This window comes from Ranitomeya variabilis, chromosome 1 (genome assembly GCF_051348905.1).
Source record: "Ranitomeya variabilis isolate aRanVar5 chromosome 1, aRanVar5.hap1, whole genome shotgun sequence".
Classification (NCBI taxonomy): domain Eukaryota; kingdom Metazoa; phylum Chordata; class Amphibia; order Anura; family Dendrobatidae; genus Ranitomeya; species Ranitomeya variabilis.
This window is the reverse complement of record NC_135232.1, coordinates 213,710,853-213,782,941: the sequence shown is the minus strand read 5'-3', so window position 1 is coordinate 213,782,941 and position 72,089 is coordinate 213,710,853.

Here is a 72,089-nt window from a genome sequence, read left to right as displayed (position 1 = left end):
AAATAGGGATATAGAGGGAGACTGTTAAAATTAAATGGTTGGTCTACAGTGGGGTGGAGAATCTTTTTCCTGCCAAGGGCCATTTGGATATTTATAATATCAATCAAAATTATCAACTTGAAAATTATCATGCAATATTTGGTCAAACAATTAATTATCCCACCCCTAATATGATGTCTTAAACTGTTCCTCTTTGATGAGGTATGTAATGTTAGGTGGTTTTGATGATGTTGCTACTAGTAACTGCTTTTCCAGATTTACATCAGCCTGGAAAGATAAGAGCTTCAACACTTTGTGATAAGTTTTGTAAAGAACTGATCACAACAGATGTAAATTACACTGCAGGTCTCCTCACAGTGGGGAATTAATTACTGCTCATGATACATTTATGGAACTCAGGCAGTGAAAGGTCTAGACGAAGCTTATATGACCCATGACATGACATACATGATCCCAAGATTGCTGAAAACATCACATAGGGGAAACAGCGCCTCTGCTGTATATACAGCACATGGGATACACTGGGACTGCTGTATTTACATTACATACAGCCATAGCCGAAAGTGCCAGAGGCAGCAAAACAACTCCTATGCATCTTTGAACCACCATAATATTTGACTGTAGATACTGTGTTCTTTTCTTTGTAGGCCTCATTCTGTTTTCGGTAAACAGTAGAATGATGTGCTTTACCAAAAAGCTCTATTTTGGTCTCATTTGTCCACAAGAAACTTTCCCAGAAGAATTTGGCTTAATTATTTTGACAAACTACAGTCTAGATTTTTTATGTATCTGTGACAGCAGTGGGGTCTTCCTGGGTTTACTGCCATAGCGTTTAATTTCATTCAAATGTTGATGGATAGTTTGCGTTGACACTGATGCACCCTGAGCCTGCAGGACAGCTTGAATTTCTTTGAAACTTGATTTGGTCTGCTTATCCACCATTTGGACTATCCTGCGCTGCAACCTTTTATCAGTTTTTCTCTACTGTTCAAGTCCAGGGAAATTAGCTACAGTGCCAGGGGTTGCATACTTCTTGATTATTTTGAGCACAATGGAGAACTAAATATCAAGATTTCTTGAGATGAATTTGAAACATTGAGATTGTTGATATCATTCAATAAATGTTGTTCTCAGAAAGTTCTCTTCACTTTCTCATCTTCATGCTTACTATGACACATACAGACACACACAATGCAAAGATTGAGTCAACTTCTACTCTTTTCATCTGTTTTCAGGTGTGATTGTCATATTGCCTACACCTGTTACTTGCCACAGGTGAGTTTATAATGAGCATCACGTTTCAAACAACTTGTTTACTCACAATTTTGGAAAGGTGCCAACAATTTTGTCTAGCCCATTTTTAGGTTTTTGTGTGAAATCATGTCCAATTTTCCTTTTTTTCTATATTTTTTGTTGCTCCAATTCACAAAAAGAAAATAAATATGTGTATTAAAAAATTAGTATTTGCAATAATTTTCTGGGAGAAATACTTCATTTTCTGGAAAAATTTCAAGGATGCCAACACTTCCGGCCATGACTGTAGGAGACAGTGAGACTGCAGTATATACATCACATAGGATGCACAGACTCTGCCATATATACATCACATAGGAGAATCTGAGACTGGCGTATACATCACATACACTAGCTTACAAAAGTATTCACCTCCCTTAACTTTTTAAATTTTTTGTTACATTACAACTAGTGTTGAGCGATACCGTCCGATACTTGAAAGTATCGGTATCGGAAAGTATCGGCCGATACCAGCAAAGTATCAGATCTAATCCGATACCGATACCCGATACCAATACAAGTCAATGGGACTCATGTATCGGACGGTATTCCTGATGGTTCCCAGGGTCTGAAGGAGAGGAAACTCTCCTTCAGGCCCTGGGAACCATATTAATGTGTAAAATAAAGAATTAAAATAAAAAATATTGCTATACTCACCTCTCCGACGCAGCCTGGACCTCAGCGAGGGAACCGGCAGCGTTGTTTGCTTAAAATTCGCGCGTTTACTTCCTTACTTGAAGTCCCGGCTTGTGATTGGTCGCGTGCCGCCCATGTGGCCGCGACGCGACCAATCATAGCAAGCCGTGACGTAATTTTAGGTCCCTCAGGATTTTAAAATTACGTTCTGGCTTGTGATTGGTCGCTTCGCGGTCACATGGGCGACGCGACCAATCACAAGCCGTGACGTCACGGGAGGCTGGACACGCGCGCATTGTCCTGCCTCCCGTGACGTCACGGCTTGTGATTGGTCGCGTCGCGTCGCGACCAATCACAAGCCAGAACATAATTTTAAAATCCTGAAGGACCTAAAATTACGTCACGGCTTGCTGTGATTGGTCGCGTCGCGGTCACATGGGCAACGCGACCAATCACAAGCCGTGACGTCACGGGAGGCTGGACACGCGCGCATTTTAAAATGCGCGCGTGTCCAGCCTCCCGTGACGTCACGGCTTGTGATTGGTCGCGTCGCCCATGTGACCGCGACGCGACCAATCACAAGCCAGAACGTAATTTTAAAATCCTGAAGGACCTAAAATTACGTCACGGCTTGCTGTGATTGGTCGCGTCGCGGCCACATGGGCGGCACGCGACCAATCACAAGCCGGGACTTCAAGTAAGGAAGTAAACGCGCGAATTTTAAGCAAACAACGCTGCCGGTTCCCTCGCTGAGGTCCAGGCTGCGTCGGAGAGGTGAGTATAGCAATATTTTTTATTTTAATTCTCTCTTTTACACATTATTACATTAATGTTGTTTCGATACCGATACCCGATACCACAAAAGTATCGGATCTCGGTATCGGAATTCTGATACCCGCAAGTATCGGCCGATACCCGATACTTGCGGTATCGGAATGCTCAACACTAATTACAACCTGTGTTTAAATATTTTTGCAATTCAATTTGTGTGTGATGCATCAGCATTAAATAGACTAAGTTGGTGAAGTGAAGTGAGAAAAGTGTAGGTATAAATTTAATTTATGGGATCAAATAACTAAAAATTTGCATGAGCATATGTATTCACCCCTTTTGCTATGAAGCCCCTAAAAATTCCTGATGCAAGTAATTACCTTCATAAGTTATATGCTTAGTGAAATTAAGTCTACCTGTGTGCAATCTAAGTGTCACATGATCTGTCAGTATATAGACACCTTTTCTGAAAGGTGACAGAGGCTGCAACACCACTAAGCAAGAGTCTCCAATAACCACACAACACCAGGAAGACCAAGGAGATCTCCAAACAAATCAGGGACAAAGCTGTTGAGAAATACAGGTCAGGGTTGGGTTTTTAACAAAATCTCAATTTCTGTGATCCCCAGAGCACCATCAAATCCATTATCATCAAATGGAAAGATTATGGTACCACAACAAACCTGCAAAGAAAGTCATGCCCACCAAAGCTCTCAGCCCGGGCAACGAGGGCATTAATCAGAGAGGCAGCACAGAGACCAAATTTTAATTCTAAAGGAGCTGCAGAGTTCACAAGCAGGGACTGGAGTATCTGTCCATACGGCCACAATAAACCATACATTCCATAAAGGTGGCCTTTATGGGAGAGTGGCCAGAAAAAAAGCCTTTATGTTGTGAAATTGGATTTTGGGCTCCCCCGGTGGCCACTGGCGGAATTGAACTGGTGTGCATCATCCTCTCTGTTCACCTGTTTCCATCAGGATGTGGGAGTCGCTATTTAGCCTTGCCCCTCTGTCACTTCCATGCCGGTCAACATTGTAATCAGAAGCCTTTCTGTGCATGATCCTGCTGCTAGACAACTCCCAGCTAAGTTGGACTTTAGTCCTTGTTTGTTTTTGCATTTTGTTCCAGTTCACAGCTGTAGTTTCGTTTCTGTGTCTGGAAAGCTCTTGTGATCTGAAATTGCCACTCTGATGTTATGAGTTAATACTAGAGTCTTAAAGTAATTTCAGGATGGTATTTTGATAGGGTTTTCAGCTGACCATGAAAGTGTCCTTTCTGTCTTCCTGCTATCTAGTAAGCGGACCTCAATTTTGCTAAACCTATTTTCATACTACGTTTGTCATTTCATCTAAAATCACCGCCAATATTTGTGGGGGCCTCTGTCTGCCTTTCGGGGAAATTTCTCTAGAGGTGAGCCAGGACTATATTTTCCTCTGCCAGGATTAGTTAGTCCTCCGGCCGGCGCTGGGCGTCTAGGGATAAAACGCAGGCTACGCTACCCGGCTACTGTTAGTTGTGCGGCAGGTTTAGTTCATGGTCAGTTTAGTTTCCATCCTTCCAAGAGCTAGTTCTTATGTTTGCTGGGCTATGTTCTCTTGCCATTGAGAACCATAACAGTTTGACCGGCCAAAAAGGGTTAAATTAATTGACAGAGAAAGGAGAGAAAAGAGAAGTCTGCTGAAGTTTTTTTTTTTTTTCCTTCAGTTCTGAGTGTGCTTGTAATTGAATCTCTTGCAAGTCTGCCTATATTGCAGCCTTTCTCTCTCTCTCTCCTTCTAATCCTGGAATGGCTCTGTGTTCACCTGTTTAAAATGGATATTCAGAGTTTAGCTGCAGGTTTGAATAATCTCACCACGAAAGTTCAAAATTTACAAGATTTTGTTGTTGATGTCCCTATCTCAGGGGCAAGACGAAGCTGAAATATACTGCCAGAAATTCCGTAAATGGGCTGTGCTTACTCAGTGGAATGAGTGCGCCCTGGCGGCGAATTTCAGAGAGGGTCTCTCTGATGCCATTAAGGATGTTATGGTGGGGTTCCCTGTGCCTGCGGGTCTGAATGAGTCCATGACAATGGCTATCCAGATTGATAGGCGTCTGCGGGAGCACAAACCTGTGCACCATTTGGCGGTGTCTACTGAGAAGACGCCAGAGAATATGCAATGTGATAGAATTCTGTCCAGAAGTGAACGGCAGAATTTTAGACGAAAAAATGGGTTGTGCTTCTATTGCGGTGATTCAACTCATGTTATATCAGCATGCTCTAAGCGTACTAAGAAGCTTGATAAGTCTGTTTCAATTGGCACTTTACAGTCTAGGTTTATTCTATCTGTGACCCTGATTTGTTCTTTATCATCTATTACCACGGATGCCTATGTCGACTCTGGCGCCGCTTTGAGTCTTATGGATTGGTCCTTTGCCAAACGCTGTGGGTATGATTTGGAGCCTCTTGAAACTCCTATACCCCTGAAGGGGATTGACTCCACCCCATTGGCTAGCAATAAACCACAATACTGGACACAAGTAACTATGCGGATTAATCCGGATCACCAGGAGATTATTCGCTTTCTTGTGCTGTATAACCTACATGATGTGTTGGTGCTTGGATTGCCATGGCTGCAATCTCATAACCCAGTCCTTGACTGGAAAGCTATGTCTGTGTTAAGCTGGGGATGTAAGGGGACGCATGGGGACGTACCTGTGGTTTCCATGTCATCATCTATTCCCTCTGAGATTCCTGAATTCTTGACTGAATATCGTGACGTTTTTGAAGAACCTAAGCTTGGTTCATTACCTCCGCACCGGGAGTGTGATTGTGCCATAGATTTGATTCCGGGTAGTAAATACCCTAAGGGTCGTTTATTTAATCTGTCTGTGCCTGAACATGCGGCTATGCGAGAATATATAAAGGAGTCCTTGGAAAAGGGACATATTCGTCCTTCGTCATCTCCCTTAGGAGCCGGTTTTTTCTTTGTGGCTAAGAAAGATGGCTCTTTGAGGCCGTGCATTGATTATCGGCTTTTGAATAAAATCACGGTTAAATATCAATATCCGTTGCCACTGCTGACTGATTTGTTTGCTCGCATAAAGGGGGCCAAGTGGTTCTCTAAGATAGATCTCCGTGGGGCGTATAATTTGGTGCGAATTAAGCAGGGGGATGAGTGGAAAACCGCATTTAACACGCCCGAGGGCCACTTTGAGTATTTGGTGATGCCTTTTGGTCTTTCAAATGCCCCTTCAGTCTTTCAGTCCTTTATGCATGACATTTTCCGTCATTATTTGGATAAATTTATGATTGTGTATCTGGATGATATTTTGATTTTTTCGGATGACTGGGACTCTCATGTCCAGCAGGTCAGGAGGGTTTTTCAGGTTTTGCGGTCTAATTCCTTGTGTGTGAAGGGTTCTAAGTGCGTTTTTGGGGTTCAAAAGATTTCCTTTTTGGGATATATTTTTTCCCCCTCTTCCATCGAGATGGATCCTGTCAAGGTTCAGGCTATTTGTGATTGGACGCAACCCTCTTCTCTTAAGAGTCTTCAGAAATTTTTGGGCTTTGCTAACTTTTATCGTCGATTTATTGCTGGTTTTTCTGATGTTGTTAAACCATTGACTGATTTGACTAAGAAGGGTGCTGATGTTGCTGATTGGTCCCCTGCTGCTGTGGAGGCCTTTCGGGAGCTTAAGCGCCGCTTTTCTTCCGCCCCTGTGTTGCGTCAGCCTGATGTTGCTCTTCCTTTTCAGGTTGAGGTCGACGCTTCTGAAATCGGAGCTGGGGCGGTTTTGTCGCAGAGAAGTTCCGATTGCTCCGTGATGAGACCTTGTGCTTTTTTCTCGCGTAAATTTTCGCCCGCCAAGCGGAATTATGATGTTTGGAATCGGGAGCTTTTGGCCATGAAGTGGGCTTTTGAGGAGTGGCGTCATTGGCTTGAGGGGGCTAGACATCAGGTGGTGGTATTGACTGACCACAAAAATCTAATTTATCTTGAGTCCGCCAGATGCCTGAATCCTAGACAGGCGCGTTGGTCGTTGTTTTTCTCTCGGTTTAATTTTGTGGTGTCCTACCTGCCGGGTTCTAAGAATGTTAAGGCGGATGCCCTTTCTAGGAGTTTTGAGCCTGACTCCCCTGGTAATTCTGAACCTACAGGTATCCTTAAGGATGGAGTGATATTGTCTGCCGTTTCTCCAGACCTGCGGCGGGCCTTGCAGGAGTTTCAGGCGGATAGACCTGATCGTTGCCCACCTGGTAGACTGTTTGTTCCTGATGATTGGACCAGTAAAGTCATTTCTGAGGTTCATTCTTCTGCGTTGGCAGGTCATCCTGGAATCTTTGGTACCAGGGATTTGGTGGCAAGGTCCTTCTGGTGGCCTTCCCTGTCTCGAGATGTGCGAGGCTTCGTGCAGTCTTGTGACGTTTGTGCTCGGGCCAAGCCTTGTTGTTCTCGGGCTAGTGGATTGTTGTTGCCCTTGCCTATCCCGAAGAGGCCCTGGACGCACATCTCGATGGATTTTATTTCGGATCTTCCTGTTTCTCAGAAGATGTCTGTCATCTGGGTGGTGTGTGATCGTTTCTCTAAGATGGTCCATTTGGTTCCCCTGCCTAAGTTGCCTTCTTCTTCCGAGTTGGTTCCTCTGTTTTTTTCAAAATGTGGTCCGTTTGCATGGTATTCCGGAGAATATCGTTTCTGACAGAGGTACCCAATTCGTGTCTAGATTTTGGCGAGCATTCTGTGCTAGGATGGGCATAGATTTGTCTTTCTCGTCTGCTTTCCATCCTCAGACTAATGGCCAGACCGAGCGGACGAATCAGACCTTGGAGACATATTTGAGGTGTTTTGTGTCTGCAGATCAGGATGATTGGGTTGCTTTTTTGCCTTTAGCGGAGTTTGCCCTCAATAATCGGGCCAGCTCTGCCACCTTGGTGTCTCCCTTTTTCTGTAATTCGGGGTTTCATCCTCGATTTTCTTCTGGTCAGGTGGAATCTTCGGATTGTCCTGGAGTGGATGCTGTGGTGGAGAGGTTGCATCAGATTTGGGGGCAGGTAGTGGACAATTTGAAGTTGTCCCAGGAGAAGACTCAGCTTTTTGCCAACCGCCGGCGTCGGGTTGGTCCTCGGCTTTGTGTTGGGGACTTGGTGTGGTTGTCTTCTCGTTTCGTCCCTATGAGGGTTTCTTCTCCCAAGTTTAAGCCTCGGTTCATCGGCCCGTACAAGATATTGGAGATTCTTAACCCTGTGTCCTTCCGTTTGGACCTCCCTGCATCTTTTTCTATTCATAATGTTTTTCATCGGTCATTATTGCGCAGGTATGAGGTACCGGTTGTGCCTTCCGTTGAGCCTCCTGCTCCGGTGTTGGTTGAGGGCGAGTTGGAGTACGTTGTGGAAAAAATCTTGGACTCCCGTGTTTCCAGACGGAAACTCCAGTATCTGGTCAAATGGAAGGGATACGGTCAGGAGGATAATTCTTGGGTGACTGCCTCTGATGTTCATGCCTCCGATTTGGTCCGTGCCTTTCATAGGGCTCATCCTGATCGCCCTGGTGGTTCTGGTGAGGGTTCGGTGCCCCCTCCTTGAGGGGGGGGTACTGTTGTGAAATTGGATTTTGGGCTCCCCCGGTGGCCACTGGTGGAATTGAACTGGTGTGCATCATCCTCTCTGTTCACCTGTTTCCATCAGGATGTGGGAGTCGCTATTTAGCCTTGCCCCTCTGTCACTTCCATGCCGGTCAACATTGTAATCAGAAGCCTTTCTGTGCATGTTCCTGCTGCTAGACAACTCCCAGCTAAGTTGGACTTTAGTCCTTGTTTGTTTTTGCATTTTGTTCCAGTTCACAGCTGTAGTTTCGTTTCTGTGTCTGGAAAGCTCTTGTGATCTGAAATTGCCACTCTGATGTTATGAGTTAATACTAGAGTCTTAAAGTAATTTCAGGATGGTATTTTGATAGGGTTTTCAGCTGACCATGAAAGTGTCCTTTCTGTCTTCCTGCTATCTAGTAAGCGGACCTCAATTTTGCTAAACCTATTTTCATACTACGTTTGTCATTTCATCTAAAATCACCGCCAATATTTGTGGGGGCCTCTGTCTGCCTTTCGGGGAAATTTCTCTAGAGGTGAGCCAGGACTATATTTTCCTCTGCCAGGATTAGTTAGTCCTCCGGCCGGCGCTGGGCGTCTAGGGATAAAACGCAGGCTACGCTACCCGGCTACTGTTAGTTGTGCGGCAGGTTTAGTTCATGGTCAGTTTAGTTTCCATCCTTCCAAGAGCTAGTTCTTATGTTTGCTGGGCTATGTTCTCTTGCCATTGAGAACCATAACACCTTTACTTACACACAAAAATTGTAAGGCTCACTTTGAGCTTGCCAAAAGACATGTGGGAGACTCTCCAAATCTATAAAGGAAGTGCTGTGGTTGATGAGACCAAAATTAAACTTTTTGGCTACCAAGGTAAATGCTATGTCTGTTGTCAAACCAACACTTCTCATACTCTCAAAAACACCATCCCCAGAGTGAAAGATGGTGGTGTCAGCATTGTGTTGTGGAGATGTTTTTCGGCAGAAGGTACAGGGAGAAGGGTCAGATTCGAGAGGAAGATGGATGATGCGAAATACAGGGATGTTCTTGAGCAAAACCAGTGTCAGTCTGTCAGCGATCTGTAACTGTATGGAGGGTCACATTCCAATAAGACAATGACCCAAAGAATACTGCTAAAGCAACACTCAAGTAGTTTAAGGGGAAACGTGCAAATGTTTTGGAGTCGCCTAGTCAAAGCCCAGACCTTAATCCAATTGAGAATCTGTGGTTAGACTTGGAGATTACTGTTCATCAAAGGAAACCATCTAACTTGAATGAGCTGGAACAGTTTTGCCTTGACGAATTGGCAAAAATCCCAGTGACAAAATGTGGAAAGCTCATAGAGACTTATCCAAAATGACTTGCAGCTGTAACTGCTGCATAAGGAGGCTCTACAAAGTACTGACTTTAGGTGCATGAATAGTTATGCGCAATAAAGTTTTCAGTTATTTTGTCCTATTTGTTGTTCGTTTTACAATAAAAAGAAAAACAAATGTTCACAGTTGTGGGCATGTTTTTTACATTAACTGATGCAAACCCTCAAAAAACTGAACTTCCAGGTTGGGAGGTAGCAGATAGTGATGAGCGAGTGTGCTTGTTACTCGAGATTTCCGAGCATGCTCGTGTGTTCTTGGAGTATCTTGGGCGTGCTCGCAGATTATGTTTGTGTCGCTGCAGCTGCATGATTTGCGGCTGTTAGACAACCTGAACACATGCAGAGATTTCCTGTAGGGAATCCTGACATGTATTCATGCTGTCTAGCAGTCGCAAATCATGCAGCTGCGGTGACACAAACATAATCTACGAGCATGCCCAAGATACTCGGAGAACACCCGAGCATGCTCGGAAATCTCGAATAACGAGCACACTCGCTCATCACTAGTAGCAAAACATGAAAAACTGATGTATATACATCACATAGTAGACACTGATGCTGGTGCATATTCATCACTTAGAAGACACTGAGACTGCGTTATATATATATCACATAGGAGACACTGAGACTGCTGTATATAAATCACATACAGTGGGGAAAAAAGTATTTAGTCAGCCATCAATTGTGCAAGTTCTCCCACTTAAAAAGAGGCCTGTAATTGACATCATAGGTAGACAACAACTATGAGAGTCAAAATGAGAAAACAAATCCAGAACATCACCTTGTCTGATTTGGCAACAATTATCTTTCAAATTATAGTGGAAAATAAGTATTTGGTCACCTAAAAACATGCAAGATTTCTGGCTCTCACAGACGTCTAACTTCATCTTTAAAAGGCTCCTCTGTCCTCCACTCATTACCTGTAGTAATGGCACCTGTTTGAACTTATCAGTATGAAAGACATCTGTCCACATCCTCAAACATAGTTGTAAGGTTTTCGGGTGGTTTATTCAACGCGTTTCGAAGCTCATGGCTTCTTCTTCAGGAAGTTTCCACACAAAGATATACCTTTGTGTGGAAACTTCCTGAAGAAGAAGCCATGAGCTTCGAAACGCGTTGAATAAACCACCCGAACACCTTACAACTATATCTGGATTCATTATTTGTTACAGCAGCGCGGATATTATCCACATTCATCTATTATAACGTCTCTAAGAGGTCGCAGCGCCGACCTGTGGATCTGCAGCAGCTGACAAATTACACGCCTTTACTTTGCACCATCAGGTGAGCAGTTCTCTCATAATTCTTTAAGAGCAGTCCTGAGGATAAGACCCTATTTGCGCTTTTTTGTCTCCTATTTCTTCTACACATCCTCAAACAGTCACACTCCAAACTTCACTATGGTGATCAAAGAGCTGTCGAAGGACACCATAAACAAAATTGTAGCCCTGCAGCAGGCTAGGGAGACTGAATCAGCAATAGTCAAACAGCTTGTGATGAAATCAACTGTGGGAGCAATAATAAGAAAGTGGAAGACATGCACATACAAGACCACTGATAATCTCCCTCGATATGGGGTTCCATGCAAGATCTCACCCAGTGAGATAAAAATGATCACAAAAACGGTGAGCAAAAATCCCAAAACCACACAGGAGGTCCTAGTGAATGACCTTCATAGTGCTGGGACCACCATACAAAGGCTACCATCAGTAACACACTACGCCACCAGGGATTCAGATCCTGCAGTGCCAAACGTGTCCCTCTGCTTAAGCCAAAACATGTCTGGGCCCATTGAAGTTTGCTAGAGAGCATTTGGATTATCCAGAAGAGTATTGGGAAAATGTCATATGGTCTGATGAAACCAAAGTAGAACTGTTTGATAGAAACAAAACTCATCGTGATTGGAGGAGACAGAATGCTGAGTTGCAACCAAAGAACAAAATACCTACTGTGAAACATGGGAGCGTAAACATCATGCTTTGGGTCTGTTTCTCTGCAAATGACCAGGACGACTGATCCGTATACATGAAATTATTAGTGGGGCCATGTATCATGAGATTTTGAGTGCAAACCTCCTTCCGTCAGCAAGGGCATTGATGAAATGTGGATGGGTCTTTCAGCATGATAACGATCCCAAATACACCGCCAGGGCAAAGAAGGAGAGGCTTCGCAAGAAGCATATGAAGGTCCTGGAGTGGCCTTGCCAGTCTACAGATCTCAACCCCATAGAAAACCTTTGGAGGAAGTTGAAAGTCCATATTGCCCAGCAACAGGCCCGAAACATCACTGCTCTAAAGGAGATCTACATGGAGGAATGGGCCAACATACCACCAACAGTGTGTGTCAACCTTGTGAAGACTTACAGAAAATGTTTGACCTCTGTAATTGCCACAAAGGATATATAACAAAATATTGAGATGAACTTTTGTTAATGACCAAATACTTATTTACCACCATAATTTGCTAAATAAATCTTGCCAAATCAGACAAGGTGATTTTTTGAATTTGTTTTTTCATTTTGACCATAGTCTCATAGTTGTAGTCTACCTATGGTGTCAATTACAGGCGTCTCTCATCTTTTTAAGTGGGAGAACTTGCACAATTGGTGGCTGACTAAATACTTTCTTTGCCCACTGTCGGAGACACTGTGACTGGAGAAAATACCTCACATTGGAAACACTAGGACTGATGTCTTCAATAGATGAAGGGGAGCGCAGACAGCGATAACTTCACCTGTAAAATACCTCCTGACACTGGCAGTGGCTAGCGTCTGGAAGTAATCTGTCATTGTATGCATGCTCACAGTGTAAGTAGGAGCTAAAGGGCCAGATGCCTGAGCAGTGCAGTCACCAGGAATCTGAAGCTCCATATTTTGCCTGTTAGCTTGTCATTGGCAAGAGCTATCTATTTATATATTATATGAAATACTGTAACTAAAGAAAGTGAACAGAAGTCAAGCCACATGTATCCCACCCAATCTGGTTTAATGAATATCCCTAATTACAGAATACATCATTCCAAACTTATCCTGCAGTTTTGAAGGCAGATGATGGTGGAATTATTGAGCCATCATCTGCCTCTAATAGCCACGTGTGGAAACAGTTAACCTGTTCCATGTTGCTGTCTAACTGTGACAGTGGCATTTACAGTGCGCGGCCTGTTTTATCCACCTATCAGCACTCTGATGTGGTATTGCTGTATAAAGTACAAATGATCAGGTTTAAGTCCTCTAAAGGGAATCCAAAATACTTTGAATAGTTAAACAATTTTTTTTTAAATATATACATAAAAGTTCAAATCTGTTTATATGGGAACTGTGATGGCATCATACTGTATATAAGAGAGCTGTAGGGATATCATATTGTTTAGGGGAACTGTGCGCCCATCTTACTGTGTGCAGGGGAGCTGTTTGGGCATTACACTGACTATAGGGGAGCTGTGGAGATATTATACTGTATATAGGGGAGCAGTGGTTGTATCTTACTGTGCGTGGTACTTTTGCAAGTCATTATGCTGTGCATATGGGAGCTGTAGTCCATCATATTGTGTTTAGGGGAGCTGTAGGGCACCTAACTATGCAGAAGGGAGCGGTTCATGGAAAGACTCATTGGACATTATTATTTAACATGAAGTGGGACATAGGCGACATTATTACTTTATGTGGAGGGACATAGGGACATTATTACTATACATGGAGAACCCAGGGGGCAATATTTTTGTACATGGGGGTACTCATGTGACATTTTTTAATTTTAAGTTGCCACTAGTGATGAGTGAATATACTCATTACTCGAGATTTCTCGAGCACGCTCGAGTGTCCTCCGAGTATTTTTTAGTGCTTGCAGATTTAGTTTTCTTCACCACAGCTGAATGATTTACATCTGTTAGCCAGCATAAGTACATGTGGGGGTTGCCTGGTTGCTAGGGAATCCCCACATGTAATCAAGCTGGCTAATAGCTGTAAATCATTCAGCTGAGGCGATGAAAACGAAATCTCCGAGCACTAAAAAATACTCGGAGGACACCCGAGTGTTCTCGGGAAATCTCAATTAACAAGTATATTCACTCATCACTAGTTGCCACTTAATAAGCATTATTGTTATAGAGGCACTCAGGGTATCGTTACCATCAAAACGGCAGACTGAGTATTATTAATCTGTAGTGGGCAAATTGTGGGCAGTGTTTTCTTGTGCACTTGTGCAGGGTATTCATATTTTCTAGGGGCAATTTTATCATATTGGGGGTCATTGTTATGTGGGGCACTAAAAGAAGCAATGATGACATGCCACACAGCAAGTCCAGTAACAGGTACAAATACAGCAACATCAGGCTTAGCATTGTGGGGACAGTGGGATGGAGAGTTTGTACAGGTTGGGAATAGATGGTGCTTGAAATGTAAGAAGTCAAATGCATCGTTTTGGAAAATCTGCAGGCAAGCTGTGGGTGGAAGTAGTTCTCATGGCGGTTTTGGCAAGATAGAAAAAATGGGACCAGTCAACGACTCCATCAGAAAGAAGGTTAGCAACAAGTCATTAGAACTATATTGTAATCTCTTAATATGTTCTGCAGGACTGGTATATAGCACTATATAGTCACAGTATAACCACAAAATGGCAGAAATATTGATATTAATATTTGTGTATAGATTTACACAGCATTGTCATCTGCTGAGATTCCTCTGTAGCCACAATTAGGGTTCTCCCACTAAGATGTGTTTTGCCCCCTTGTGCTGAACCCCTATCTACGCCTCAGCCTCGAACTCATGGGAAATATAGAAATAATTCACTGTTATGTAATATTACATAAATGCTTTCACCAAAGATTAGACTAATTTCATTTATGGATAAATATACATATACAATATACAAATGAATCTGTTGTTTTATGTTATTTGTAGATAAGTAGCATATTATACAGAAAGACCTGCATGCTATTGCACATTTCTGTCTTGATATACAGACAGCTTTGATTTTTTTAGGAATGACATCTGTTACTTCTGATGTTTGTACAAGCCAAACCTTTGGTCTTTCGTAGCAGACATGAGGCTAACAAACAGATTAAAACAAAAATCTGCTGGTTTCACTGAAGCACTCAGTTTAATGAGAGTTGTTTTGACATGAAAATCCTACTAGTCCCATCAGCAAATATGACTACAGTCATCTGAATAATTTAGTGTAGAGCAGCAGATCCAGTGTCTCTTTTAAGATTGCTTGACGGTCACTGAATATTAACTAATGTGCCTTAACCACAGAACAAAGGAGACCTGCACCAAACCTGTTTTACATAGAAATAGCGTAAAATTATGTCTGTGGTCTACTAAATTTTACATGACTATGAAATGTACATAAAGGAATCTTGGATATATTAAGGGCTATATTTGGCTTCATTCTGCCCTAGGCACTTTAAGTGGTACACCCCCCCCGCTGATCAGTCAGACTGAGGGTATGTGCACACAGCTTCTTTTTCAGGCAGATCCGCTCTGTAACCCTCCTGAAATAGTGTTATATACTGTATATGCAAAAAACAATGAACTCATACAGCGTCGGACTGGAGCACCTTGAGCCCACCAGAGAAAATCATTTTGGGGGCCCACTATGTAGCTACATAGAAATAAATACTAGACCACCAATTGTGTTGTAAAACACACTTCTATCAGTGTATAATATAAGGTAGTACATGTCTTAATTATGTAGCAGGGGTTGTGATAGCCCCCTCATAGAAAATAAAGTAGCCCCCTCATAGAATATAATGTAGGCTCCTTCATAGAATATAAGGTAGCCTCCCTCATAGAATATCATGCAGCCCCCTTATAAAATATAATGTACCCCCCTCATTGAATATAATGCAGCCCCCCTCATAGAATAAAATGCATCCCCCCTCATAGGGTATAATGGAGCATCTCACAAAATGTAATGCAACCCTTCATAGGGTATAATGCAGCCCCTGATAGAATATAATGTAGCACCCTCATAGGGTATAATGCAGCCTGTTATGACCCCAATGGCGAGGGTCTCAGAGGAACGTGGAAGTCTGCAGAATACAAAAATCCAGCTCATAGGGCAGTGGTAGCTGGGTTGACCATATATCTACTCCTAACGCAAACACTAGAAGTAGCCGGGGATCATTCCTACGTTGATTCTAGATGACACGCTCCAGCCGGAGAATCTAGCTACCCCTAGTAGAGGAAAACAAAAGACCTTTCTTGCCTCCAGAGAAGGGGACCCCAAAGCTGGATAGAAGCCCCCCACAAATAATAACGGTGAGGTAAGAGGAAATGACAAACACAGAAATGAACCAGGTTTAGCACAGAGAGGCCCGCTAACTGATAGCAGAATAAAGAAAGGTAACTTATATGGTCAACAAAAACCCTATCAAAATCCACACTGGAAATTCAAGAACCCCCGAACCGTCTAACGGTCCGGGGGGAGAACACCAGCCCCCTAGAGCTTCCAGCAAAGGTCAGGATATATATTTGGAACAAGCTGGACAAAAATACAAAACCAAAACAAAATAGCAAAAAGCAAAAAGCGGACTTAGCTGATATAACTGGAACCAGGATCAGTAGACAAGAGCACAGCAGACTAGCTCTGATAACTACGTTGCCAGGCATTGAACTGAAGGTCCAGGGAGCTTAAATAGCAACACCCTTAACTAACGACCCAGGTGCGGATAAAAGGAATGACAGAAAAACCAGAGTCAAAAAACTAGTAACCACTAGAGGGAGCAAAAAGTAAATTCACAACAGCAGCCCCCCTCATATAGTATAATGTAGCCCCACCACAGAATATAATATAGCCTCCTCAGAGTATAATGCAACCCCCTCATAAGGTATAATGCAGCCCCCTATAGGGCATAATGCTGCCCCCTCATATAGTATGATGTAGCCACCTAGAATATAATGCAGTCCCCTGATAGAATAATGCAGCCCCCACCCAGAATGTAATACAGCCCCCCACAGAATATAATGTAGCCACCTCATAAAGTATAATACTGCCCCCATAGGATATAATGCTGCCCTCTCATAGGGTATAATGTAGCCCCCCTCACAGTGTATAATTTTGCCCCCTCATAGGGTATAATGCAGCCCCACTCTACCTCCATCATTGTTCTCCCCCTCCACCCCATCATTGTCCTCATCACCACCTCCATCATTGCCTTCTCACCCACCACTCCTATCATTGCTTTCTCCCCCACAACCACGATCATTGCCCATTATACCACCTAAATCATTGCCTCCTCCCCCATGACCACCATTGTCCTTTCCACCACTACCATTATTGTCCTTTCCACCACAACCATCATTGCTTTCTCCCTCACCACCCACATCATTGCCCATTTCAACACCTCCATCATTGCCTCTCCAACAACCCCATCTTTGTCCTTTCCACCACAACCATTATTGCTTTCTCCCCAACCACCCCATCATTGCCCATTTCAACACCTCCATCATTGCCTTCCCCCACAACCATCATTGCCTTCTCCCCCACTGCCCCATCATTGTCCATTCCACGACCTCCATCATTACCGATTTCAACACCTCCATCATTGCTTCCCCCCACCATCCCATCGTTCTTTTCACCACCACCAGCATTGCCTTCTAACCCACCATCCCCATCACTGCTCTCTCCATCACCGACATCATTGCTAATTTCTAACACACACATCTCCAATACACACACACAGCACTGCACCACTCTGTCATACACACACACACACAAAGCACTGCACCGCACCGCATACACACACATGCACACACGCAGACAGACATACAGACACACAGCACCACTCACCTCTCTGCACGTTCCCTATAGCCGCAGCACATCCTGGAAGCATCTTCATCGCCGACAGCTTTCTGACTGAAACAGCTGCACGCTGAATGATGACATCATCCAGCTGCGCTGTGTCAGACAGGAAGTGCTGGGCAGGAAGCAGGATGCCATTGGATCCCTGCAGCTTCCCTCCGCTGCCAAGCTGCAGGGATCACTCCCTGGCTGCCGATTGCCCTCAGGGTTAGCCACCCTGCAGGGGCCCACCTCTGGAGCCCATAGCAGCCGCACTGGCTTTACATGCGGGCAGTGTTAGCCTAATCCTGCAGCTAACACTGCCCACTATTAAAGGGAAATGAATGTTCACTTCTCTCCATGCCCATGAGGCATGGGGAAGTGTGAATATTCATTTCTCTTTAGCAGTGGGGACAGACTCCTGTCTCTAGCTGCTGCTCTGCTGGCACCAGGTGGGCCCCCTTGACTCTGGGGCCCCATAGCTGCTGGGTGTGCTGCTATTAGTGACACGCCACTGGCTGGGGGCCCCTGGAGCAGTGGGGGCTCTAGGCAGCTGCTGGCCAGTATGCCAGCAGTTGTCAGTGCCTGGGCCCACCGGAGAATCCGTGGGTTCTCTGGTGGCCGGTCCAACCCTGCCTATGCTTTATTTCAATAGAAATTTCGTGCTCACAGACTTTCTTTAAGCAAGTTGCCTGACAGTAGCAATTAGATTACAAAAAAAAGCCATTACTCAACTGTAATATCCCTGCTGCTCTAGCACCCAGTAAATCACTTAAAACTGAAAGACGTTTTCTGGACTTTTAGAAAATGTATCTAACAGCCCTAGAAATGATAAGAAGAGGCAAAATTCAAATAAGCTTGTTTACATGTTTTCCATCAAAAATTTGATTAGTGGAGAAGTTATTATCATAAATTTAATGTCCTTTATTATGCTCTGAGTTTTTTTAATGTAAATCCTTATGATCACCTTACCGCTTATCTATTCGGCTCCTCCGCAATTCAATGCCACCTGTCAGGTCCTCTCCACTTTTTCTGATCCTCTACTGCTTCACTGGAGTCTCTGGGCCTCTTACACATAGCTGAGACTTCCAGCTTTCATGAGTGGAGATGAGCTAACCCTTGGGCATTTGGGTTCGGCGAACAATTAAGAAAAGGTTTGGTTTGGGTACCATAACAGTACCTGAGCCCAAACCCATACCTGGACTCCATTCACTTGAATGGGGGCCAGAACATCCAGTGTTTGCCACCCTGTCATGTGCATGACAGTGTGGGAAACACTGCCTCTGATTAGTGATAAAATAATTTCTCCCGGTCATAGAGCTGCGGTTCTCACGTCTCAAGTTTACTTTTGGTTACTGCTGTCAGCTGATGGGCTGCTGGCTGCTATTTTTGGGTTGGTGGGTGCCAATATGCCTGACCCCTTACCAGCCTGAGAATAAGAACCTGCAGCTGTCTGCTTTAGCTTGGCTAGTTTTCTAAAATGGGGGTACCTCATGCCATTTCTATTAGTTATTTATTTAAATAATTTAAAAAAACGGCATGGGGACCTCTTCATTCATGATAACCAGCCTTGCTAACACTAACACCTGAGGGTTGCAGCCCACAGCTGTCAGTTTTGTATGCCTGGTTATCAAAAATACAGGGAACCCACAACATTTTTCTAAATTATTTATTTAGATCACAGGCGCCGACTTCTCTCGCTGTTATTAGTGGCAGCAACCCTCATCTGACGAGAGTAGTAATCTCATCATCTGATGCCAGTAACCGGAGGTCAAAGCTGAGGATTCACGCGGTAATGGGAACCATGTCTGAGAGCCGTGAGCCTGCAGCTGTGGCTCTCAGGCCTGCGGTATTGATTTACCGTACCACCGGTCACACTTACAGCTGCGGGTTGACGTTGACATCTGACAGCGTGTCCCCGCATGCCTCTGATCAATGGTAATGATTTTACTGGTGGTGGGTTGTATCTCTTTTTGGTAGTTCCCTGATCTTACCGTTGGTAAGATCACAGCCTTAGTGGAAACTCAATCATTTACCAAATTTTGTGGAAAATGCTCTGGAATCTGAGCACGAATTTGAATGTTCAACGTTCATGCCAACTTTGACATTGGCGAATATTTTCCAAACAAGTTTGCTTATCTCTATTCATGAGGCCCAGAGAGGTTCTGCGCAAAAGGTTACTGCGTCATGATTATAGCATGTAAAGGAAGGGATCAGAAGGATGTCAGTGAGGAGCGTAGGGCCTGAAAATGTGAGTGTAAGGTGAGTATAAGTATTTTTTCTTTAATTTTTTTAACTTTTGGATCGCCTTATATGGCGCAGAAAAATGGCGGCCAGTGGTTTCCATTTACCTGGATCCATGTGGAAGCGAATAAAAAAAAATCCACATTTTGGCAAATATTCATTTTTGTAAAGTTTGAGTGGAATTCAACTGCTTTTGAACAGTGAACAGTGGCTGCTACCGGCCAGGGCAGCCACCAACTTTAAACCATTACTGGACTAACCTTAAAGGAAAATTTCCTCGGACGGACATTTCCTACCGCATGACAGCAACATCAGGAGTCCATTGCTACTTTTACACGGCGGGTGAGCCTGCTACTCATTTCTTCTACCGTTGTTTTTACATTATTGTGTCCAATCAGGTGTATATACATTTATTTATTTTATTATAGTTTATCGCACAATTTCATTTTGTGTGGAATTGTTGGCTTCGCTGCAGGACGACTCTAACTGTGATACTTGGCGCCACTCTCTATTACTAGACTTTTATCTTATTCCCACATTTTAGTTGGCAGCAGTATCACGCTTCACAGGATGGTGGATTTGTGGTCAGACAGGAGGGACCGCATTGAAAACATTCAAAGATTTTTCAACTTGTCTTACCAACCAACAACTCCTAACTGTAACAAGGAGGATATCACCCACATTAAAGGGAAGGTGCCATCAAAAAAAATTTTTTTACAGAAATTGTAAAAATGTAAAGAATTAATGTTTACATTTTCTTAAAAATTATCATCATTTGTTTATAATTTAGTAAAATATGAAAAATAATTTGAAAAGTTTTGGAATTTCCACTTTTAAACACTAGGGGGAGCAGCTGCTGAAATTTCAGAAAAACCTCGTGTACAACAAGCTTACATTACAGCACTGCAGTAATTATGGGCGGAGCCTGCTGACGTGTGTGATGTCTCCTCTCCTTCCCTTCTGGGTGTCTGCTAAGGGATAAGAGGATGATATTCAGGAACCCAGTGAGCAGCCATTTTGTTGGTGACTGCAGAGTAAGGCTGCCGTCACACTATCAGTATTTGGTCAGTATTTTACCTCAGTATTTGTAGCCAAAACCAGGAGTGGAACAATTAGAGGAGAAGTATAACAGACACATCTGCACCACTTCTGCATTTATCACCCACTCCTGGTCTTGGCTTACAAATACTGAGGTAAAATACTGACCAAATACTGAATGTGTGACGGCAGCCTTAGGCTACTTGCACACTAGCGTTGTTGGCTGTACGTCGCAATGCGTCGTTCAGGAGATAAAACACATCCTGCAAAGTTGTCTGCAGGATGTGTTTTTTCCCCATAGACTAACATTACCGACGCATTGCGACGTATTGCCACACGTCGCAACCACCGTGCGACGGTTGAGTCGTGTTTTGGCGGACCACCGCCACAAAAAAAATTACATGTAACGGTATTTTTGTGCGTCGAGTCCGCCATTTTCGACCGTGCATGCGCAGCCGAAACTCCGCCCCCTCCTCCCCGGACCTTACAATGGGGCAGCGGAAGCGTCGTAAGACTACATCCGCTACCACGTCGGGCATTTCTTTCACAGCATGCGTCGGTACGTCGGCCCGACACACTGCGACGGGCCCGTACTGACGCTAGTGTGAAAGCAGCCTTACACTGACAAGTAGACAGTCACCGAGGATGGCAGCCAGCAAGGATTCTGGGAGATATGTGGTGGAGGGAGCAGGGTGACCACAGCGCAGAGTATTTCAGGAGAGCAGTGTGCTGGTCTATGGGGGCCCCCTGTTTGGTGCGCGGAGCAGCCAGGGATTGTACATAGAGCACTGTCTTTTATACACATGGATGGACCGTCTGCTCCACAGAAATCCAGGAAACATTTCTGCGGATTGATGGCCTGTTCTGATCCAGACTTTGCATGCTAAGACCCCATTCTCCTCCTCAGATCCTGTCTTCTCCATCCTGTCCTGGTGATGTGTGAAAGTGAGACGACAGGCGAAGTACGGGGTGACGCTGGGAAGGAAATTTAGCCATATAGTAACAATAAAAATGAGACCCCTCTCTTCAGCAGCCTGACCAGCCCTGACTGCACCTAACTGGAGGTCATGCTGCCCCCTCTATTACCCCAGACCCGCGAGCAGGTGCTCAGCCAGAACCACCATAGAATGGGTCCGCTTTCTGAAGATAATACTGCCATAGTGTTCTCACATAATACTGCCATATAGCTCACACATAATACCGCCATATAGATCACACACAATACCATCAAATAGATCACACACAATACTGTCATACAGTTCTCACATACCACCATATAGAGCACACATAATACAGCCATATGGATCACACACAATACCATCATACAGTTCTCACATACCACCATATAGATCACACATAATACTGCCAGTGTTCTCACATAATACCACCATATAGATCACACATAATACCGCCAGTGTTCTCACATACCGCCATATAGATCACACATAATACTGCCAGTGTTCTCACATAATACCACCATATAGATCACACATAATACCGCCAGTGTTCTCACATAATACCACCATATAGATCACACATAATACCGCCAGTGTTCTCACATACCACCATATAGATCACACATAATACCGCCAGTGTTCTCACATACCGCCATATAGATCACACATAATACTGCCAGTATTCTCACATAATACCACCATATAGATCACACATAATACCGCCAGTGTTCTCACATACCGCCATATAGATCACACATAATACTGCCAGTGTTCTCACATAATACCACTATATAGATCACACACAATACCACCGTATAATTCTCACAATACTGATCAAGCATAATCACCACCATACAGATCACATAATACCGTCATATAGATCTCACATAATGCCATAATACAGCATGACCCCTGCAGCTCCTGTTATCGCATGCATTGAGTTGTGTGTGTAATGGGGAAAGATATGCAGGGGGGAGAGGAGTGCCTGAGAGGATTAGATACACGGTTCACCAGACAGTATCACACAGGATAGGATTAGATACATGGCTCAGCAGTCAGTATCACACAGGAGAGGATTAGATACACGGCTCAGCAGTCAGTATCACACAGGAGAGGATTAGATACACGGCTCAGCAGTCAGTATCACACAGGAGAGGATTAGATACACGGCTCAGCAGTCAGTATCACACAGGAGAGGATTAGATACACGGCTCAGCAGTCAGTATCACACAGGAGAGGATTAGATACACGGCTCAGCAGTCAGTATCACACAGGAGAGGATTAGATACACGGCTCAGCAGACAGTATCACAGGATAGGATTAGATACACGGCTCAGCAGACAGTATCACAGGATAGGATTAGATACACGGCTCAGCAGTCAGTATCACACAGGATAAGATTAGATACACAGCTCAGCAGACAGTATCACAGGATAGGATTAGATACACGGCTCAGTAGTCAGTATCACACAGGATAAGATTAGATACACAGCTCAGAAGACAGTATCACACAGGAGAGGATTAGATACACGGCTCAGCAGTCAGTATCACACAGGAGAGGATTAGATACACGGCTCAGCAGTCAGTATCACACAGGATAGAATTAGATGCATGGCTCAGCATAGTATCACAGTATAGGATTAGATGCATGGCTCAGCAGACAGTATCACACAGTATAGGATTAGATACACGGCTCAGCATAGTATCACACAGGAGAGGATTAGATACACGGCTCAGCAGTCAGTATCACACAGTATAGGATTAGATACACGGCTCAGCATAGTATCACAGTATAGGATTAGATGCATGGCTCAGCAGACAGTATCACACAGTATAGGATTAGATACACGGCTCAGCATAGTATCACACAGGAGAGGATTAGGTACAGGGCACAGCAGACAGTATCATACAGGAGAGGATTAGGTACACGGCTCAGCATAGTATCACACAGGAGAGGATTAGGTACAGGGCACAGCAGACAGTATCATACAGGAGAGGATTAGGTACATGGCACAGCAGACTATCATACAGGAGAGGATTAGATACATGGCTCAGCACAGTGTAGTGATAGATACACGGTCTGATGTCCTTGATCAGTGGCTGCAGTGAGAGGCAGGGTCGGGTCGGAGCAGCACAGAGATTCTCCCCCTCCCCCCCCCCTGTTACCTCTCTGCAGCTCCTGATAGAGGAGGACATCAGACCCCAGCACTTCACCCTCTCTAGCGATTCTAGAGATTGAGCCAGGGCACCAGGCAGCAGAGGACAGGGAACGGCCGACTGCTGACAGTGTGAAAGGAGAGGCAGCTGGAGCTGCCCCTCCAACAGCACAGCTCTCAGTCACAGTGGAGCTCACACACTGTGGGCTGAAGAAACATGGCGCCGACCTCCTGCCTCTGCTGTGATGTGGAGACAGCCCAGGGGGCGTGGCCAGATCAGAGCAGGAGATAACGCGGTCGGCTCCCGACTGCTGAGTCCTATGCACAGGGCTGCCGTAAATGCAGAGTGTTAGGGTCCCTTTCCACTTGCGAGATAAAAAACGGTCCGTAATCTGGACCGAAAAAACGGATGAAACGTATGCGATTTTCATGCGAGTGTCATGCGAGTACAATGCGATTTTTAATCGCATCATCCGTTTTTTATAATCGCATCATCCGTATGACATCCGTATTACTGTCCGATTTGTACGCACCGGTGTCCTTTGAAAAGCCGGCAATTCAGCGCAGTGTACAGTAAAATCACACTGACAGGTTAGAATAGACTAGATATATACACATAGAATAGGTATATATACATATATATATGTCAGTGAGACACCTATATATGTATATTTATATTTAATGCAGCGCAAGATAGCATAAAAGCCGCTAATTCAATTGCCGGCTTTTAATTTCTCCTTCCCAAACCCGACAGGATATGAGACATGGTTTACATACAGTAAACCATCTCATATCCCCCTTTTTTTTGCATATTCCACACTACTAATGTTAGTAGTGTGTATGTGCAAAATTTCAGCGCTGTAGCTATTAAATTTAAGGGTTAACTCGCGGAAAAAATTGGCGTGGGCTCCCGCGCAATTTTCTCCGCCAGAGCGGTAAAGCCAGTGACTGAGGGCAGATATTAATAGCCAGGAGAGGGTCCATGGTTATTGGCCCCCCCGTGGCTAAAAACATCTGCCCCCAGCCACCCCAGAAAAGGCACATCTGGAAGATGCGCCTATTCTGGCACTTGGCCACTCTCTTCCCACTCCCTGTAGCGGTGGGATATGGGGTAATGAAGGGTTAATGCCACCTTGCTATTGTAAGGTGACATTAAGCCAGATTAATAATGGAGAGGCGTCAATTATGTCACCTATCCATTATTAATCCAATTGTAGGAAAGGGTTAAAAAACACACACACACATGATTACAAAGTAGTTTAATGAAATAAAGACAGCGGTTGTTGTAATAATTTATTGCTCTCTCAATCCATCAGGAACACCCTCGCTTGGCAACATAATAAACGCACAAGATACATACCCTCAGATGTCCGATCATGTCCCACGATGTAATCCATCTGAAGGGGTTAACTAATATTACAGGCAGGAGCCCTGCTAAATGCAGCTGTGCTCCGTGCTTGTAATTCCCCTGCGAATGAATGAAATGTAGGTCATTGACCTACATTTCCCTCAGTCGCGGTGATGCGCCCCCTGGTGGATGTCCTCATATGACCTGGAGCGTGGGAAAAAGTTCCCAGGCTGCAGTTTATGAGAACATCCACCAGAGGGCGCCTCACCGCGACTCAATGTAAGTACAGATCCTGCTTTCCTTTCAGCACCCGGGGGATTACAGGCACCAGTGAGTGGTTTATCGCAGCTCGTGCCTGTAATATTAGTTAACCCCTTCAGATGGATTACCTCGTGGGACATGATCGGACATCAGAAGGTATGTATCTTGTGCGGTTATTATGTTGCCAAGCGAGGGTGTTGCTGATGGATTGAGAGAGCAATAAATTATTACAACAACCGCTGTGTTTATTTCATTAAACTACTTTTAAATCATGTGTGTGTGTGTTTTTTAACCCTTTCCTACAATTGGATTAATAATGGATAGGTGTCATAATTGACGCCTCTCCATTATTAATCTGGCTTAATGTCACCTTACAATAGCAAGGTGGCATTAACCCTTCATTACCCCATATCCCACCGCTACAGGGAGTGGGAAGAGAGTGGCCAAGTGCCAGAATAGGCGCATCTTCCAGATGTGCCTTTTCTGGGGTGGCTGGGGGCAGATGTTTTTAGCCATGGGGGGGCCAATAACCATGGACCCTCTCCTGGCTATTAATATCTGCCCTCAGTCACTGGCTTTACCGCTCTGGCGGAGAAAATTGCGCGGGAGCCCACGCCAATTTTTTCCGCCATTTAACCCTTTATTTCAGCAGCTACAGCGCTGAAATTTTGCACATACACACTACTAACATTAGTAATGTGGAATATGCAAAAAAAAGGGGATATGAGATGGTTTACTGTATGAAAACCATGTCTCATATCCTGTCGGGTTTGTGCAGGAGAAATGAGAAGCCGGCAATTGAATTAGCGGCTTTAATGCTATCTAGTGCTGCATTAAATATAAATATACATATATAGGTGTCTCACTGACATATATATATGTATATAGACACATTCTATGTGTATATATCTAGTCTATTCTAACCTGTCAGTGTGATTTTACTGTACACCGCGCTGAATTACCGGCTTTTCAAAGGACACCGGTGCGTAAAAATCGGACAGAACTCGCATGGTGCGAGTGCTGTGCGATTTTTTTCTCGCACCCATTGACTTGCATTGGCGAGTCTCGTCCGAGAATCGCAGCAATACGCAGCATGCTGCGATTTTTTTCTCAGCCGATCCAGATTTTTCTCAGTCCGATTTCGGCTGAGAAAAAAATCGCAAATCAAAAGACACCTATTAACTAACATTGGTCCGAGTGCAATCCGATTTTTTATCGGATTGCACGCCTCCGTTTTCCTCGCAAGTGGAAAGGGACCCTAAATGTCGTGCTGGGACTCTTACACTCCTGCAAAGCAAAATGGCGGCGCCCAGTGGCTGCAAAAATTATTAATAATAAAAAAGATATTAAGGTTAAAAAAAATAATTTTGTATTAAAGATAATTGTTTATATAAACAATCATTTTTAATACAAAAACAAAATTGCGGCACCTTTCCTTTAAAGAGTCACTAAAAATATTAGAACAATTACTTCTTAAAGAAATGAGAGACATGTGGGAGGTAGCCACCTTGGAAAGGTACATTGCCTATGACTGCATCCCCAAGGGCCTTATGGTGCACAAAGCGCTCTCAGGTGATATTGGGGACGCTGAAACACTTTTACAATGGAATACCATGTTCAGGTCTTTTTCAACTCAGGCAGTACAGTTTATCATTGACAAAAGGAAAAAACAACTGGTTAACAGTAAGAGCACTATCTCTAAACTTTTTGAGGAGATTAGGCCCTATATAGAAAATCCCGAGATTACTAAAATTTCCAACAGTATTCGTGTTAGAATAAAAAATAAAGAACAAGAAATTATTGATAGGAAAAAGAAAAAATTCGGAAGGGATGCTGTACCAGTATGCACCTTTAAAGAGAATGTACAGAATGACTCTGTTTTTGAAACCATTGATTGTGTAGAGGGGTGTGGTTCAACTCTAGAAAGTTTTTCTATACATCTAACACCCTCTTCTCCATTAGATGAACCAACATCTAACACGATCCTGAATCTTCAAGGAGTTAATTCAAATGAACAACAACCTATTCAGGATATTCTCCCCTCAACCTCTACGGCTACCCAGAACCGTTATCAGACTCTAACTAGTATATGCCAATCCCCAGTAAGATCAACTAAGAGTCCTCGGGTCACACCATCTAGGATCCAAAAAAGGGGTAGACCCAAGACCACAGCAGGTCAACCTAAAAATAACAATAAAAATAAAAATATTAAGCACACTTTTTTTCAGTTGGCTACAAAAAAACACTGAAAAGGGGCTGCAGCGGGAAATTCTCCAAAAAGAAAAGGACAGTAGAAACTTCTAAAACAATCGAACCCGCTATTTTTAACTTGAGCAAATATACTTTAAACTCTGAAGAAACTTCTCTTTTAAAAAAGGGTTTGAAATATGCTCCAGCTAAAGGCTTCAACAAATTTGAAGCCTATGTGGGCATTAAATTATTTATGAGGAAACTGGCTATCCAGAGACATTTTTTGAAAAACCCTCAAGTTAACAATCTTACGGGAACTTTGGATACGGATTTTGTTCACACTAACTTAAGGACGAAATCACATTTTCATCCTATAAATGAATATTCGGAACACATGGAGACATTTCAGACTAATGTTATAGACGAAATACGCAAAATTAATGATAAAAAATGCAGAAAATATAAATACAATTTAACTAACGGAGAAAGAAAGGCTATAGTGTCTCTACAAGAAAATAGAAAACTGGTGATTCGACCAGCTGACAAAGGGGGGGGAATTGTGTTATTAGATCAGGAGGCCTACCACAAGGAGGTCATGCACCTATTAAGTGACTCACGGACGTATCAGAGACTCAATAGGGATCCTGTTGTGGATTCTGTTTGTGGGCTCCCTCTGGTGGTTACTGCTGGTACTGGGTGACTTTGGTGGGTTGCGGCCTTTGGTTTCCACCTGTCCATCAGAGGCTGGGTGTTTCCTATTTTACCTGGCCTTTCTGTCATTCCCTTGCCGGCTATCAATGTATTCAGATGTGCTCTGTTTGGTTCCTGCCTACCTGCTCCCAGATCTTTCAGGATAAGCTAAGTGCTGATTTTCAGGTGTTTGGTTTTTTGTCCAGCTTGCTTATTATGTCTCTATGCTAGCTGGTAGCTCTAGTGGACTGAGGTTCTCCCCATGTGCCATGAGTTGGCACATGGGTTCTTGTAATCTCAGGATGGTTTTTTTTTTGATTAGGGTTTTTTGCTGACCGCTCAGTCCCCTTTTGTATCGTTCTGCTTTCTAGTTTACAGCGGGCCTCAATTTGCTAAAACTATATATATCATCTCTATGTGTGTGCCTTCCTCTCATTTCACCGTCAATACATGTGAGGGGGCAACTATATCTTTTGGGGTTCATTCCTCTGGAGGCAAGTGAGGTCTTTATTTTCTCTGCAGTACTAGTTAGCTCTTAGGCTGGTGCGTGGCGTCTAGAACCAACGTAGGCACGCTCCCTGGCTATCTCTAGTTGCGTTTGTCAGGCGTAGGGCAGCGGTCAGCCCAGGTTCCATCACCCTAGAGCTCGTCCGTTATCTATTTGTACTTTGCTTGTCCTGTGCTATCCCTAGCCATTGGGGATTCATGACAGGATCCCACCGATGAGTATCTAAGAGAAATGAAAAACCTGACCAAGTTGGGTCTTGATAGGGGATTTATTAACAAGCAGGAATTCGAATTTATTAATGATGGACCTCCCAGACTGGCAGTATTCTACTATTTGCCAAAAATACATAAAGACCTGAACAATCCACCTGGGAGGCCGATCGTGTCAGGCATTCAGTGCCTGACAGCCAACATGTCAAAATTTGTGGATTCCCATCTACAGAAAATTGTACCCCTATTACCGTCCCACTTAAAGGATAGTGCACATGTCCTACGCCTACTACAAAATGTAGAATGGCAGGAGCACTATATATTAGGCACTTTAGACATTTCCTCCCTCTATACGGTCATTGACCACAAAAAGGGGTGTGATGCGGCTAAATACTTCCTAAACAAACTTTCTATAGTTCCGTGTGAGCAAATCGATTTTTTAGGTGATTTTATGTTATTTATTTTAACACACAACTACTTCCTGTATCAAAGGGACTACTACTCCCAGCAGTGGTGTACTGCTATGGGGACCAGGTTCGCGCCCAGTTACGCTAACCTCTATGTTGGTAAGTGGGAGGAGCTTACCATCTACCCCGGGGGTTGTCTGCGCGCGGGCCTGGTCCTCTGGCAACGTTTTATTGATGATGTTATTTTTATTTGGTCTGGTGGTTCGGATTCTCTTAATCAGTTTTTAATCGATATTAATAAAAATGATTACTTTTTAAATTTTACTTCCACCACCAGCCCTACTAACATCAACTTTTTAGATTTAAATATTTTCATTAGTAACTCTGAGATCCAAATGTGCACATTTAGGAAACCCACTGACATGAACAGTTTTATCTCTCTGGACAGCTGCCATCTCCCCAGCTGGCTATTGAACATTCCGAAAAGCCAGTACATGAGGATCCATCGTAACTGTTCAAGATCCCAGGATTTTAACATCGAGGCCCAATTACTTACCAAAAAATTTTGGGAAAAAGGGTACGATATAAATATGTTGGAACGATCTAAAACAATTGCCTCCGAGAAACCCAGAGAGCATCTTATTAACAATAACTACAAATCAAAAGATACAACAGATTTTATCCCCATTATCACGCAGTATAATGCCAGCACTAATATCTTGCGCAAAATAGTTAATAGACACTGGCACACACTTAAGAATGACAAAATTTTGGGGGATAAAATAGATAATCATCCACGTTTTGTTTTTAAAAAATCCTGCAATCTGGGTAATATTATTGCACCCACTGTCCAAGCTAAACCGTCCTATAAACCATCTACCTTTTTTCATAACATACTGAAGGGGTTTTTTCCATGTAATAAATGTAACATGTGCAAACAAACCAAAGTGCACAAACAAAATGATATTGATAATGGTAATAAAAAATTTATAATTAAGGATTTTATTACATGTTCTACCACAGGGGTCATATATACTATCAAATGCCCCTGTGGTAAAAGGTATGTAGGAAGGACAAAACGTACAATGAAAACCAGAATTAGTGAACATATTCGGAACATTAAAACTAAATTTATGGGCCACCCACTCTCGAAACATTTTATAAACCATCATGGAGGACGAGTTGAAGATATGGAAATTTCTGGTATTGCGGTGGTGCACAAACACTGGAGAGGTGGTAATTACATTAAAGCCATGTCCAGAGTGGAGACGAAATGGATATTTTTATTAGACACAATTGCACCAAGAGGACTTAATGTCGGAGCTGAATTATTTGGGTTCCAGTAAATTGAGCTAATTGTGGGAGGCGGTATAAAGAGATCCTTCTGTGGGGTAAGGACCATCCCTGAAGAAGGAGACAGACGTCTCTGAAACGCGTAGGATAGAGGTCCTTACCGCACTCCGTACACAGCACCGGGCTCTAACGGCGGTCACGTGAGCGATACGTCACACAGGTCCTGTAGCTCAGCCGTACGCACCGCTCTGATCACATGCGGCGTCGGCACAGCTAGGACCCCGCTTACACGAGCTTGCGGTGAACAGTGGCTGCTACCGGCCAGGGCAGCCACCAACTTTAAACCATTACTGGACTAACCTTAACGGAAGATTTCCTTGGATGGACATTTCCTACTGCATGACAGCAACATCAGGAGTCCATTGCTACTTTTACACGGCGGGTGAGCCTGCTACTCATTTCTTCTACCGTTGTTTTTACATTATTGTGTCCGATTTTTGTCCTATATGTGAACCACATAGGTTCATGTGCCTCTGTAACGTTACCTATTGGTTTACCCAAGTCTGTGGAAGAGTTATTTGGTTGTTTTTCCAGCGCGAACCTATATACACGGTCAGGTGTATATACATTTATTTATTTTATTATAGTTTATCGCACAATTTCATTTTGTGGGGAATTGTTGGCTTCGCTGCAGGACGACTCTAACTGTGATACTTGGCGCCACTCTCAATTACTAAATATTCATTTTTGTAAAGTTTGAGTGGAATTCAATTGCTTTTGAATTTATTCGCTAATCTCTAAAAAGGTCAGAATGTATAAACCATGGCAATACAACTTATTGTATGTGATTCGTAGGCCATGAGATTCAAAAATACCTATTTGAATCACATTATTTGTGTTGTGAAACAAAAACAGCAGGATACATTAACACATCATTACTTTTTTTAATTTGGGTATAAAAATCAATGGAATTTTATGGCAGACCTTTTAATGGCTATCTGAACAGATGGCAAAAAATATCAAGCTTTCAAGACTACTCTGATCTAGTCATTGGGCACAAGACCTGAGTAGTCTAAAAACTTGCTATTTACCATGTTTTCAGTTATAATAATCTTTATAAATAATAATCTTTATTAATATAGCTCCAATATATTCTGCAATAATTAAAGCAAAATAAGACAACCCTGCTCATGAGAACTTACAATCTACAATGAGGTGGGGGAGATACAAAGTACAGGTGTGTATTTACAATGATGTATTTACAATGATGGTCCAGTCCAGTTAGCCATTTAAAAGTACTGAGACCTCACAAACAATATTATGTCATAATCTAGGGTTAGATAGTGATAGATTGAGTATGCAGATATTGACATGTGAGAAAGTGTATATTTATGATCAGGTTGATTGCTAGAAAGATATGAACATTTTTTTTATATGAATGTCAACTTTTTATCTCAGTGATTGTTATTTTAGTAGTATTTAACTTGTCTCTTGGTTGTATCTATCTTTGGTAGTTCCCTGACTGCTGTCTGACAGCTAGGACTTGCTGACTGAAGGGGCCAAAACTTTTACTTTTCCAAAGCTTGCTCACTTATGCCAGGTGAATCATCACACAACCCTCAGGTCTCATATCTTCTTCCCTGTTTCCTCAGTTTATCTACTGCTGACTGAACCTATAAGTACAGTATGTAAGAGTGAGAAGGATGAAGAACACACTCTTTCTGAAGAAGTTATATATATTAACTGGTAATGTAGTTGAATGTGTGGTTTTACATGCTTCTATAATGCACATCTTCCACAAGGGTTGTAGCAGGCTCGATATTTGGGGAAGATATCGTTAATAGTAAGACAACCCATATGTGAAGAGGTGTTAAGAGAGCACTTGGAAGTAAGTTCTGGCCACTAGACAGTGGAGATAAAGATTTTCCAAGTGATAGGCCACATGCTGAGTTGTGTGACAGAGAATGGCAAAGCAAAGGTAGCACGTCCTTATCTAGTAAGTCACAGGATTTACCAATAACTTCCTATATGGCCGGAGTTCCAGTGTTCTGATGTGGAATTGGAAAGGCATCTTAACAATCTGCAGAGAGAACAGCCAGGAGCTTATATAAAGAGATGGGTGAGATCCCAAGGCAACTAGGCAGGGGTGGATTAAGGGTAGCCAGGGCCCCGGGCTGTTCAGACACTGTGGGCCCCCCCCCGGTCATGTGACGGGGGTCATGTGACGGGGGTCATGTGATACCCGAACCAGATTATTCCAGAAAAATGGCCGGGCCCTACTTTACTGTAACCTATTAAATATTTGTTAAAATCTGCAATACAATTTAGGTATATTTTGACCAATAATATCACATACAAGGAACAAATACCACCGCGCCATGACCAGACCACAAATTACAACCACAGTGATCGAATAATATCACATACAAGGAACAAATACCACTGCACCATGTCAAGACCACATATTACCACCACTTGGTGACCAAATAGCACATTCAAGGGACAAATACCACACCATTTCCAGACCACATATTACCACCACATAGTGACTGAATACTACAATACTGATCAGTAATTAAAAAAAAAAACCACAATACTATCACCATAAGTGCCAGTATTCACAGGAGATCTGTACTTAGTATGCAGTGTCTGTGTAGAGGTAATACAGAGATAACTGGTGACATTATACACAAGAGCGCTGTATATAATGTATAGGTAATACAGTGATCACTGGTGACATTGTACACAGAACCTCTGTATATAGTATACAGTGTATAGTGTCAGTGTATAGGTAACACTGACTCACCAGTGACGTCTCTAGGTGAAGTCCTTCATCTTTCATCCAGCACAGACCGCCATCATTTCTTCCAGCCAGGACTCGTTTCTGCAGGAAATAACAAAGTTATCTCGAGCTCTGCTTGCAGAACACATTACTTAATTTTTCACAACTTCTACATTACATCACATGGAGAAAAAAAGGCGACATAGTGTCACTCTGCACAGTAACAGGACCGCCCCTCCATTTAAAACAGTATACTCAAAAAATAAAATAAATACATCACTGCAGTAATAATGTCCCTTAATTAGCCCCTATGGTAATAATATTCCCACACCCTGGCCCCGTGTGTCTCATTCCTGGCTCCAGACATATGTTCTCCCATCCTGCCCTCATGAGTATCCATTCTACCCCATGTGATCTCCCCATCCTGCCCCATCTGTCTCCATCGTATCCATCCTGCCCCATGATCCAATCCTGCCCCATGTCTTTCATTCTGCCCCGTGTCTACATTCTGCCCATGCCTCCAGTCCTGTGTTGTGGATTCTGTTTTTGGGCTCCCTCTGGTGGTTACGGCTGGTACTGGGTGACTTTGGTGGGTTGCGGTCTCTGGTTTCCACCTGTCCATCAGAGGCTGGGTGTTTCCTATTTAACCTGGCTTTCCTGTCATTCCCTTGCCGGCTACCAATGTACTCAGATGTGCTCAGTTTGGTTCCTGACTACCTGCTCCCAGATCTCTCAGGATAAGCTAAGTTCTGTTTTTTCAGTTGTTTGGTCTTTTGTCCAGCTTGCTAATTATGACTCTATGCTAGCTGGTAGCTCTAGTGGGCTGAGGTTCTCCCCATGTGCCATGAGTTGGCACATGGGTTCTTGTAATCTCAGGATGGTTTTTGATTAGGGTTTTTTGCTGACCGCTCAGACCCCTTTTGTATCATTCTGCTTTCTAGTTATAGCGGGCCTCATTTTGCTAAATCTATTTTTCATCTCTATGTGCGTGCCTTCCTCTCATTTCACCGTCAATACATGTGGGGGGCAACTATACCTTTTGGGGTTCATTTCTCTGGAGGCAAGCTAGGTCTTTATTTCCTCTGCAGTGCTAGTTAGCTCTTAGGCTGGCGCGTGGCGTCTAGAATCAACGTAGGCACGCTCCCTGGCTATTTCTAGTTGTGTTTGTCAGGAGTAGGGCAGCGGTCAGCCAAGGTTCCATCACCCTAGAGCTCGTCCGTTATTTATGTTATTTTGCTTGTCCAGTGCGATCCCCAGCCATTGGGATCCATGACAGTATAGCCGGCCCACAAAGTGTTAATTGTTTGGGCTGAAGCAGGAGAAAAAGAAGTGTTGAAGGGAAATTTTTTTTTTTTTCCCCTCAGAGTTTTGCTGCCTAGCCCTTAATTGCTGTCTAGCTGCTTCTTACCTCCTCTTAACCCTTGAATGGCTCTGACCTTAGCTGTTTAACATGGATGTCCAGAGTTTGGCTTCCAGCCTGAGTAATCTTGCTGCAAAAGTTCAAAACATACAGGATTTTGTTGTTCACACTCCCATGTCTGAACCTAGAATTCCTATTCCAGAGTTTTTTTCTGGAGATAGATTTACCTTCCTGAATTTCAGGAACAATTGCAAATTGTTTCTTTCTTTGAAATCTCGCTCCTCTGGAGACCCTGCTTAGCAGGTTAAGATTGTAATATCTTTCCTGCGGGGCGACCCTCAGAATTGGGCATTTGCATTGGCACCAGGGGATCCTGCATTGCTCAGTGTGGATGCGTTTTTTCTGGCACTGGGATTGCTCTATGAGGAACCTAACCTGGAGATTCAGGCTGAAAAGGCTTTATTAGCCCTCTCTCAGGGGCATGATGAAGCGGAAGTATATTGTCAAAAATTTCGGAAATGGTCGGTGCTTACTCAGTGGAATGAGTGCGCCCTGGCTGCAAACTTCAGAGATGGTCTTTCTGAGGCCATTAAGGATATTATGGTGGGGTTCCCTGCGCCTACAGGTCTGAATGAGTCTATGGCTATGGCCATTCAGATTGATCGGCGTTTACGGGAGCGCAAACCTGTGCACCAGTTGGCAGTGTCTTCTGAACAGGCTCCTGAGACTATGCAATGTGATAGAATTCAGTCCAGAAGTGAACGGCAAAATTATAGGCGGAAAAATGGATTGTGTTTTTATTGTGGTGATTCAGCTCATGTTATATCAGCATGCTCTAAACGCACAAAAAAGGTTGATAAATCTTTTGCCATTAGTACTCTGCAGTCTAAGTTCATTTTGTCTGTAACTCTGATTTGTTCACTGTCTTCCATTTCCGTCAATGCCTATGTGGATTCGGGCGCTGCCCTGAGTCTTATGGATTGGTCATTTGCCAAACGCTGCGGTTTTAGTCTGGAGCCTCTGGAAGTTCCTATTCCTTTGAAGGGAATTGACTCTACACCATTGGCTATGAATAAACCGCAGTACTGGACACAAGTGACCATGCGCATGACTCCCGTTCATCAGGAGGTGATTCGCTTCCTTGTACTGTATAATTTACATGATGTACTAGTGCTTGGTCTGCCATGGTTACAAACTCATAATCCTGTCCTGGATTGGAAAACAATGTCTGTGTTAAGCTGGGGATGTCAGGGGGTTCTGTCATGAATCCCCAATGGCTAGGGATAGCACAGGACAAGCAAGGTACAAATAAATAACGGACGAGCTCTAGGGTGATGGAACCTGGGCTGACCGCTGCCCTACGCCTGACAAACGCAACTAGAGATAGCCAGGGAGCGTGCCTACGTTGGTTCTAGACGCCACGCACCAGCCTAAGAGCTAACTAGTACTGCAGAGAATATAAAGACCTCACTTGCCTCCAGAGGGATGAACCCCAAAAGGTATAGTTGCCCCCCACATGTATTGACGGTGAAATGAGAGGAAGGCACACACATAGAGATGATATATATAGGTTTAGCAAATTGAGGCCCGCTGTAAACTAGAAAGCAGAACGATACAAAAGGGGTCTGAGCGGTCAGCAAAAAACCCTAATCAAAAAACCATCCTGAGATTACAAGAACCCATGTGCCAACTCATGGCACATGGGGAGAACCTCAGTCCACTAGAGCTACCAGCTAGCATAGAGACATAATAAGCAAGCTGGACAAAAAAACCAAACAACTGAAAATCAGCACTTAGCTTATCCTGAAAGATCTGGGAGCAGGTAGGCAGGAACTAAACAGAGCACATCTGAATACATTGATAGCCGGCAAGGGAATGACAGAAAGGCCAGGTAAAATAGGAAACACCCAGCCTCTGATGGACAGGTGGAAACCAAAGGCCGCAACCCACCAAAGTCACCCAGTACCAGCAGTAACCACCAGAGGGAGCCCACAAACAGAATCCACAACAGGGTTCATGATGTTGCACCTCTGATTTCAATCGCTTCATCTACTCCTTCTGAGGTCCCTGCGTTTTTGTCTGACTATCGGGATGTTTTTGAGGAGCCTAAGCTCAATTCGCTCCCTCCTCATAGGGATTGTGACTGTGCTATAGAATTAATTCCTGGCAGTAAGTTCCCTAAGGGTCGTTTATTTAATCTGTCAGTGCCAGAGCATACTGCTATGCGGAATTATATTAAGGAGTCCTTGGAAAAGGGACATATTCGTCCATCTTCGTCCCCTCTGGGAGCAGGTTTTTTTTTTGTGGCAAAAAAAGATGGTTCCCTGAGGCCTTGTATAGATTATCGCCTTCTGAATAAGATTACAGTCAAATATCAGTATCCATTGCCATTATTGACTGATTTGTTTGCTCGCATTAAGGGGGCTAAGTGGTTCACTAAGATAGATCTTCGCGGTGCGTATAATCTTGTGCAGATAAAACAGGGTGATGAGTGGAAAACCGCATTTAATACGCCTGAGGGCCATTTTGAGTATTTGGTAATGCCTTTTGGACTTTCTAATGCTCCTTCAGTCTTTCAGTCCTTTATGCACAATATTTTCCGTGAATATCTGGATAAGTTTATGATTGTGTATTTGGATGATATTTTGGTGTTTTCTGATGACTGGGAGTCTCATGTTCTACAGGTCAGGAAGGTGTTTCAAGTCCTGTGGGCCAATTCTCTGTTTGTGAAGGGCTCAAAATGTCTCTTCGGAGTCCAGAAGATTTCTTTTTTGGGGTACATTTTTTCTCCTTCTACTATTGAGATGGATCCCGTCAAGGTTCAGGCGATTTGTGACTGGACACAACCTACATCTGTTAAGAGTCTTCAGAAGTTCTTGGGTTTTGCTAATTTTTATCGTCGGTTCATTTCTAATTTTTCCAGTGTTGTTAAACCTTTGACTGATTTGACTAAAAAGGGTGCTGATGTTGCTAATTGGTCTCCTACGGCTGTGGAGGCCTTTCAGGAACTAAGCGCCGGTTTTCTTCTGCTCCTGTGTTATGTCAACCAGATGTTTCACTTCCTTTTCAGGTTGAGGTTGATGCTTCTGAGATTGGAGCGGGGGCGGTTTTGTCACAGAGAAGTTCCAATGGCTCGGTGATGAAGCCATGTGCGTTCTTTTCTAGAAAATTCTCGCCCGCCGAGCGCAATTATGATGTGGGTAATCGGGAGCTTTTGGCCATGAAGTGGGCATTTGAGGAGTGGCGTCATTGGCTTGAGGGTGCTAGACATCGTGTGGTGGTCTTGACTGATCACAAAAATCTGATTTACCTTGAGTCTGCCAGGCGTCTGAATCCTAGACAGGCTCGTTGGTCGTTGTTTTTTTCTCGTTTCAATTTTGTGGTTTCATACCTGCCAGGTTCAAAGAATGTGAAGGCGTATGCTCTTTCCAGGAGTTTTGTGCCTGACTCTCCTGGAGACTCTGGGCCTACTGGTATCCTTAGGGATGGGGTAATATTGTCCGCCGTCTCCCCAGACTTGCGACGTGCATTGCAGGAGTTTCAGGCGGATAAACCTGATCGTTGTCCACCAGAAAGACTGTTTGTTCCGGATGATTGGACCAGTAGAGTCATCTCCGAGGTCCATTCTTCTGTGTTGGCTGGTCATCCTGGAATATTTGGTACTAGAGACTTGGTGGCCAGGTCTTTTTGGTGGCCTTCCTTGTCAAGGGATGTCCGCACCTTTGTGCAGTCTTGTGAAGTGTGTGCTCGGGCTAAGCCTTGCTGTTCTCGGGCCAGTGGGTTGTTGTTATCCTTGCCTATTCCGAAGAGGCCTTGGACGCACATTTCCATGGATTTTATTTCAGATCTCCCTGTCTCACAGAAAATGTCCGTTATCTGGGTTGTGTGTGACCGCTTTTCTAAGATGGTTCATTTGGTACCCTTGCCTAAGTTGCCTTCCTCCTCTGAGTTGGTCCCTTTATTTTTTCAGAACGTGGTTCGTTTGCATGGGATTCCGGAGAATATCGTTTCGGACAGGGGATCCCAGTTTGTGTCTAGATTTTGGCGGACGTTTTGTGCTAAGATGGGCATTGATTTGTCTTTCTCGTCTGCATTCCATCCTCAGACGAATGGCCAGACGGAGCGAACTAATCAGACCTTGGAAACTTATTTAAGGTGTTTTGTTTCTGCTGATCAAGATGACTGGGTTGCCTTTTTGCCACTGGCCGAATTTGCCCTTAATAATCGGGCTAGTTCTGCTACTTTCGTCTCTCCTTTCTTTTGTAATTCGGGGTTTCATCCTCGTTTTTCCTCTGGTCAGGTGGAGCCTTCAGATTGTCCGGGAGTGGACGTGGTGGTGGACAGGCTACATCAGATTTGGAATCAGGTAGTGGACAATTTGAAGTTGTCTCAGGAGAAGACTCAGCAGTTTGCTAATCGCCGTCGCCGCGTGGGTCCCCGACTTCTTGTTGGGGACTTGGTGTGGTTGTCTTCTCGTTTTGTCCCTATGAAGGTCTCTTCTCCTAAGTTCAAGCCTCGGTTCATCGGTCCTTATAAGATCTTGGAGATTCTTAACCCTGTATCTTTTCGTTTGGATCTCCCAGCATCGTTTGCTATTCATAATGTGTTCCATCGGTCGTTATTGCGGAGGTATGAGGTGCCCATTGTTCCTTCGGTTGAGCCTCCTGCTCCGGTGCTGGTGGAGGGAGAATTGGAGTATGTTGTTGAGAAGATCTTGGATTCTCGTGTTTCCAGACGTAAACTCCAGTATTTGGTTAAGTGGAAGGGTTATGGTCAGGAGAATAATTCCTGGGTGGTCGCCTCTGATGTTCATGCGACTGATTTGGTCCGCGCCTTCCATAGAGCTCATCCTGATCGCCCTGGGGGTTCTCGTGAGGGTTCGGTGACCCCTCCTCAAGGGGGGGTACTGTTGTGGATTCTGTTTTTGGGCTCCCTCTGGTGGTTACGGCTGGTACTGGGTGACTTTGGTGGGTTGCGGTCTCTGGTTTCCACCTGTCCATCAGAGGCTGGGTGTTTCCTATTTAACCTGGCTTTCCTGTCATTCCCTTGCCGGCTACCAATGTACTCAGATGTGCTCAGTTTGGTTCCTGACTACCTGCTCCCAGATCTCTCAGGATAAGCTAAGTTCTGTTTTTTCAGTTGTTTGGTTTTTTGTCCAGCTTGCTAATTATGACTCTATGCTAGCTGGTAGCTCTAGTGGGCTGAGGTTCTCCCCATGTGCCATGAGTTGGCACATGGGTTCTTGTAATCTCAGGATGGTTTTTGATTAGGTTTTTTTGCTGACCGCTCAGACCCCTTTTGTATCATTCTGCTTTCTAGTTATAGCGGGCCTCATTTTGCTAAGTCTATTTTTCATCTCTATGTGCGTGCCTTCCTCTCATTTCACCGTCAATACATGTGGGGGGCAACTATACCTTTTGGGGTTCATTTCTCTGGAGGCAAGCTAGGTCTTTATTTCCTCTGCAGTGCTAGTTAGCTCTTAGGCTGGCGCGTGGCATCTAGAATCAACGTAGGCACGCTCCCTGGCTATTCCTAGTTGTGTTTGTCAGGAGTAGGGCAGCGGTCAGCCCAGGTTCCATCACCCTAGAGCTCGTCCGTTATTTATGTTATTTTGCTTGTCCAGTGCGATCCCCAGCCATTGGGATCCATGACAGTCCTGCCCCCAGTGTGTCCAGCAAACTGCCCCAGTGTGTCCAGCATATTACCCCCAGTGTGTCCAGCAATCTGCCCCAGTATGTCCAGCATATTGCCCCAGTATGTCCAGCATTGCCCCCAGACAGTGTCTCCAGCAATCTGCCCCGTATCTGACTCCAGCATATTGCCCCCAGTGTGTCCAGCAATCTGCCCCAGTGTGTCCAGCAATCTGCCCCAGTGAGTCCAGCATATTACCACCAGTGTGTCCAGCAATCTGCCCCAGTATGTCCAATTGTCCAGCATTGCCCACAGTGTGTCCAGCATTGCCCCACTGTCTCCAGCATTGCTCCAGTATCTCCAGCATTGCCCCCAGACAGTGTGTTCAACAATCTGCCCCAGTATGTCCAGCATATTGCCCCAGTGTGTCAAGCATATTACCACCAGTGTGTCCAGCAATCTGCCCCAGTATGTCCAATTGTCCAGCATTGCCCACAGTGTGTCCAGCATTGCCCCACTGTCTCCAGCATTGCTCCAGTATCTCCAGCATTGCCCCCAGACAGTGTGTTCAACAATCTGCCCCAGTATGTCCAGCATATTGCCCCAGTGTGTCAAGCATATTACCACCAGTGTGTCCTGCAATCTGCCCCAGTGTCTCCAGCATATTTCCCCAGTGTGTCCAGCAATCTGACCCAGTATGTCCAGCAATCTGCCCCAGTGTCTCCAGCATTGCCCCAGTGTCTCCAGCAATCTGCCCCAGTGTGTCCTCCAGCATTGCCCCAGTGTCTCCAGCAATCTGCCCCAGTGTGTCCTCCAGCAATCTGCCCCAGTGTGTCCAGCAATCTGCCCCAGTGTGTCCTCCAGCATTGCCCCAGTGTGTCCAGCAATCTGCCCCAGTGTCTCCAGCATTGCCCCAGTGTCTCCAGCATTGCCCCAGTGTCTCCAGCAATCTGCCCCAGTGTCTCCAGCAATCTGCCCCAGTGTCTCCAGCATTGCCCCAAGTGTGTCCAGCAATCTGCCCCAGTGTCTCCAGCATTGCCCCAGTGTCTGCAGCAATCTGCCCCAGTGTCTACAGCAATCTGCCCCAGTGTCTACAGCAATCTGCCCCAGTGTCTACAGCAATCTGCCCCAGTGTCTCCAGCAATCTTCCCCAGTGTCTCCAGCATTGCCCCCAGTGTGTCCAGCAATCTGCCCCAGTGTCTCCAGCATTGCCCCAGTGTCTACAGCAATCTGCCCCAGTGTGTACAGCAATCTGCCCCAGTGTCTACAGCATTGCCACAGTGTCTACAGCATTGCCCCAGTGTCTACAGCAATCTGCCCCAGTGTCTACAGCAATCTGCCCCAGTGTCTCCAGCAATCTGCCCCAGTGTCTCCAGCATTACCCCCAGTGTCTCCAGCATTACCCCCAGTGTGTCCAGCAATCTGCCCCAGTGTCTCCAGCATTGCCCCAGTGTCTACAGCAATCTGCCCCAGTGTCTACAGCAATCTGCCCCAGTGTCTACAGCTATCTGCCCCAGTGTCTACAGCTTTGCCCCCAATGTGTCCACAGTCCACCGTTAACTTATAAATAAAACAAAACAAAAAAAAAACAGTCTCCTCACCTTACCAGCGCTCCACGCGGCGAGCTCCCTCCAGCAGCGCACACTCGCCGGCGACTGACAATGACGTCAGACGCCGATGACGTGTGCGCTGCGGACGACTTCAGCTGCCAGCCTCCAATTGGCTGGCTGGCGGCTGTTGTTAACTATTGACGTGCGCCCGCACGTCAATAGGAAAGCGCCGCAGCGCCGGAAGGGGCCCGGTGAGCAGATGAGAAGGGGCCCGATGCGGGCCCCCTCTCTCTGCCCACCGGGTTCGGGGGGCGGGGCACATAAATGCCGGCGGGCCGGGCATTCAGTCACACTCCGGCAGATTATCAGAGGGTCAATCTGCGGTGGCCCAGGGCCCCCCCAAGCCACTGGGCCCTGGGCTACCGCCCATATTGACCCTCTGATAATCCGCCCCTGCAACTAGGAGAAGTAAAATAATACGCACCATGCTAGTTAGTCCTGGAGGACTAGTATAAGGGCTGCTGTGACCAGGTGGGCACATGAGGTACTGCTGCAGTGGTGGAAGCAGAAAGTCAGGAAAGGAGATATATTTAGAGGGAGGAACTCTGAGAGCAAGTGAAACTTCTCTAACATCACCAGTATGACATATATTGTATAAATTAAATTTGATCTTCTATATAATACAGAATCTGCATTGAAGAAATGACATGCCTGCTCTCATTTCTTGAGACTTTGGTTCAAAATGTTCAGTATAAGTATTCCCTTGGCATCAAAGACCTTGCCCTGTCCTGGATTGCCTCATACCTTTCCGACCGCACATTTAGCGTTTCCCACTCCCACACTACCTCCTCATCCCGCCCTCTCTCTGTTGATGTCCGTGAAGGCTCTGTCCTGGGGCCCCTACTTTTTTCCATCTATACCCTTGACCTAGGACAACTCATAAAGTCCTATGGCTTCCAGTACCACCTTTATGCGGACAACACTCAGATCTACCTTTCTGGCCCACATTTCACCTCCCTGCTGTCCAGAATCCCAGAATGCCTATCAGCCATATCCTCCTTCTTCACTTCTCGCTTCCTAAAACTCAATTTAGACAAAACCGAACTCATCATCTTTCCTCCATCTTGCGTATCTCCCCTACCCGATCTATCTATTATGGTAAACGGCATCATGCACTCTCCTGCACCTGTAATCCACTGACTCGGAGTAACTCTTGACTCTGCCGTGTCCTTTAAACCGCATGTCCAAACTCTTGCCACCTCCTGTCGCCTCCAACTCAAAAATATTGCCAGAATCCGTCCCCTCCTCAGCCCTCAATCTACTAATCTCTTGTGCATGCCCTCATCATCTCCCGCCTCAACTACCTCAACACCCTCCTCTGTGGCCTCCCAGCTAACTCTCTTGCACCACTCCAGTCTGTCCTCAACTCTGCTGCCCACCTTATCCACCTATCCTCGCTACTCCCCTGATTCTCCCCTCTGCAAATCCCTCCACTGGCTCCCAATTCCCCAATTAATCCAGTTCAAACTACTAAAGCCATCCACAACCTGTTTCCTCCCTATATCTCTGAACTAATCTCCTAATATCTTTCCTCACGCAATCTTTGATCCTCCCAAGACCTCTTACTCTCCATCACACTTATTTGTTTCTCACTCAACCGCCTCCAAGATTTCTCCCGAATATCCCCCATCCTCTGGAATGCCACATGTCTGATTATCCACCACCCTCGGGTACAGGGTCCTCTCCCCTCTTACCAGTCTTTCATTGTAAATTTGTTTACTGTAAATGATATCTATAACTCTGTATGTAACCCATTTCTCATGTACAGCACCATGGAATTAATGGTGCTATATAAATAAATAATAATATTTTTTATCACCTGGACTTGTAATCATATGCCTCAGGGGTCACCTTATGATCTGCCAACATGTGGCCTGAATTTGAACACTCTGCTAATGCTCACTACATTCACTCACTCTCAGGGTCCCTTGCTTTTGGTGACTAGAGAAACTGCAATCGCAGGTGTATTGAATTTTTTCCTTATAAACAGACACCTGTGACAGCATGTTGGCATAGCAAATCTTTGTCAATAGACACATCTCTCTAGCCACTCCAGGCTCTTCCTGGGAGTATTTGACCAATCATACTTTACTAGGCAGGTGACAGTCAAAAAGACTGTTATTCCCATGTCCAGCAAAAATATCCTTATTTGGACACACAATGTAATAGTGGCTGCAAAGCAGAATAAAAGTTGTTTTTTTATTTGCCTCTGTTGCGGAGATATTAACATTCAAAGTATTTCGCCCATCATGAGTTAACTTTTATCAAGTTTAAGTGGGTATCTTATGCCATCCCATACAGAGAGAAGAGGTAGATGCCCTTGTCCATTAATAGGACAACCCCTTCTTGATCTAAATGTTTGATACCGATAAAATAAAAAAGCCTATACTCACCTCCCATGTCGGCACCGTTCCAGCTGTGTTGGCACTCGCATTCTAGGAGCTCTTGTGTGGTTGTTATTACAAGTGAGCCTGGCACCCAATCATCGCTGGCATCAATTGCCCCGCCTTCAGACAAATTTAACTTCAAGAGGAAGTCAAGGCTGCAGGTTCTCTCTCTCTTGATGTGCTGATTGGGCACCAAGCTCACATGTCAGAATAACTGCAATAGAGCACCTGGAGCGCGACTGCTGACACTGGGAGGGGAGTACATCGGCTTGGGAGGGGAGTACAAGAAGCATTTATATTTTATTAGGACGAAGCGTGGGGTATGAGAAGGGGTTGTCCAAGTACTGGACAACTTCTTTTAAGTTAACTCATTGGGTGCCAAATACGCTAATATCTTCGCAATGAGGAGCTGAACTAAAAAACAAACAAAAATGTTTTAATTTGCTATGCAGCCACTATTACGTTGTATGTCCAGCTCAACATGAACAATTTAGTAAAAGATCCTCTTCAATAAAAGTGTCTCATCATGACAACAAGCAGATTACAAAGTATTCCCCTGCTGGTATCACCAGTGTTTAGCTGTTCTCTATGAAGAGACCTTGTGGTAAGTATAAGAATTAAAGCATCACACAATGTCCATTCAAACCAATCAGCTGCAAGTGTAGCGCCAGATAGGACAAGTTGTCCAGTGAGGGATATGCTTTTTGCGTTATAAAGTCTGACCAAAGGACGGTGATTTATCCCCTTTACAACATATGACATAAGCTTAAGTCATATGTCATATTGCTGCCTTTAATGTGGGCTCACAAGAAGAGCTCACATCTATTCCCGCACATGACAGCTGATTTAATCAGACATCATGTGCAGTCTAACTGTTAAATCCAGCTGTCAATTTCTGGCAGAGGCATTTAACACACACCTTCCAATTGACATGCCCGTGATGTGATCGCAGGGTGCCAATGGGTTGTCATGACAGTCGAGGGTCTACTGAAGACTCCTGTGCCTGTCATTTTGATCCTTTTTTGAAAGATGTGGTTGGCATTCATAAAAGATTGAGATTTTAGCTGTATAGTACATAGCAGTGCTGATGCACTGCTACGTATAGTACAAGCGATCAGATGATCCCAACTTCAAGTCTATTAAGAGGACTATTAAATCAAGCAAAAAGAAAAAAAATTGAATATAAGAAAAAAACATAAAAGTTCAAATCCCCTGCCTCATTAAAAATAAAACAATAATATAAAAAATTAAAAATGCAAAAAAAATTGTCTGGTATCGCTACTAGTGTTGAGCGATACCGTCCGATACTTGAAAGTATCGGTATCGGAAAGTATCGGCCGATACCGGCAAAGTATCGGATCTAATCCGATACCGATACCCGATACCAATACAAGTCAATGGGACTCAAGTAACGGACGGTATCCCTGATGGTTCCCACGGTCTGAAGGAGAGGAAACTCTCCTTCAGGCCCTGGGATCCATATTAATGTGTAAAATAAAGAATTAAAATAAAAAATATTGCTATACTCACCTCTCCGACGCAGCCTGGACCTCACCGAGGGAACCGGCAGCGTTCTTTGCTTAAAATGCGCGCGTTTACTTCCTTCCGTGACGTCACGGCTTGTGATTGGTCGCGTGCCGCCCATGTGGCCGTGACGCGACCAATCACAGCAAGCCGTGACGTAATTTTCAGGTCCTGAATGCCTAATTCTAGGCATTCAGGATTTTAAAATTACGTTCCGGCTTGTGATTGGTCGCATCGCGGTCACATGGGCGACGCGACCAATCACAAGCCGTGACGTCACGGGAGGCAGGAAACGCGCGCATTTTAAAATTACGTCACGGCTTGTGATTGGTTGCGTGCCGCCCATGTGACCGCGACGCGACCAATCACAGCAAGCCGTGACGTAATTTCAGGTCCTGAATGCCTAATTCTGCATTCAGGACCTGAAATTACGTCACGGCTTGCTGTGATTGGTCGTGTCGCGGTCACATGGGCGGCACGCAACCAATCACAAGCTGTGACGTAATTTTAAAATGCGCGCGTTTCCTGCCTCCCGTGACGTCACGGCTTGTGATTGGTCGCATCGCCCATGTGACAGCGACGCGACCAATCACAAGCCGGAACGTAATTTTAAAATCCTGAATGCCTAGAATTAGGCATTCAGGACCTGAAAATTACGTCACGGCTTGCTGTGATTGGTCGCGTCGCGGCCACATGGGCGGCACGCGACCTATTACAAGCCGTGACGTCACGGAAGGAAGTAAACGCGCGCATTTTAAGCAAAGAACGCTGCCGGTTCCCTCGGTGAGGTCCAGGCTGCGTCGGAGAGGTGAGTATAGCAATATTTTTTATTTTAATTCTTTATTTTACACATTAATGTTGTTTCGATACCGATACCACAAAAGTATCGGATCTCGGTATGGGAATTCTGATTCCCACAAGTATCGGCCGATACCCGATACTTGCGGTATCGGAATGCTCAACACTAATCGCTACGTTTCTAAAAGCCCCATCTATTAAAATATAAAATAAATTAATATGATTAATCAACAATGTAACAATGAAATAAAACGCAATGAGAGGCAATCAAAACATCATACTTACCCCAAAATGGTATAGTTAAAAACATCTGCTCAGTGCGTAAAAAATAAGCCCTTAGACAGCCCTATATTCTGAAAAATTAAAACATTACAGGTGTTGGAAAATGGTGACAAAGGCAAAAGTTTTTTTCTTACAAATTATGTACTTTTTAATCATCATTTAAATATAAAAAATGATATGTGTTTGATATCTGCTTACTCGTAGAGACTGTGAGAATCATATTTCCAGGTCAGTTTTACATTACAGTGAATGTTGTAAATAATTTAAAAAAAACATTGTGATCTTGCTCTTTTTTCACAATTTCACCACAGTTGGAATTTTTTTTCAGTTTTCCAGGACACTATGTGATAAAATTAATTTTGCCATTCAAAAGCACAACTCATCCCCAAAAACAAGCCCTTGTATGGCTATATTAACAAAATAAAAAAGTTGTAGTTCTTGGAAGAATGGGAGGAAAAATGAAAATGAAAACATGGAAAATGGGCACTGCTTGAAGTTAAATTATCCTAGCCCATTTGTTGTAAATGAAGGGTGCTCAAATCCCATGTTTTACACAGCAGTTGTATCCTACAACCCTTGGCAAAAATTATGGAATCACTGGCCTTGGAGGATGTTCATTCAGTTGTTTAATTTTATAGAAAAAAAGAAGATCAAAGACATGGCACAAAACTAAACAGGGCCGGTTTTAGACAAAGTGGGGCCCTAGGCAAAAGTTTAAAATGAGGCCCCCAATGCTCACATACATATTGCACCATGACGCTCAAACATTTTGGTTGCATTTACATGCGTTGAGTTCAGACCGTTCGATGCGTGCGATTGACAACATTGAAGTCGTTTGGCTCTTGTTTCTCGGCCTCTTTACATCGTCTGAGGACGAATCGAATGATGGGGACAGAACACTAGTAGATCAATCTGTCCCCATATAGTATCATGCTATAAGCAGCAGGGCTGTGTGTGTGTGTGTGTGTGTCTATATATATATATATATATATATATATATATATATATATATACACTCTAGTCTGTTCAACCATTATTTTAAAATGTGCATGGAACACACACACTATCATTGTATGTTTATATAGAATAATGCAAAAAATTATATATATATACACACACACACAATTAAACACACACGCACATGACACATGCTTATACACACACACATTCATACATGTACATGGCACGCACGTATACACACATACACGGCACACACTTATATACACACACATATATATGGCATGCACTTATACACAGACACATACATAGCATTCTTATACATACACACATACATAGCGCATATATATATATATATATATATATATTACACACACATGGCACGCACTTATACACACAAATATATACATGGCACGTACTTATACACACACATATATACATGGCACGCATTTATACACATACATGGCACGCATTTATACACACATACATACACACACATATATATACACATACATACACACACATTATATATATATATATATATATATATATATATATATATATACACACACGGCAAGCAAAGACACACTTATACACACACACATACACGGCACACACATGCAGCACAACAAATGCTCATTTGATACATGTGATTCACATAAGCACACACTACACATGACACACGCTATACACACCACACACACACACCTTTATGCTGGAGGGAATGAGATGATGCACACTATCAGATGCAGCTCCTCCTGCTCCCAGCAGACACCTTTCTGCCCTCTCCTCTGCTGGGACTGCCGACAAGAGCAGGAGTTGCTGACAGCAGGACAGGAGCCATCATCACCAGGAGCAGCACACACAGTGGGACGGTGCTCTTTACTTATCTGCCGGCTCAGGTTGTTACTGGTGCTGGGTCTCTCTCCCTTCCCCTCAGAGGCTCCGTACAGCAGGACAGGGCGCTGGCCAATGAGCACTTCTATCACGCTGATGGGGGAGGTTCAGTGGCCGCTGCTCCTGTGCTTCACTGCAGGCTCCTATTTTACTGCTACAAACATTCCCAGAGTACATGGCCTGTGGTGACATCACGGTCACATGGCAGGTCACCTGATCGTGATGTCACTACAGGTCCTTAACCAGTCTCTACTCGGAAGCTTCACTGATAATGCTATTATCAGTGAAGCTTCTGCTGTAGATGCTGGGGGCCCCCAAGGGAGTGGGGGCCCCAGGCAGCTGCCTAGTCTGCCTGGCCCTAACGCCGGCCCTGAAACTAAAGTCATTTCAAATGGCAACTTTCTGGCTTTAATAAATGCTAAAAGAAATCAAGAACAAAAAATGTGGTAGTCAGTAACGGTTACTTTTTTTTAACCAAGCATAAGGGAAAAATTATGGAATCACTCAATTCTGAGGAAAAAATTATGGAATCACTCTGTAAATTTTCATACCTAAACATAACACCTGCATCAAATTAGATCTGCTCTTTAGTCTGCATCTAAAAAGGAGTGATCAGGCCTTGGAGAGCTGTTGCACCAAGTGGACTGACATGAATCATGGCTCCAACACGAGAGATGTCAATTTAAACAAAGGAGAGGATTATCAAACTCTTAAAAGAGGGTAAATCATCACGCAATGCTGCAAAAGATGTTGGTTGTTCACAATCAGCTGTGTCTAAAATCTGGACCAAATACAAACAACATGGGAAGGTTGTTAAAGGCAAACATACTGGTAGATCAAGGAAGACATCAAAGCGTCAAGACCGGAAACTTAAAGCAATATGTCTCCAAAACAGGAAATGCACAACAAAACAAATGAGGAACGAATGGGTGGAAACTGGAGTCAACGTCTGTGACCGAACTGTAAGAAACCGCCTAAAGGAAATGGGATTTACATACAAAAAAGTTAAATGAGCCATCATTAACAACTAAACAGAAAAAAACAAGGATACAATGGGCTAAAGAAAATCAATCGTGGACTGTGGATGACTGGATGAAAGTCATATTCAGTGATGAATCAAGAATCTGCATTGGGCAAGGTGATGATGCTGGAACGTTTGTTTGGTGCCGTTCCAATGACATTTATAAAGATGACTGCCTGAAGAGAACATGCAAATTTCCACAGCCATTGATGATATGGGGCTGCATGTCAGGTAAAAGCACTGGGGAGATAGCTGTTATTACATCTTCAATAAATGCACAAGTTTACACTGTGTGCAAAATTATTAGGCAAGTTGTATTTTAGAGGATTATTTTTATTATTGATCAATCAACCCAAAAGACTCAGAAATTTCAAAGCTTAATATTTTTGGAAGTTGGAGTAGTTTTTTTTTTAGATATGGCTATCTTAGAAGGCTATCTGTTTGCGCAGGTAACTATTACTGTGCAGAATTATTAGGCAACTAAATAAAAAACAAATATATTCCCATCTCACTTGTTTATTTTCACCAGGTAAACCAATATAATGGCACAAAATTTAGAAATAAACATTTCTGACATGCAAAAACAAAACCCCAAAAAATTTGTGACCAATATAGCCACCTTTCTTTATGGTGACACTCAACAGCCTTCCATCCATAGATTCTGTCAGTTGCTTGATTTGTTTACGATCAACATTGCGCGCCTTAGCCACCACAGCCTCCCAGACACTGCTCCAAGAGGTGTACTGTTTTCCCTCCCTGCAGATCTCACATTTTATGAGAGACCACAGGATCTCTATGGGGTTCAGATCAGGTGAACAAGGTGGCCATGTCATTATTTTTTCTTCTTTGAGACCTTTACTGGCCAGCCACGCTGTGGAGGAGTTAGAGGCATGTGATGGACCATTGTCCAGCATGAAAATCATGTTTTTCTTGAACAATACCGACTTCTTCCTGTACCACTGCTTGAAGAAGTTGTCTTCCAGAAACTGGCAGTAGGTCTGGGAGTTGAGCTTCACTCCATCCTCAACCCGAAAAGGTCCCACAAGTTCATCTTTGATGAAACCAGCCCATACCAGTACCCCGCCTCCACCTTGCTGGCATCTGAGTTGGAGTGGAGCTCTGCTCTTTACTGATTCAGCCTCTGGCCCATCAAGAGTCACTCTCATTTCATTAGTCCAGAAAACCTTTGAAAAGTCAGTCTTAAGACATTTCTTGGCCCAGTCTTGATGTTTTATCTTATGTTTCTTGTTCAAAGGTGGTTGTTTTTCAGCCTTCCTTACCTTGACCATGTCCCCGAGGATTGCACACCTTGTGATTTTTATTACTCCAGTAACGATGCAGGTCTGAAATATGGCAAAACTGGTGGCAAATGGCATCTTGGCAGCTTCACGCTTGATTTTCCTCAATTCATGGGCAGTTATTTTGCGCCTTTTTTGCCCAACACACTTCTTGCGACCCTGTTGGCTATTTGCCATGAAACGCTTGATTGTTCGGTGATCACGCTTCAAAAGTTTGGCAATTTCAAGACTGCTGCATCCCTCTGCAAGACATCTCACAATTTTGGACTTTGCAGAGCCCGTCAAATCTCTCTTCTGACTCTTTTTGCCAAAGGAAAGGAAGTTGCCTAATAATTAAGCACACCTTATATAGAGTTTTGATGTCATTAGACAACACCCCTCCTCATTACAGAGATGCACATCACCTGATTTACTTAATTGGTAGTTGGCTCTCCAGCCTGAACAGCTTGGAGTAGGACAACATGTATAAAAAATATCATGTCATCAAAATACAACTTGCCTAATAATTCTGCACACAGTGTATGTTCATATTTTGGACACTTTTCTTATCCCATAAATTGAAAGGGTGTTTGGGGATGATGAAATCATTTTTTAAGATGATAATGCATCCTGCCATAGAGCAAAAACTGTGAAAACATTCCTTGAAAAAAGGCACATAAGGTCAATGACATGGCCTGCAAATAGTCCGGATCTCAATCCAATTGAAAATCTTTGGTGGAAGTTAAAGAAAATGGTCCATGACAAGGCTCCAACCTGCAAAGCTGATCTGGCAACAGCAATCAGAGAAAGTTGGAGCCAGATTGATGAAGAATACTGTTTGACACTCTTTAAGTCCATGCCTCAGACACTGCAAGCTGTTATAAAAGCCAGAGGTGATGCAACAAAATACTAGTGATGCTTTGAAGTGCTTTTTGTTTGTTTGTTTTTCATGATTCCATAATTTTTCCGCAGAATTGAGTGATTCCATAGTTTTTTTCCCTATGCTTGGTTAAAATAAGTAACAAACTACTGACTACCACATTTTTTGTCCTTGATTTCTTTTAGTGTTTCTTAAAGCCAGAAAGTTGCCATTCAAAACTACTTTAGTTTTGTACCATGTCTGTGATCTGCTTTTTTTCTACAAAATTAAACAACTGAATGAACATCCTCCAAGGCCAGTGATTCCATAATTTTTGCCAGGGGTTGTATACATGTTAAAGCGGATGACCTCTATTAAATCTTTTAAATGTTCCTAATGTGGATAAGGAAAAATAGGGTACAGTATACTTGCATACCTCACAACTTTTGAAGAGCAGAAAGAGATATAAATCGTTCTGTGCGTAGTATGTCAAAATAAAATTTCGACCACACCCTTAACCCTGCCCAAGAGAGACCCAATTACCATTCCTTTATATCCTGGCAGTAGGAGATATCAGAGTAGCAAAGCCAGTGTGGGTCAGCAGATGCCAGAGAGTGCTGTGCGTAGACCCAAATCCGGGGCTGTATGCTATATCCAGGACAGTTGGGACTAGAAATGAGTAGATCAATTCATAGGATTCTATTCCAGCATCCCAGTCAATGGCACCTGGTGGAAGGGTGAGAGGCCACAGATCTCTTACTTTCTGGAATTTCCTTGCATAGTTTTTGATTAGCCAGGGCGGGCGTGATGTCCTCTATGCCTCATGCTCATCTCTTGTTGAGACCTATGAGTTTATTTTTTGTTCATTTATTCATAGTTATAGCAACCAGAACTTTTTAATCTTTATGTTAGCTTCACTGCATGACATCTTGCTTTTTGGAAACTTTAAGGCTCTGTTTAAAAACAGCATAAATAATGTGTTTTTTATTTTCTGCAGGTGTCTGCACCACAATAACAATGTTCTCGGATTATTGCATTCTTGCTGATTTTTGTATGTTTTATCTCTTTTATTTGATGTATTTTTGGTGCAGATGTGAAGCTGCATTTTTTATGTGTTTTTTTAATAGTATAGAGAAGCTTTGATTCTGCACTTAAAAAGTAAAAACAGTTTTTCAAGTTTTTCCATGCTCCTTTTTATGCTCCACATGGAAGCTTCTAGAGAAAAAAAGAACCAATAAAGAAAAATCTGAATTTTACGCTACACATGAACACAGCCTCAGTGTTACATTTTTATTACATTTCTTATGGGTTAAATAGAGAAAAAAAAATCTATTGTGCCAGATCTTTTTTACGACATTTACCATTTAATATAAATAACCCAATCACTGGGTCGTGTGGATTACAAGAACACCAAAAGTGACTGTTATTTGCAGATTTATGATGTTTATTATTTTTTTAAAGAACTAATTAAAAAATGAGAATTTTGTAAATGTTTTTCATTATTTTTTAGTGAATTTATAGTTAGAAAAAAAAAAGACTTTTATTCTCCCTCTAGAATACAGGGACATAGAAATACACTGTTATATAAACACAGATGTATCTCTATGTATCAGTAAAATCTGCCTGTGGCTATGCTCTACAATGTAGGATGTTGCTTATAGCTTTAGCTGCTGCCTGCAATGGTAGAGGCTGTGGGCTTGATTCCCAGAGAGAAGAGAGTAGTAAAGAATTGTTTTTAATTAATTGTAAATGTGTGCAGATCAGTGACGCCGGTCCAACCCCCAAGGAGGAGAAGCTACAGAACAATGATGTAGCGGTACTGACTCATCAAATTGGGAAAGTACCTAAAAAATCTGGGATTGTTTGGAGCTATGTACTTGTCTTGCATTGAGTTTCCTAGTACAGGTAGTCCTCGACTTACGACGTTGATCCGTTCTTACACGGCGTCGTAAACCGAATTTCGATGTAAGTCGGACCATACATTCATACAGTACTGTACCATAATAACAGTACAGTACTGCAAACACTTAGCCTATCCAAACACCTATCCTAACACAGTACCCTACATAATTAGGGTGTTATGGCGTGCAGGAGACTCGTTTTCCTCGTGTAACTGGGTACAGTGTACAGTACTGGACTCTATTCTTCTGCCACTGCACGTAGTTGCATGTAGTTCGACTTACGACGCAAACCGTGTAAGTCGAAACGAGGCCTCGTATAAAGCGTTGTAACCACGAAACGATGTAACTCGATACCGTTGTAACCCGAGGACTAACTGTAATGTCATAACATGGTTTATGTCACGTGAGTGCTGTAGATATTCAGCAGCTGCTGGTAGGCTACAGTGATCATGTGATGTAAACAATATCTTAAGATTGCTGGGCGTCACAGCCCTTGGAATGGACTTTTGGCATTGGTATGGGAGATGAATATACCCTTTTTTTAAATTTTACGAGGCACTTCAGGATTATTGAAAAAGTACATTTTCAATATTTTTAATCTTTCCTTACCAGTTTAATTACAATACATGTACACACTCTGGTAAGATTGCATGCAGCCATAATTTGTCTTATGTACAGTATTCAAAGTATTGATTATTGTCTCCAAGCTATGGAAGGCTTATATAACACAGACAGGAGGAGCTTTAGACAAAGAAACATTTCCCAGCAACAGAATCTTGCATGTGATGCTTTACAGGCTTTTTTAATTAACCCTTACCCATGTTTTACTAAAGTGCAATGCAATAAATGGTTTTCACAGGCTATTCAATGCTCAGTATCAATTTTATTGCATTTGGAAAAAAATTGGCATTGCTCCCAGAAGCTAGTTGCTGTGGCAATGACAGTCTGTCTGGAAACCTTGGAAACGGAAAACAGACCACATTGAAATAGCACCCACCTCTAAACACTAAATTTACAGCTTGGTACAAGACAGCAGCAATGTTATTGCAATCTATGAATGTGCTATTGTAAGATAGAAACATGTACTGGTTTACCAACCATTGCAACAAACGGTAAGTTGACTTAAATCCTGTGACACACTGGTCAGAGGTGAAAAGTCATCAGTCACTTCACAAGCACTGTCGACTGTTCTCTTTTCCCTGCAGCATACTTTGTATTCGCCTTTTATCAAACACTAAATTAATAGTAAAAATATAAAAAATGGATAATTTTAAACAATTTTAGAGATGATAATTAGTGATGAGCAAGCACTAAAACGTTCGAGTGCTCAGTACTCGAATCAAGCAGGTCAGACACTCGAATGAGCTTGACTCGTGTAACGAGTATAACAGAAGTCAATGGAAAACTCAGGAGGGCTGGGTGGGGGCAGGAAAATTGCTGAGATGGAATGGAAACAGCATGGGGAAGATGCCTGGACACATTTCTGACTTTCACGTCGCTGCTAGGACCATTATCAGCTTTAGGTCACAAACAGATGGCTGGATATTCTCCTTTAGGATTTTGGCACATAGCAGAATTCATGGTTCCATTTACTACAGCAAGCCTTCCAGGTCCTTAAGAAGCAAAACAGTCCCAGACCATCACACTGTCACCACCATATTTTACTGTTCGTATGACGTGGTTTTCAACATGGAACAATCCAATGCAGGCCATTTTTGCCTAGTCTCTTGTATGGTGGAGGCATGAGCGCTGACCTTAGCTGAGGCAAGTGAGGCCTGCAGTTATTTGAATGTTGTTGTGGGGTCTTTTGTGACCTCTTAGATGAGTTGTTGCTGCACTCTTGGTGTAATTTTGGTCAGCTTGCCAATCCCTGGAAGGTTCACCACTGTACTGTTCCATGTTTTTTTGCCATTTGTGGACAATTGCTCTCACTGTGGTTCACTGAATTCCCAAAGCTTTAGAAATGAATTTGTAACTTTTTCCAGACTGATAGATCTCAGTCACTTTGTTTCTCATTTACGCCATAATTTCTTTGTATTGTGGCACAATGTCTAGCTTTTGAGGAGCTGTGGAGGTACCATCAACTGTATTGAGGCTGTAGGCGACCGTCATATTATTTTTTTAACCATCATACTCTATGGGCAATGTGGGGGAACCATAATACTGTCTGGGGCTGTGGAGACTTTTATACTGCGCAGGGGACTGTGGTGGAACCATCACACTTTGTGGAGGATTGTGGAGACCATCATGCTATGGGTGGACCATGTGGGCTGTTGGGTAATCATTATATTGTAAGAGGGACTGTGTTGGGACTATCATCCTATGTGGAGGAGCCATTATACTTTCTGGGGGACTGTGGATGCCATCGTGCTCTGGGGGACAATGATACTGTGTGGGGGGCAGTGGTGAATATTAATGTGTGGGCTACCATCATACTGTATGCTGTGGGGGCCATCATACTATATGCAGGGCTCTATCATACTGTATTGGGGCTGTGGGGGGATGATCATACTGTGTGGGCACTGTGGGGTAATCAATATATTGTGTGGGGGACTGTGTGAGAAGCATCATACTGTGTGGTGGGCTGTGAAAACCATCATGCTGTGGAGGGACCATCATACTGTGTAAGGAGCAATGATGAACATTATGCTGTATGGGGGTCAGTGTTGGCAATCATAATGTGTGGGGGGATGTGATGACCATCTTACTGTGTTAGGCTTGTGGGGCCATCATGCTTTGTAGGTGGAAGAATGTAGGAACATTTATTCTGTATGGGTAAATATTTGATGACATCATACTCTGTGGGGACCATGGATGGGGTATCACAGTGGGTAATAACACTAAGGGGTTTCAGTAGGAGCAAAATAACTGTAAATCCAGCAACACAAATCCTTCTCTATGTCTTAAAAGTTTGGAGGTGTGACCTGTGACTGCACCTATGTGTCATGATGAGACTTTTGCAAAGGGGTCCTATTTGTAAACCCATGCTCATGGGCCTTTTTTTTTTTAAATCATGTATTTTTTATTAAAGCATATGACACGCCATTAACACAGTCCGATACAATTTCCAGACAAATACCGTACATTAGATACATGACCTGATAATATATTTTCATTTTACTAAACAACACCCTTACCACCTAACCAACCCCCCTCTCCCTCCCCCCAATCTCTTGCCCATTATCCAGTACAACCATCTAACCGCATCACCTCTTGAGAAAAGATAACAAGCTTTACAAAAACACGCCTGTACATGTAGGCCTTATTATAAGGAGGCACAGGATCATTATCGTGAAAGCATGGGAGACATTATTATTATTATTATTATCATTATGTACCTGGGTATTTGTATTATTAGAAGGAGATTCATTCTCATTATTATAAGAGGTCAGGGGGCATTAATATTGTAAGGAGGTACAGGACAAATTCTTATTATAAGGAGACACAGGGAACATTATTTCTTTAGGATGCTGTATAACAGTAAGGAAGTGCAGGGGAGCATTACTATTATGATGAAGTACAGAGGGAACATTATTACTGTATAGGAGCTCAGAGGGTCTCCGTTAAAATATGGGGCACAAAAGAAGGGTACTATTAAAGAGGGGGTATTATTACAATCTAGTGCATTGGTTATAGTGCTATATGGTTTGTGTAGAGTAGTAGAATGTAAGGAAGTGACTGGAGAAGCAGGAAGCAAAAGATGTCTCTGCATTACATTTTGTGGGGATGAGTTATGAATGGAAATGAGGTCACGGTGTTATGGGCCAAATGAAAAAGAAAAGGCAAAATGACTGACAATAATCAGAGAGAAAGTCACAATGAGAACCTGCAGAGTATACACATACTGTATATATGGTCTGTGGAGCACTGGTTTGGGACTTATATTACCTTTATATGGTCACCGTATGCTGGTCCCACTACAGAAGAATTACTCCCATGTATATATTTTTTCTATTAACTCCTTTACCACCTTGGACATATCCATACATTCCTGTGACCTGGTATTTACCGACCTTGGATGGATGATAAGTCCAGGGGATTTTGCGCTCAGAAACGCCATACATGCGCGGTCGCCACCTTGTGTCAGCTGATTCTGACAGCTGACACCTGGCACTTTAACCCTCTATCCGGGTCACCAGGCACTAGTGTAGTGCATGATCTGACTAATTTGTGTCTGCAGGCCTGACAAGCAATAAGGTATAGCAATGCTCTTGCATTGCTATACCTTATAATTGCAATCTGACTGCAGAAAGTGAAAGTCCCATAGCGGGAATAAGTAAAAAGTGAAAAAAAAGTTTAAAAAGTTGTAAAACTATTTGTTTTTTTAAAAAAATCACAAAATAATATATATACACTATATATATATTGTAAGATTGCGCTCACTAACACTTTGGGGAATACTCGCTTGGCCTGGGATTCAAGCACTCAAGCACGGTTTTTACTTAAGCAGGAAATCTGATTTATTTAAATGTCATAAACCGCACCGTAAGCCAGGTTACACATCATTGGCTTACACATAGTCCGTTACTTCATCATAAGCTTGCATCATTAGTCTGCGGCAACTAAACACGCTGGTCCTCTCCTGACCATTGGCCGTGGGTTACCACACAGTTCATATAGCAGATACACTTCTCTGCTGTAACTACAGTACGTTACAATCCTCTTGTCCGGGGTTACATTCAAGGAGCTCCACTCCTCACGCTGACTCCTTGTCAGTCCTGACTTCTAGGAAAGCTGCCTCACGGGAATCACCAACTTGCCTGCCAGGCATACCTCAGTCAGTCCAGACCCACCGAAGGACAATTGCTTCCCCAACACAGATCATCCAGGTCCACAGTCTCTCAGGTGCACCAGGAAGACTCCACTCATAGGAGCTTCCACCACAGACCGTCCAGTACTACGATCGCACTGTGCTCTTCAGGACGTCCATTCCACCTGGGACCGTCCAACAGAGAGACATGTAGCCTATCCAGGGGCTGTTCAGGATGTTTGTCCAACACCCCCAGGCCACCAGGTCCAAAGCCCCACCATGTGCTCTTCTGGGAGACTACACTCCCAACTCAAAGGCTCTCCAGGACCTTCCAGCATTGACCATTCAGGTCCACACTGAGAAACCATACAGGAACCATGTGTCCCACATCCAGGTCACATGATACACCTGTAGTCACTCCCCCAGGTGGGAGTGTGTGTGTGTGTGTGTGTGTGTGTGTGTGTGTGTGTGTGGCTAGTTCGACCAGCCTGTCATGAATCCCAATGGCTAGGGATAGCACAGGACAAGCAAGGTACAAATATATAACGGACGAGCTCTAGGGTGATGGAACCTGGGCTGACCGCTGCCCTACGCCTAACAAACGCAACTAGAGATAGCCAGGGAGCGTGCCTACGTTGGTTCTAGACGCCACGCACCAGCCTAAGAGCTAACTAGTACTGCAGAGAAAATAAAGACCTCACTTGCCTCCAGAGGAACGAACCCCAAAAGGTATAGTTGCCCCCCACAAGTATTGACGGTGAAATGAGAGGAAGGCACACACATAGAGATGATATATATAGGTTTAGCAAATTGAGGCCCGCTGTAAACTAGAAAGCAGAACGATACAAAAGGGGTCTGAGCGGTCAGCAAAAAACCCTAATCAAAAAACCCTCCTGAGATTACAAGAACCCATGTGCCAACTCATGGCACATGGGGAGAACCTCAGTCCACTAGAGCTACCAGCTAGCATAGAGACATAATAAGCAAGCTGGACAAAAAACCAAACAACTGAACATCAGCACTTAGCTTATCCTGAAAGATCTGGGAGCAGGTAGGCAGGAACAAAACAGAGCACATCTGAATACATTGATAGCCGGCAAGGGAATGACAGAAAGGCCAGGTAAAATAGGAAACACCCAGCCTCTGATGGACAGGTGGAAACCAAAGGCCGCAACCCACCAAAGTCACCCAGTACCAGCAGTAACCACCAGAGGGAGCCCACAAACAGAATCCACAACAGTACCCCCCCCTTGAGGAGGGGTCACCGAACCCTCACGAGAACCCCCAGGGTGATCAGGGTGAGCTCTATGGAAGGCGCGGACCAAATCAGTCGCATGAACATCGGAGGCGACCACCCAGGAATTATCCTCCTGACCATAACCCTTCCACTTAACCAAATACTGGAGTCTGCGTCTGGAAACACGAGAATCCAAGATCTTCTCAACAACATACTCCAATTCTCCCTCCACCAGCACCGGAGCAGGAGGCTCAACCGAAGGAACAACGGGCACCTCATACCTCCGCAACAACGACCGATGGAACACATTATGAATAGCAAACGATGCCGGGAGATCCAAACGAAAAGATACAGGGTTAAGAATCTCCGAGATCCTATAAGGACCGATGAACCGAGGCTTGAACTTAGGAGAAGAGACCTTCATAGGGACAAAACGAGAAGACAACCACACCAAATCCCCAACAAGAAGTCGGGGACCCACGCGGCGACGGCGATTAGCAAACTGCTGAGTCTTCTCCTGAGATAACTTCAAATTGTCCACCACCTGATTCCAAATCTGATGTAGCCTGTCCACCACCGCGTCCACTCCAGGACAATCCGAAGACTCCACCTGACCAGAGGAAAAACGAGGATGAAACCCCGAATTACAAAAAAAAGGAGAGACCAACGTGGCAGAACTAGCCCGATTATTAAGAGCAAATTCGGCCAGTGGCAAAAAAGCAACCCAGTCATCTTGATCAGCAGAAACAAAACACCTCAAATAAGTTTCCAAGGTCTGATTAGTTCGCTCCGTCAGGCCATTCGTCTGAGGATGGAATGCAGACGAGAAAGACAAATCAATGCCCATCTTGGCACAAAACGTCCGCCAAAATCTAGACACAAACTGGGATCCCCTATCAGAAACGATATTCTCCGGAATCCCATGCAAACAAACCACGTTCTGAAAAAATAAAGGGACCAACTCAGAGGAGGAAGGCAACTTAGGCAAGGGCACCAAATGAACCATCTTAGAAAAGCGGTCACACACAACCCAGATAACGGACATTTTCTGTGAAACCGGGAGATCAGAAATAAAATCCATGGAAATGTGCGTCCAAGGCCTCTTCGGGATGGGCAAGGATAACAACAACCCACTGGCCCGAGAACAGCAAGGTTTAGCTCGAGCACACACTTCACAAGACTGCACAAAGGTACGCACATCCCTAGACAAGGAAGGCCACCAAAAAGACCTGGCCACCAAGTCTCTAGTACCAAATATTCCAGGATGACCAGCCAACACAGAAGAATGGACCTCGGAGATGACTCTACTGGTCCAATCATCCGGAACAAACAGTCTTTCTGGTGGACAACGATCCGGTTTATCCACCTGAAACTCCTGCAATGCACGTCGCAAGTCTGGGGATACGGCAGACAATATTACCCCATCCCTAAGGATACCAGTAGGCCCAGAGTCTCCAGGAGAGTCAGGCACAAAACTCCTGGAAAGAGCATCTGCCTTCACATTCTTTGAACCTGGCAGGTATGAAACCACGAAATTGAAATGAGAAAAAAACAACGACCAACGAGCCTGTCTAGGATTCAAACGCCTGGCAGACTCAAGGTAAATGAGATTCTTGTGATCAGTCAAGACCACCACACGATGTTTGGCACCCTCAAGCCAATGACGCCACTCCTCAAATGCCCACTTCATGGCCAAAAGCTCCCGATTACCCACATCATAATTGCGCTCGGCGGGCGAGAATTTTCTAGAGAAGAATGCACATGGCTTCATCATGCCCCTGAGAGAGGGCTAACAAAGCCTTTTCAGCCTGAATCTCCAGGTTGGGTTCCTCATAGAGCAATCCCAATGCCAGAAAAAACGCATCCACACTGAGCAACGCAGGATCCCCTGGTGCCAATGCAAATGCCCAATTCTGAGGGTCGCCCCGCAGGAAAGATATTACAATCCTGACCTGTTGAGCAGGGTCTCCAGAGGAGCGAGATTTTAAAGAAAGAAACAATTTACAATTGTTCCTGAAATTCAGGAAGGTAGATCTATCTCCAGAGAAGAACTCTGGAATAGGAATTCTAGGTTCAGACATGGGAGTGTGAACAACAAAATCCTGTATGTTTTGAACTTTTGCCGCGAGATTACTCAGGCTGGAAGCCAAACTCTGGACATCCATGTTAAACAGCTAAGATCAGAGCCATTCAAGGGTTAAGAGGAGGTAAGAAGCAGCTAGACAGCAATTAAGGGCTAGGCAGCAAAACTCTGAAGGGAAAAAAAAAAAAAAAAATTCCCTTAAACACTTCTTTTTCTCCTGCTTCAGCCCAAACAATTAACACTTTGTGGGCCGGCTATACTGTCATGAATCCCAATGGCTAGGGATAGCACAGGACAAGCAAGGTACAAATATATAACGGACGAGCTCTAGGGTGATGGAACCTGGGCTGACCGCTGCCCTACGCCTGACAAACGCAACTAGAGATAGCCAGGGAGCGTGCCTACGTTGGTTCTAGACGCCACGCACCAGCCTAAGAGCTAACTAGTACTGCAGAGAAAATAAAGACCTCACTTGCCTCCAGAGGAACAAACCCCAAAAGGTATAGTTGCCCCCCACAAGTATTGACGGTGAAATGAGAGGAAGGCACACACATAGAGATGATATATATAGGTTTAGCAAATTGAGGCCCGCTGTAAACTAGAAAGCAGAACGATACAAAAGGGGTCTGAGCGGTCAGCAAAAAACCCTAATCAAAAAACCCTCCTGAGATTACAAGAACCCATGTGTCAACTCATGGCACATGGGGAGAACCTCAGTCCACTAGAGCTACCAGCTAGCATAGAGACATAATAAGCAAGCTGGACAAAAAACCAAACAACTGAACATCAGCACTTAGCTTATCCTGAAAGATCTGGGAGCAGGTAGGCAGGAACAAAACAGAGCACATCTGAATACATTGATAGCCGGCAAGGGAATGACAGAAAGGCCAGGTAAAATAGGAAACACCCAGCCTCTGATGGACAGGTGGAAACCAAAGGCCGCAACCCACCAAAGTCACCCAGTACCAGCAGTAACCACCAGAGGGAGCCCACAAACAGAATCCACAACACCAGCCCATCTCTCATAACTAGCCCAGTAAGTCTCCCTTGACAACTATACAAACACTTGTGGGACTACAGATCCCAGAACAACAACATTACTTCAGACTTACTGCACAGACTCCCTCTGCGACACATATCGGCAACTTATAATTCTGACAGTCACTGTTTCACCACCATTATAACCACAGATATGCCTCCATGTATATCCCAAGGAGCACACACATCACCCCCAGCTGCCACAGCGGTCACTGCATCACTATATATATATATATATATATATATATATATATATATATATACTGTATTTTTCACTTTATAAGACTTACCTGATTATAAGACGCACCTAGATTTTAGAGAGGAAAATAAGAAAAAAAATATTTTGAGCCATATAGTGTGCAAAAACCTTTAATAAAATACAGAAACATTATCTGTTGTTGACGCTCTGTTATGGGGGATCTGTGATTTACAGTAGAGTAACTATATATTGTGACTACCACACCCCTCATCCTCAGGAATACACCCACTTACTGTATACATGGATGTATTCTGAAAGATGAGGGAGGTGGTAGTCACATTTGCAATAAACACTTTGGACACTACATTACAGTGTATAATTACACTAAATATGGCCAAAACCCCCATCAACCTTCAGAATATACCCATTGATACAGTATATTCTGAAGGATGTTGTTTGCTCACCTTTCCTAAAAGGATATCGGACTTGTGAGTACCGTAGTTGCAACATTAAATAGTGTGCAGAGACAGATAGGTGATTGGTGGAGGCAGCTCAGCAACAGTTCCCTCCACCAATCACTATCCATCCCTGCAGAGGAGGAGGAGAATCACTCTTCACTCCCTGCTCATCTTTAGGCCTCTTTCACATGTCCATGTCTTCCTTACATGTGGTGACAGTTTTCACACATATCGGAGACACTGACACACGTAGACACATTCAAATAAATGGGTCTGTGCACATGCCAGTTTGTTTCCACGGACCTTGTGTCTGTGTGCCCCACACATAGACATGTCCATTTTTTACCATCAGCACAGGCGGCAAAACATCCTGCATGCGTGCACACACATGGATGTCATCTGTGTGACACGCATCGGCAGCGGGGGAGAAGCGCTACAATAAGCGCTGTTCCCAGGTGGTGGGTGCTTAAGACAGCTCCCATTATTCTCCCCTGGTCTTCCAGCAATCAGCGCGAGCAGAGGAGAATGATGAGAGTTATATTAAAGTCTGAATGATGACAGCAGATGGGTGCTTTTGGGACTCTCACTCACATCATCTGACACTTGCTGCCGCTAATAACAGTGACAGCAGGGATGGGGTATTCTTCACCTGCCACCTGCGATATAACAAAATAAATTAATGAAAAACCTGGCATGTTTTCCCCCCTATTTCTTGGCCCAACCAGGCAAAACTCATAGCTGGGCCCTGCAGCCCTCAGCTGTCAGCTTCAGCAAGGTTCGTTATCAAGAATAGAGGGGTTCCCAAGCTGTTTTTTTAATTATTTAAATTACCCGTTTTTCACAACCAGCCTTGCTAAGGCTCATAGCTGGGGGCTGGCATTCTCAGGTTGGTAAATGGCCATGGGTATTGGCCTCCAGCCTAAAAATATCAGCCCACAACTGCCAAGAAAAGGTGCATCACTTAGATGCGCCAAATTCTGGCACTTTGCCCAGCTCTTCCCACTTGCCCTGTAGCGGTGGCAAGTGGAGTTCATATTTGTGGGATTGATGTCACCTTTGTATTGTCAGGTGACATCAAGCCCACGGCTTAGTAATGGAAAGCGTCTATTAAACAACTATCCATTACTAATCCTATAGTTGTATTGTAAATAAAGACACAGCCAGAATAAAGTCTTTTAATTGAAAAAATGACACAGACTCTTATTATTCTCAATTAAACCATACTTACGATCTCGCTTAATTCCAGCCCTTGATCTCCTGTAATAAAAGTAAAATAAAAAACAACAATATACTATACCTGTCCATCATTCTGTCCCCTGTCATAATCCATGTCTGGGGAAGAAACAGTTTTCAACCTAGATGGTGCCAAGATGAGACCATCCAGGCTGAAAACCATTGGTGAATGAACTGCTGCGAGTGCAGTATCATTGACAAGCAGTGACTTCATCAACGTGGAGCCAAGAGCTCCATCTGCACCTGCCTGCGCCACATCCGTGGCAATTTTCCTGGAGACATCGCTTAGAATCAGGCACGGATGAAGATCTCTGCTTTCCTCCATGCGTGCCTGTGCCAACTAAGAAGCCGGAAGCTGGATGCCGGACCCCAGAAGAAGAATGGTGGCCATTATATGCTGCCACTGCAGGGCCACTGCTCACTGCCATACCACCACCACTCGCCATCATACCACCACCGCAAGACCACCGCTTGCTGCCGTACCACCACAGCACACTGCAGAACCACTGTACCACTACCGCAACACCCCCAGCTCCAGGCCTGCAGCATCAGTAAGAAGAGTGTTCACTTAATAAGAAGCACCCCCATTTTCCCCCTAATTTTGGGCTTCAAAAAAGTGTGTCTTATAAAGCAAAGATGCGGTATATTTATTATGTTGTGATTTAAAAAAATATATAGGTGCTACACACAAAATTAGAATATCATCAAAAAGTTAATTTATTTCAGTTCTTCAATACAAAAAGTGAAACTCATACTATATAGAGTTGTTATAAACAGAGTGATCTATTTCAAATGTTTATTTATGTTAATGTTGATGATCATCGCTTATAGCAAATGAAAGCACAAAAGTCATTATCTGGGTAAATTAGAATAATCAACGAAAAACACCTGCAAAGGCTTCCTAAGCATTTAAAAAGGTCTCTTAGTCTGTTTCAGAAGGCTCCACAATCATGGGAAAGACTGCTGACTTGATAGATGCCCAGAAGGCAGTCATTGACACACTCCACAAGGCGGGTAAGCCACAAAAGGTCATTGACATCGAAGCTAACTGTTCACAGAGTGCTGTATCCAAGCATATTAATGGAAAGTTGAGTGGAAGAAAAAAGTCTGGTAGAAAAAGGAGCACAAGCAACAGGGATGACCGCAGACTTGAAAAAACTGTTAAGAAAAGGCCATTCAAAATTTTGGGAAAGATTCGCAAGCAGTGGATTTCTGCTGGAGTCATTGCTTCAAGAGCCACTACACACAGATGAATCCAAGACATGGGTTACAAGTGTCCTATTCCTTGTGTCAAGCTACTCATGGCCAATAGACAATGCCAGAAGTGTCCTACCTGGGCAAGGGGAAAAAGACCTGGAGTGTTGGTCAATGGTCCAAGGTGTTGTTTTCAGATAAAAATAAATTGTACATTTCATTTGGAAATCAAGGTTCCAGAGTCTGTAGGAAGAGTGGAGAGGCACACAATCCAAGCTGCTTGAGGTCTAGGGTGAAGTTTCCACAATCAGTGATGGTTTGGGGAGCCATGTAATCTGCTGGTGTATTTACACTGTGTTTTATCAAGACCAAAGTCAGCACAGCAGTGTAACAGGAAATTTTAGAGCACGCTATGCTTCCCTCTGCCGACAAGCTTTTTGGAGATGGAAATTTCATTCTCCAGCAGCACTTGGCACCTGTCCACACTGCCAAAAGTAACAATACCTGGTTTAAAAACAACAGCATCATTCTGCTTGATTGGCTAGCAAACTTGCCTTAACCCCATAAAGAATCTATGGGGTATTGACAAGAGGAAGATGAGAAACACCAGACCCAACAATTCAGATGAGCTGAAGGCTGCTATCAAAGCAACCTAGGCTTCCATAACACCTCAACAGTGCCACAGGCTGATGGCCTCCATGACACGCCACATTGATGCAGTAAGTGATGCAAAAGAAGCCCCGACCAAGTATTGAGTGCATTTGCTAAACATACATTTCAGTAGGCCAACATTTTTTATTTTAAAATCATTTTCAAGCTGCTGTCATAAAGTATTCTAATTTACTGAGATAATTACTTTTGGGTTTTCATTGGCAGTAAGCCATAATCATCAACATTAACCCTTTAAGCCCCAAGGGTGGTTTGCACGTTAATGACCGGGCCAATTTTTACAATTCTGACCACTGTAAATTTATGAGGTTATAACTCTGGAACGCTTCAACGGATCCTGGTGATTCTGACATTATTTTCTCGTGACATATTGGGCTTCATGATAGTGTTAAAATTTCTTTGATATTACCTGCGTTTATTTGTGAAAAAAAATGGAAATTTGGTGAAAATTTTGAACATTTTGCAATTTTCCAACTTTGAATTTTTATGCCCTTAAATCACAGAGATATGTCACACAAAATACTAAAAATAAGTAACAAATAAGTAACATTTCCAAAATGTCTACTTTACATCAGCACAATTTTGGAACCAAATTTTTTTTTTCGTTAGGGAGTTATAAGGGTTAAAATTTGACCAGCAATTTCTCATTTTTACAACACCATCTTTTTTTAGGGATCACATCACATTTGAAGTCATTTTGAGGGGTCTACATGATAGAAAATAAGTGTGACACTATTCTAAAAACAACACCCCTCAAGGTGCTCAAAACCACATTCAAGAAGTATTTTAACCCTTCAGGTGTTTCACAGGAATTTTTGGAATGTTTAAAAAAATTAACATTTAACTTTTTTTCACAAAAAATTTACTTCAGATCCAATTTGTTTTATTTTACCAAGGTTAACAGGAGAAAATGGACCCCAAAAGTTGTTTTACAATTTGTCCTGAGTACGCCGATACCCCATATATGGAAGTAAACCACTGTTTGGGTGCACGGCAGAGCTCGGAAGGGAAGGAGCGCCATTTGACTTTTCAATGCAAATGTTAGGACTCTGAACATTTTTTACCTTTTGTGCATTACTGCCCTTTTTCAAGATGGCGTCTTTGGTCTCATGTGCACTGTGTCTCCTGCAATAAAACTCCACCCCAGCCTTCAGTCTGTGCTAGAGCATCCAGCTCCTGACCTCTGATTACTCCCTGGCTATACACCTGCTCCTGTGAACCTGTGTGGTGATCCTGCTACTCTGCTCTGAGTTCCTGCTGCATACACAAGTTTCCAGTAATCCTCCTTCATCTGCTGTTCGTGTTCACTTCCATCTGCATTTGCTGGTCATGTAAGCTGTTGCTGCTTTGCAATAACCTGAGACTATTAACCAGGCCTCCCTGGTTGAGCTAAGATATGATTTGAACTGCCTAATAAGCATATCTATCTGTGCCTGGACTAAGACAAGGATTTATTTGTGTCAAGTATCCTCAAGAATAACTGTGCTTCATAGACTTTCTGCTTCATTGCATTTTCCTCTGAAGTTTCCTATAGACTGCTAAGCTGCGTTTATTATTTGCACCAAGTGTTGTGGACTTGAGTTTCTCTCTGCACCTGTTTGAATCACCGTGTGATAATATAGACTTTACCACTTATAAAACTGTGTCCTGTAGTTGTCTTGTTCCACGCAAAGAGTCTCCTGAGTTATCCCCTATAATTATTACAGCAAAAATTGACTGAAATTGAGATGGGACGCCATGTTGCGTTTGGAGAGCCCCTGATGTGCCTAAACATTGAAACCCCCTACAAGTGACACCGTAAGGAACTTATCTAGATGTGTGGTGAGCACTTTGACACACCAAGTGCTTCACAGAAGTTTATAATGCAGATCCATAAAAATAAAAAATCATATTTTTTCACAAAAATTATCTTTTTTCCAAGGGCAAGAGAAGAAATTGGACCCCAAAAGTTGTTGTGCAATTTGTCCTGAGTATGTTGATACCCGATTCGTGGGGGTAAACCACTGTTTGGGCGCATGGCAGAGCTTGGAAGGGAAGGAGCGCCGTTTGACTTTTCAAAGCAAAATTGACTGGAATTGAGATGGGACACCATGTTGCGTTTGGAGAGCCCTTGATGTGCCTAAACATTGAAACCCCCACAATTGACATCATTTTGGAAAGTAGACCCCGTAAGGAACTTATCTAGATGTGTGGTGAGAGCTTTGAACCCCCAAGTGTTTCACTACAGTTTATAACGCAGAGCCGTGAAAATAAAACATTTTTTTTTCCTCAAAAATTATTTTTTAGCCCCCAGTTTTCCCAAGTGTAACAGGAGAAATTGGACCTCAAAAGTTGTTGTCCAATTTGTTCTGAGTACGCTGATATCCTATATGTAGGGGGGAACCACTGTTTGGGTGCATGGCAGAGCTCGGAAGGGAAAGAGCGCCATTTGGAATTCAGACTTAGATGGATTGGTCTGCAGGCGTCACGTTGCATTTGCAGAGCCCCTGATGTACCTAAACAGCAGAAACCCACACAAGTGACCCCATATTGGAAACTAGAATCCCAAAGAACTTATCTAGATGTGTTGTGAGAACTTTGAACCCCCAAGTGTTTCACTACAGTTTATAACGCAGAGCTGTGAAAATAAAAAATATTTTTTTCCCACAAAAATGATTTTTTAGCCTCCCAAATTTTTAAAGTTGGACACCAAAAGTTGTTGTCCAATTTGTCCTGAGTACGCTGATGCCCCATATGTTGGGGTAAACCCCTGTTTGGGCACACAGGAGAGCTTGGAAGGGAAGGAGCACTGTTTTACTTTTTCAAAGCAGAATTGGCTGGAATTGAGATCAGATGCAATGTCGCGTTTGGAGAGCCCTGATGTGCCTAAACAGTGGAAACCCCTAATTGTAACTGAAACCCTAACCCAAACACACCCCTATCCCTAATCCCAACTACACCCCTATCCCCAACCACACCCCTAACCACAAAACACCCCTAACCCTAATCCCAACCCTAACCACACCCCTAACTCCAACACACCCCTAACCCTAATCCCAACCAAAACCCTAACCACACCCCTTACTATGACACACCCCTAACCCTAATCCCAACCGTAAATGTAATCCAAACCCTAACCTTAGCCCCAACCCTAACTGTAACCCTAACCCTAACTTAAGCCCAAACCCTAACTTTAGTCCCAACCCTAACCCTAACTTTAGCCCTGACCCTAACCCTAACTTTAGCCCCAACCCTAACCCTAACTGTAGCCCCAACCCTAACTGTAGCCCTAACCCTAACTTTAGCCCCAACCCTAACCCTAACTTTAGCCCCAGCCTTAACTCTAACTTTAGCTTCAACCCTAACTTTAGCCCCAACCCTAACCCTAACTTTAGCCCCAGCCTTAACTCTAACTTTAGCTTCAACCCTAACTGTAGCCCTAACCCTAGCCCCAACCCTAGCCCTAACCCTTTCCCTAACCCTAAACCTAGCCCTAACCCTAGCCCTAACCCTAGCTTCAACCCTAATGGGAAAATGGAAATAAATACATTTTTTTAATTTTATTATTTTTCCCTAACTAAGGGGGTGATGAAGGGGGGTTTGATTTACTTTAACAGCAGGTTTTTTAGCAGATTTTTATGATTGGCAGCTGTCACACACTAAAAGACGCTTTTTATTGAAAAAAATAGTTTTTGCGCCTCCACATTTTGAGAGCTATAATTTTTAAATATTTTGGTCCACAGAGTCATGTGAGGTCTTGATTTTTGCAGGACGAGTTGACATTATTATTGGTAACATTTTCCGGCACGTGACATTTTTAGATCGCTTTTTATTCCAATTTTATTTTTTTTTCGGGCATTTATACCGTTCCATGTTTGGTAAAATTGATAAAGCATTTTTATACTTCGGGTCAGTACAATTACAGCGATACCTCATTTATATTTTTTTATGTTTTGGTGCCTTTATACGATAAAAACTATTTTATAGAAAAAATAATTATTTTTGCATCGCTTTATTCTGAGGACTATAACTTTTTAATTTTTCGCCGATGATGCTGTATGGTGGCTCGTTTTTTGCGGGACAAGATGACGTTTTCAGCGGTACCATGGTTATTTATATCCGTTTTTTTGATCGCGTGTTATTTCACTTTTTGTTTGGCAGTATGATAATAAAGTGGTTTTTTTGCCTCTTTTTTACGGTGTTCACTGAAGAGGTTAACTATTTGGACAGTTTTATAAGTCGGGTTGTTACGGACATGACGATACTAAATATGTGTACTTTTATTGTTTTTTTTATTTAGATAAAGAAATGCATTTATGGGAACAATATTTTTTTTTCTTTATTTAGGAATTATTTTTTATTTATTTTTATTACACATCTTAATGTTTTTTTTTTTTTAACATTATCACATTGTCCCAGTGGGGGACATCACTATTTAGTGACAGATCGCTGATCTGACACTTTGCAGAGCTCTGTGTCAGATCAGCGATCTGACGTGCACTGCTCCAGGCTTACAGGCGCCTGCTCTGAGTAGGCGCTTGTAAGCCACCTCCCTGCAGGCCCCGGAAGTAGCCCCGTGGCCATTTTGGATCTGGGGCCTGCAGGCAGAAGAAGCTCGGTACAAGGTGAGCACATCGCCTTGTACCGAGGGTCTCAAGGAAGCCCGCAGGGAGCACCCTCCCTGCACGATGCTTCCCTATGCCCTTGGAATGCTGCGATCATGTTTGATTGCGGTGTTCCGGGGGTTAATGTGACAGGGGCGGTCCGTGACCACTCCTGGCACATAGTGCCGGATGTCAGCTGCGATAGTCAGCTGACACCTGGCCACGATCGGCCGCGCTCCCCCCCATGAGCGTGGCTGATTGCATATGAAGTACTGTCCCGTCACTGGGAATTAAGTCCCAGGTCACTTCGACGGGATAGTACGTCATATTGGATAAAGGGCTTAACAGAAATAAACACTTGAAATAGATCACTCTGTTTGTAATGACTCTATATAATATATGAATTTCACTTTTTGTATTGAGGAACTGAAATAAATTAACTTTTTGATGATATTCTAATTTTGGGAGAAGCACCCGTACACACACATATACAGTACAGACCAAAAGTTTGGACACACCTTCTCATTTAAAGATTTTTCTGTGTTTTCATGACTATGAAAATTTGAAATTCACACTGAAGACATCAAAACTATGAATTAACACATGTGGAATTATATACTTAACAAAAAAGTGTGAAA